At 32.7% G+C, this 60,948-nt stretch overlaps 6 protein-coding genes and 2 pseudogenes across 6 annotated transcripts in view; 2 read left to right on the top strand and 6 right to left on the bottom strand.

Moving 5' to 3' along the window:
• The first annotated feature begins 1,817 nt into the window (after nucleotides 1–1,817).
• On the top strand, nucleotides 1,818–14,076 carry LOC125872719 (linoleate 13S-lipoxygenase 2-1, chloroplastic). Its single transcript, XM_049553498.1, has 10 exons — nucleotides 1,818–2,197; nucleotides 4,832–5,100; nucleotides 7,358–7,595; nucleotides 8,502–8,825; nucleotides 9,457–9,542; nucleotides 9,920–10,030; nucleotides 10,899–11,203; nucleotides 11,834–12,100; nucleotides 12,677–13,017; nucleotides 13,653–14,076. Exons 1-10 carry the CDS (start codon nucleotides 1,861–1,863, stop codon nucleotides 14,069–14,071), a joined length of 2,697 nt encoding a protein of 898 aa, XP_049409455.1. The 5' UTR covers nucleotides 1,818–1,860; the 3' UTR covers nucleotides 14,072–14,076.
• Nucleotides 14,077–15,566: 1,490 nt separating this feature from the next.
• LOC125872730 (receptor-like protein Cf-9 homolog) lies at nucleotides 15,567–18,169 on the bottom strand (annotated as a pseudogene).
• A 2,695-nt stretch (nucleotides 18,170–20,864) lies between these two features.
• LOC125872741 (receptor-like protein Cf-9) lies at nucleotides 20,865–23,465 on the bottom strand. Its single transcript, XM_049553519.1, has one exon. It carries the CDS (start codon nucleotides 23,463–23,465, stop codon nucleotides 20,865–20,867), a length of 2,601 nt encoding a protein of 866 aa, XP_049409476.1.
• Nucleotides 23,466–24,097: 632 nt separating this feature from the next.
• LOC125860151 (putative pentatricopeptide repeat-containing protein At1g10330) lies at nucleotides 24,098–28,212 on the top strand. The gene is made up of 2 exons (XM_049540055.1): nucleotides 24,098–24,335; nucleotides 27,700–28,212. Exons 1-2 carry the CDS (start codon nucleotides 24,098–24,100, stop codon nucleotides 28,197–28,199), a joined length of 738 nt encoding a protein of 245 aa, XP_049396012.1. The 3' UTR covers nucleotides 28,200–28,212.
• Nucleotides 28,213–29,739: 1,527 nt separating this feature from the next.
• On the bottom strand, nucleotides 29,740–31,724 carry LOC125860142 (receptor-like protein Cf-9 homolog; annotated as a pseudogene).
• Nucleotides 31,725–33,488: 1,764 nt separating this feature from the next.
• On the bottom strand, nucleotides 33,489–34,408 carry LOC125872857 (receptor-like protein 9DC3). Its single transcript, XM_049553657.1, has one exon. The coding sequence runs from the start codon at nucleotides 34,398–34,400 to the stop codon at nucleotides 33,501–33,503; it is 900 nt and encodes a 299-aa protein (XP_049409614.1). The 5' UTR covers nucleotides 34,401–34,408; the 3' UTR covers nucleotides 33,489–33,500.
• Nucleotides 34,409–38,784: 4,376 nt separating this feature from the next.
• LOC125872713 (linoleate 13S-lipoxygenase 2-1, chloroplastic-like) lies at nucleotides 38,785–50,618 on the bottom strand. Its single transcript, XM_049553484.1, has 10 exons — nucleotides 50,168–50,618; nucleotides 47,177–47,445; nucleotides 45,189–45,426; nucleotides 44,037–44,354; nucleotides 43,716–43,801; nucleotides 43,412–43,522; nucleotides 42,354–42,655; nucleotides 41,528–41,794; nucleotides 40,302–40,642; nucleotides 38,785–39,210 (listed from the first exon to the last, which is right to left on the bottom strand). Exons 1-10 carry the CDS (start codon nucleotides 50,520–50,522, stop codon nucleotides 38,792–38,794), a joined length of 2,706 nt encoding a protein of 901 aa, XP_049409441.1. The 5' UTR covers nucleotides 50,523–50,618; the 3' UTR covers nucleotides 38,785–38,791.
• A 5,644-nt stretch (nucleotides 50,619–56,262) lies between these two features.
• Nucleotides 56,263–60,948, bottom strand: part of LOC125872877 (linoleate 13S-lipoxygenase 2-1, chloroplastic-like) — a 5,035-nt gene continuing 349 nt past the window's right edge. The window contains exons 2-3 of the mRNA XM_049553673.1: nucleotides 60,342–60,420; nucleotides 56,263–56,385 (exon numbers count right to left, since the gene is read on the bottom strand). Of these exons, the coding sequence (XP_049409630.1) occupies nucleotides 56,278–56,385; nucleotides 60,342–60,420 (187 nt within the window). The 3' untranslated portion in view covers nucleotides 56,263–56,277. The remainder of the gene's footprint in view (nucleotides 56,386–60,341; nucleotides 60,421–60,948) is intronic.

Below are 60,948 nucleotides of genomic sequence, written 5' to 3'. Positions count from 1 at the left end.
TACATGGGTCTCCCAAATCATTCCACCTAGTTAAAAATATGAATGGATTAAATTACGATTCGTTTTTACTCAACTCGTTTAGTAAGGGTGAAGTGTTGTTTCGTTGCGCGTAGGATGGACCAGCCATTAAAAATCACTGAAATTAGCTACAAACTTTGTTGTTGTACCGTCGGTATTTTGCTTGTAGCTAATGAAAAATTGTAGCTAATTCGTCGCTAGGTAGGATTAGCGACGAATTTTATTGTTTAGCTACAAAATTTGTTCATCGCTAAATCCAGTTATTTTAGTAGTAGGTTTGTTAGTGTATGCCATAGTACTAGTCGTACCCTTGTAGTTCTTAACTTATGTTGTGTATCGTGTTTCGATTGCCACAATATTTTGTTGTTGGTATTGTTTCTTTTTTTTTTCTTTCTAGTCTTTGCACTATTTTTCTTATTAACGGTTATGCTTTATTCATTATTTCCCTTTTTCTTTTACTTGGGTTCGATGCACTTGAGCCAAAGGTCTTTTAGAAACAACCTATCTACCTCCTCGAGGTAGTGGTAAGATATGCGTACACTCTACTCTCTTCAGACCCCATCTAATGCATAATCCGAATTTTGTCGAAACTTCAATGTGGATTCCGAAAACCAGATACCAAAATAGACTTAGTCCCATCATTGGTGATTCCATTTTACCTACTTCTCATTACATGTTACAAAACAATAGTAACATTTTATACTTTAAGATTAACCAAGAACTTATTTAAGTGTTCCATAATTTACTATTAACAATACTATTTATTTTGATTTATACTAATGTATGGACATTAGTACTCAAAAAATCTTAAAAGTTATGGGCATGAACAATCATATAGTTGAAATAGGACTCACATTTTTAGCACATGCGTCTTTACCTTTGCCTACATTTATAGGATGAAGCGCCCTTTTCGTGGTCTATCTCATGCCTATGCCAATTTATAAAATATTTTTCTCTTTGAAAAATTGTTTCACGAAGCACCTCAATTAAATTTGGTCCAGACCTTGTATTTTTGTTTACATTACTTAAATATATATAAATAATTTAATAAAAACTCAATACGTTCTTTACACTTTTTTAAAAAAAATTATGTCATTTTTATAAGATATTTTTATTTTTATACATAAAATATCTAAAAAATATAATTGTTTTTTTAATTAAAATTGTAAAAAAGCCAAGAGATCTCAATTTAACTTTTAACACATTAAGAAAATTATTGTCCACCTAAGGGGAAAATATCTCTAGGACGCAATTAATTGTCTACTTGAGGCAAAATTATTTTATTAAAAAAGCTAGTATTTAATACGTATAAATAGTAATTTAGATTACAACAACTCTAAGAATAAAAGTCTGAAATCATAAGCTTTTTTTTTTTTTCTGTCAATTCATGATTGCTATATATTGTATTTATTCAATTTTAGGTGTCACAAGTTTTTGATAACGTTTTTATTTTTCAACATATATGCATCAAAAATATAAATTTGAGCCAAAATTACTGAATTATGTTGAATATGTAAACAATATTATGGCTCCGCCATTGGTTCGAACAAACTCAATAACTTTTGATTAAATCTTGTATCAACATTAAAAAACCATTATAAATATGCACACATATCTATAAATTGTGTAATTCAGTCATTAAAACGAGCAAATTCAAAACTCATAAACTTTAAATTTTGATTCAATGTTTGATAATATCCATGAAAAAGTTCCACATATCCAAAACAATACACACACATAGGTACCTAAGCAAAACTTTATCATCTATATAAAGAGAACTCCTTAGAGACCAAAATGCAAACCAAACCATATATCCATCAAAATTGAAAAGAAATAAAGAAAATGTTGAAGCCTCAACTTCAACAATCATCACAATCTACAAAAGCCCTAATTCCATCTTGGAATACTAATCCATTATTCTTAGCCTCGGTTCCCATAAATATTTTAAATAAAAACTTTAGACTAAAAAAAAAGAATAATTTTAGGGTTCATCATAATTATAATGGTGCAAATACCACTAAGGCTGTGCTTAGTTCTACTGAAAAATCCACAGGTGTTAAAGCTGTGGTGACTGTCCAAAAACAAGTAAATTTTAATTTATCAAGAGGACTTGATGATATTGGTGATTTACTTGGTAAATCACTACTTTTGTGGATTGTTGCTGCTGAGCTTGATCATAGTAAGTATATTTTATTCACTCATATCTATTAATTTCCTTCGTAAATAAAAGTCTGTTCTCTCTTTTTTTATGTGCATTGGTCAGGGTCAAAGCAGTGACGAATCGAGAAATTTAGTTAAAATTATTTAAATTCTAATATATATTGTATTATATTAACTATTACTATGATTTTTCAGTGAAGATTGTTAAGTTGATCGCTACAAGAAAAGTACAAATTACATGGGGATTTTCATGGGGATTAGTATGAAAATTTGCAGGAAAATAAGTTTCATACAAATTTTCATACTAATCCTCAGGAAAATCCCCATGTAATTCAAACTTTTCTTATAGTATATATCCTTCCCTCTATGTGATTGATTTGTTCAAACTTTCAAGATTTTCATAATAAATTTATAAAATTGTGCATTCATGACTTTTATGTAGTTAGTAGGAGTAGTAGTGTTTTATGTTGTTTGGATCCTTCAAAAATGCTACAACACTCATGTGTAGATCCTTCAAATTTAAAGTTTTTATAATGTAACTGAGCTCGTTGTAATTTTTGAAATTTTTATTTGATTACAACATGAAGCTTATTGAAATTTTAGTGATTTTTCAGACATATATATCATATGCTTCATATTAAAAAAAAACTGGTCAATTCAGTTGAATCAGTTGAAATTAAAGTATTTTATATGTCTCTAAACGCAAAATCAAGAAATTTGAATATGATGAGCCGGATTACATATGGTTTCAACTTTTAAGGTTCTCATTATAAAATTCATTGCACTTATAAAGTTATGAGTTCGAAATTTAATATGTATGTGTAATTAAACAACAATATGCATGCAGTTAGTTTTCCAATGTAAATACAAGTTGAATGTCTAAATAAAATTTATTAATAAAAAATAGATTTTGTTGATAAATTTAAAGAACTATCGATATATTAAACCACACTGAGTCACATCACAGGGACTTAAAGTGATGAAAAAGGTATCCTTCTGTCTACTTCAATTTAATCATTTAATGGGATTGTTTGGTATAAAAGTTACTCCCTCTATTCCAATTTATATGACTTACTTTTCTTTTTAGTCAGTCTAAAAAAGAATGATACATTTCTATATTAAGTAACAATTTAACTATAAAATGTTCATTTTACCCTTAATAAAATGATTTACAGCCACACAAATTTCTATCATTCATTTTAGACCACAAATTTTAAAAGTCTTCCTTTCTTTCTTAAACTTCATGCCGAGTCAAAGTACCTCATATAAAATGGAACGGAGGAAGTAATTAATAATGGAGAAATTTGATTCATTGCTTTTCATATAATTTTGTATTTGGTTTAAAACTTTATAAAAATTTCTTTCGAATTATACCCTTGAATTACTATGAAATTTTCTATTTCATGTAAATGAGTTAAGGTAGATTTTTTTTTGAGTCAAGATAGATAACTGACAATATTATTTTTTTTGTGGCCTTCTAACAAGCTAGGAGAAGAACAATTTTATAGTCACATTTGCTATTTTCTCACTTGAATTATTTGAGCTATAAACTCTACAAAAATCTTCTTTTCAACTATATCCTTGAATTTTTGTAGGATTTTGTATTTCATTAAACAAGTCAAATTAAATACTAAAATATGAAAAATAAATTGTTGTTAATTTTGAGGTGTGATGTGCCATAATAGGTTTACAATAAATTGATATTTTCTCACTTGAATCAATTTTTTTTGAAAATTGAAAACAAATAAAGTTTAAAGTCAATATTTCAGGGACGGAGTTAGGGATGACAATGGGGCGGTGTAGGGCGGGGGCGGTGCGGGTTGAACTTAAATCCGCCTCACATAACAACTCTTTTCATTTTCAACCCGCCTCACCCCGCCCCGCATGAATCCACCCTGCATAATTTTTTTAATATTTTCTTTTTCTAGTTATGTTTGATACTAAAAATAAATTCATAAAAATATATTTCTTTTTTTCATTAAGTTGTATTAATTTAATAGGATAGTGACTCAAAATTTTATTTTTTAGAGGTCAATTGGGAAACATATAAGAAATTGTATTATTTTTTATTGAACCATTTTCATTTATTATCTTGAATATTTTAGTAGCTTTAATGAAATTATCTTAATAAATAATGCTCTATCACTCTTATAACATGTAAAAAGTTAAAATTAAGTTTGAACCCACATAAAATCACATATACCCGTAACCCGCCCCACCCCACATTAATTTTTTAAAAAGCCACTTCAATCCACTCCACACAACATTAAACCCACCCCGCCCCGCCCCATTGCCATCCCTAGACGGGGTGATAATACATATAATAGTTACTATAATAATTTGTAAGTGACTTTCTTAGCCTTACAAAAAAAAGTCCCTTTTTTTAAAATTTATTTTAATAATATTTCATCAAAATTTAGTTGTATCATCAATTTTATTTCTAATAAACTAACTGACTATAAGTGAGAAGAAATAATTATAATTTGGTAGAGAAGAAAATCGAATCTTTTTATTGTATGATAAAAAAGAGATAGAGAAAAGTATCATTATATTTCTTTTCCGCTAATTAATTTCTTCCTTCAATGTTTCATTCAATTTAAAATTTTAAAATATTATTGGTATTCTTTTTTTTTTTAAATTTAAAATTTTGAAGAGACTGGAATTGAGAAGCCAAGCATTAGGGCATATGCACATCGTGGACGAGATGTGGATGGCGACACACATTATGAGGCTGATTTTGTAATTCCTGAAGACTTTGGGGAGGTTGGTGCAATTTTAATAGAAAATGAGCACCACAAGGAAATGTATGTGAAGAATATAGTAATTGACGGTTTTGTCCATGGCAAAGTTGAAATTACATGCAACTCTTGGGTTCATTCCAAATTTGATAATCCTGATAAAAGGATTTTCTTCACAAATAAGGTTGGCTATAATTCCTTCTCTTCTATTTTTTTAAAAAATTATTTCTTGCTATGATAATCGGAGATATTAGAGAGGATTTCTTTAGAGGCGTATCCAAAATTTTAAAATGATGGGTCTGTTATAAAAAAGTTGATCTATGATATAAATTTGATTGGTTCGACATTTAGGTTTTTATTACTGAAAATCGTTAAAATTTTAAAATTATAGGTCTCTCTCTCTCTCTCTCTCTATATATATATATATAACAATTACCACTTAGAGAAGTGTTATCTAATTTTAGAAAGAAAAATAAAACAAGATAAATATAAAATTTAAATTTCGAACCTCGCAGAGAGAAGTACACCCAGTCATAATCGCATTATGTGATACTTCAAGTGTGGGTTCACACATCTATTTTTCAATATTTTTTAAAAAATATAACACTACTATATATTATTTCGGGAGAGGATCATGTGTTCACGTGAACCCGTGACCCCCTTAGATTTCTTTGTTCAGAATAAAAAATATGCAGTTGATTGATTATCATAATAGATGAATGATATTCTCGTATTTCTCTGGTCCAAACCTTTATCGTAAATCACTTAGATAGTCCAATTGTGGAACAAACGAAGCGTTATAGTCCAATAAAAACGGAAATGGTCCATTTTTAAGGAACATATTGTGGTCCATTTTTTTTTTTTTTTAAAAAAGGAAGAAAACTAGGGGTGTGTATCGGTCGGTTCGGTTCGGTTATAAGTGTAATCGGTTCGGTTTATCGGTTTTCGGTTTTTAAATATGCTAAACCGATAACCAAACCAATAAGATATTGTTATTGGTTTTCGGTTTATCGGTTTTAGGTCTTTAACTGTTCGGTTTTCGGTTTAACCAATAAGAAAATGCTTTCAAAACAAATATATGACTTATCCAATAATTTGACGCGATACGCATACATCGAAATAATCATTCCAAACGGGACAACAAGGACCAACTTGTTGTATTTTGGTCATCACAACAAAGATTTGGTTAATTTTCGATCACCATAATATATATATAAAACGAGGTTCCCTTTATGCAATAAAGAGAATCAAATAAAACCAAATCATAGACAAAAGTCAAAACAGTAGCAAATGAGGCCATGCTTATGATAACTAAATGAAGTTCTTACGTTATTTAAAAAAAAAACACACACACAATTTGAATTCCTAACGTTAATCAAATTGCAGATATTTACAATCGTGCAAAAGCTAATATTAGTCAATTATAAACTAACTAAAGTAAATTAGTAATACTAAAAAGTAAAACCTAAAGGTTAAATAACTAAAAGTAGAGAGGAGAGTTAATTGTTAAGTAGTGTTAATTATTGCGTAGGGTTTTATATATTTAGTCTAATATACTACTAATTATATTAATATTTTTATTAATATTATATATATATGTATAACTAAAAATTAAAATAGTAAATTATTATATTCTTAATGGGTTATCGGTTAACCCAATAACCCAATATTAAAAACCAATAACGAACCGATAACCCAATAATTTTTTTTTGTAAAACCATTAAATAACCATTATCCCAATAACCCAATAACAATAAACCAATAACACTTTTTTCGGTTCGGTTTATCGGTCGGTTCGGTTTTTGCACACCCCTAAAGAAAACTACTCTCCTCTCACTTATTAAGACCAAAAAAACATAAGTACAACAAATTGTGGGGCTTGTGGTCCTATTAATTAAACTTATTATTTTTCTCCTTATATTACAATTTTTTTAACGTGTTATATATATATATATATAACATTAGATTTTTCGAAAATTACAATCTAGTGATATATACATTTTGAAAAAGAAAAGAATTAAAATGATATTGACCTGTGAAAAATCTTTTTGGTAGATGGTGATAGTAAAAATTATGAAATTAGCTCATGAAAACATGACCTGCTTCAGTCATAGTAAAGAAAGAAAGTTTTATCAGTTTTTATTTGGTTATTAAGCAAATTACAAGAAAGATACTAGGAAATATACATGGTAAGAGTTGAATGAGTTGGATTATTTCCTACGATTTAGCAACCCGATTCAATTCAAATAACCTTTGGATAGGTCAATTAATCCCCCACGCACCCCAACCCCCCAACTCATTCAAATTTAGCCTAACTCGCTTCTTTGACACTCTTAGATATACAATAGTGGGATTTGGAATGATAACCTTTGGCTATTATAATACTATATTGAAGTATGCTACTGTTTTTTTATTTACTTAATTATATCGTCAATTTGCAGTCATATTTACCATCTCAAACCCCAAGTGGAGTAAGTAGGTTAAGAGAGGAAGAACTTGTGACATTAAGAGGTGATGGAATTGGAGAAAGAAAAGTATTTGAGAGGATTTATGATTATGATGTTTATAATGATCTTGGAGAGGCTGATGGTAATGGTGATGCTAAGAGACCAGTACTTGGTGGAAAAGAATTACCTTATCCTAGAAGGTGTAGAACCGGTAGACCAAGAAGTAAAAAAGGTATATTATTTCTGTCTCGAGTTTGAACTTTTGAAAATGTGGATACCCCCTCCCTCCACCCCACCATAAATGTGCCTTATGTGATGACTTGAATCTTGAAAAGTTGAGTTAATCAGTATTAGATATCAAATGATTATATATGGAAAATGAATTTATAATTTATCTACATATTTTGGGAAACTCACACAACAAGTATATCTATAAGTTAAAATCAGTAAAAAGTCATAAATTGGTTATTCCTAGTTTATGATATTTCAATTTATAAGCATTTTATGTTTGAAAAAAACTTTTATTGTTTAAACTTAATATTTACTTTGACCTAAAGAAAACAATTTAGCGTAAAGAGTTTTTGGAATGAGATATTGACATAAACAGTTGTCCACTAAACTATACATTATAGATATGTAATAGTCTATATATTTTTAATATATTTAACTGTGAATTATATTTATTTTTGGACAATCGACTAAATGAAATTACCAACTCCCTCTATATTTCATTTTTGTCATTGATCACCCTTCACCATTTTTGTTATATTCTTTTTTGTAAAAATAACTTTAAGGACATTTAAGTCATTTTACTAGAAAAACACTTCTATACACTATTTTACTAAATACACCAATTACTTAATGCATAACAATTAATTTATTTTAAAAAAGTTTCTTTCACTTCTATCCGAACACATAACTGAATAACAAATAAATTTTTACACTATAAACTATTTTTTAACATTAGACAATTATCAACAATTTTTAATCAGCTAACCAAATTGACTCTCTTTAATGTAATTTAACATGTCATAGTAATAGATAGTAACATTAGAAACTTATGTTAATTTTTTTTTACTATTAGTACGTAGAAGTTAAACTCGAATTGAATTTTGTAATTTTTAATTTTGTTTTGTAGATCCATTATCTGAAACAAGGAGTACCTTTGTGTACGTACCAAGAGATGAAGCATTTTCAGAAGTGAAGAGTGTAACATTCTCCGGCAACACCGTTTACTCCGTCCTACACGCGGTGGTGCCCGCGTTGGAATCGGTCGTAACCGATCCCAACCTCGGGTTTCCACATTTTCCAGCCATTGACTCGCTTTTCAATGTCGGTGTCGATCTACCAGGACTTGGAGATAAAAAAAGTGGCCTTTTTGACGTCGTACCAAGACTTATTAAGGCTATTTCTGATACTAGAAAAGATGTCTTGCTCTTTGAATCCCCTCAATTGGTTCAAAGTAAGTACCCAAAAAACCCTATAAATTAACTATGCTGTTTGGAATTTTCAAAAATGTTAACATGTGTGTTTTGCTTTAATGTACTTCGATCAACATTTATTTTCATTTGATATCATGCATCTAGCACTTTTAAAGATAAAAAAAAATCTAAATATTTTAATTAGAAATCTATACTTTGTCCAGATCCTTTAAAAATATCGTTAAAAAATTATTTTAGATTCTCTAAAAATGCATAAAATTTGATAATTCTACACAAGTGCAAGGACATTTTTGAAGGACATATACGAGGAACATAGCTGAGAATTGCATATATAACACTAGAAACATATATATGTTGATCTGATCCTCCGAAAATGTCGTTGCATTTTGCTTCTTGTAGTTGGATCAATAAATATTTTCATGTGATATCATGTAGATTTGTTTATTTTTTTAAGGAGGGGGGATCAGAAATCTAAATATTACATATAAAATTAGAAATTTACACTTTGATTGGATTCTTCAAAAATGTTGTCATTCCTGTCTTTCAAAAATGCACCACATATTTCAATAATTAGACACGAGTGTGACGATATTTTTGAAAATTGCTTGTACGATTTAATATTTTTTTATTTCTTTGTACTATTTATGGTAGGGGACAAATTTTCTTGGTTTAGAGATGTGGAATTTGCTCGACAAACCTTAGCTGGTTTGAATCCATACAGTATCCGATTGGTTACGGTATGTTATTACGATAAAAACTTATTTGTATTAGATATTTATATCAACTCATATAGTATAGGTCACTATATGTTATTGCCATAATTTTGATTGTTTTTTCTCTTTATATCATCTTAAACTTAATAGGTATTTATTTTGAGTTCACTTTATGTTGCTCTATATATAGATTTACTAAAAGGAATATTAGTATTGGGAACATAAATATTTTTGTGATATGATTTCAAATATCATATGCTTAACTATTATATATACACTTTATCATAAATATCAGAAAAAAAAATAGAATTAGCCATAAACCTTATTACTAATTATCCATCGTCAAATTGCCTTGAAACTAACTGAATTTTTATCCATCGCTAATTTATTGCTAAATACAGGAATGGCCATTGAGGAGCAAGCTAGACCCTAAAGTGTATGGACCTCCTGAATCAGAAATCACAAAAGAGCTAATTGAGAAAGAAATTGGAAACTATATGACTGTTGAACAGGTATATATATAAACACATTATTTTTATTTATTTATTTTCAATTACGAAAAAAAAATATATTTTTTGCTTTATTTGTAGACAGACGATATCTAGTCTGGCCAATAGTTTTATCTTTTTTATTTGCACGAATGGTCTTTCTTAAGGTTACTTTTTAAATAATCAAGTCCCCCAATAGCTCAATGGGCTAATAAATTTGTCTTTCACAAGAAAAGAGTCACCCAACTACTTTTAAAGGCGAAATTTAGTTTGTTGAACTAAGTGAGAGACATGATTTAACCAATAGTCTCAAGAAAGGTCATACGCTACAAATAATCCACATACTAGATTGCACTAGTTATATTTTATAATATAGGGTGATTTGCAAATATGACCTCCATAGGGGTGATTTTGAACTTTTGGCCCCAACTTATTAGATGTTTTAAAAAACAACCATTGTTTCCTATTGGATATAAATTTGTTTTACCTATGAACCACGAGTTCGAGTCTTTGTAATATAGTGAATCTTCTCAATTTGCCACAAGTTCTACCTCATATAGATAAACATTGCATGGTTTAGCTTAATTATTCACAAGTCATTACAATTGAAACTCCAAACCCAACAAGCGACAACACATTACACTAGCTTTATATAGTGTTTGTAACTTCTTTAAATGGTCATAACTCTTTATTCCTCATAGAAAAAACTAAATTTGTGTACACATTATAATTAGAATTTATTCTTGATGGACAACATATGTCATTTTTATTAAGATTGTCTTAAGGTGGTCACCAAAAATTCAAGATCACCCCTTAATATCATTTTTCCACAATTTCTTGGATTATGTATATAAAGTCTTGATTTTAATTCTTGAGTTATATATCTATACAGGCAGTTCAACAAAAGAAGTTGTTCATTCTCGATTACCATGATTTGTTGTTGCCATATGTGAACAAAGTGAATGAACTCAAAGGGTCAGTATTATATGGATCAAGAACTATATTCTTCTTGACACCTCAAGGCACATTGAAACCTTTGGCAATTGAGCTAACTAGGCCACCAGTAGATGATAAACCTCAATGGAAGGAAGTTTATTCCCCAAATGATTGGAATGCCACTGGGGCTTGGCTATGGAAATTGGCTAAAGCTCATGTTCTTTCTCATGACTCTGGCTATCATCAACTAGTTAGTCATTGGTAAGTTATCATGTCACCTAAAAGATATTTACAAATAAGTTTTCTTAAGATATTAGAGTTATCTGTTATAACAAGTAAAAGTGATTTGTTAATCATAAATAAATTCCATATTACATATTGACGGCGCATATAACTTGAACTCTTTGCTAACTGACTCACTATAACAAAAACAACTTTTAACGGTAATAAATATACACATTAACAAAGAGTGATAAAGCTTTTACCGACATTAGTTAATTGTCATTGGATCCAGTGTCTATAGGGGCATTTACAAACCACTAGCTAAAAATATGTTTTTAGCAGCAATTAAGCTATTACCGCTAAAGATCATTTTTGATGTAGTGATTCCTCACATTAGTACTCTATCACGATGTCAGTGCAAAGATTCTTTTTTTTACACTATCCAGTTGCCTAAAAGATATTACTTATAGATAAGTCTTCTTAAGACATGACATATATAATCTTGAAAATAAGACAGAGTACCTGATACAACAAAGAAAGGTTGACTTGATGGTGTACAAATTTCTTACACTGACTAACACACGATGCATATAACTTAAACTCTTTTCTTAGTAATTTTGATGTTGACAATTTTTGACTAATTTTTTTTTTTGTACCAAAATTTTGCAGGCTAAGAACTCATTGTTGTACAGAGCCATACATTATTGCATCAAATAGGCAACTAAGTGCAATGCATCCAATATATAGATTGTTGCATCCTCATTTCAGATACACAATGGAGATAAATGCCTTAGCTAGAGAAGCACTTATTAATGCTAATGGTATTATTGAGAGTTCATTTTTCCCAGGCAAGTATGCAATTGAGTTGAGTTCTATTGCCTATGGTGCTGAATGGAGATTTGACCAAGAGGCACTCCCACAAAACCTTATTAGTAGGTAATAATTCACTAATCTTCTATTATTCTAATTTGATTAGGTGTTTGGTATCTGTTTTGGGACCCTACTAATCTAAATTCATGTAAAAAGATCCCACTTTGGAGTAAAACGCTCCCAATTAAATGTGACTCGGTTCAAAAAAGGGGTAGATCTCGAGACACGTGGGGCTCATTTTAGGGTTAGAAAATCCTATATTGGAGGTAAAATGCTCCCAACCAAAGGTGCTTCCGTTTGCGAAGGTCGAACTTGAGACCTCTAATTGTTAAGTTTATTTTTTATTGGGGCAATAGTTATGAAAAGACAAATAACTAATATTTTCTTTCATCTCGGGAGAAATACGATCGGGATGAGCTATAAAGTATTCACAAGTAACTTCTTTACCCTTTAGACAACCTTGATTTTCTAAATTAAGATTTATTGGTTTGTACATTGGTATAACACAAACAGGAGAATCAACATCTACTATATATATACATAAAAATAAGATTGACCTTATATATAGTATAGTTTTTCAACGAAAAGGACTCGGACGAGCCCCTACTTCTACTAACATGTTATTTTGTGCAAAATTTACAGGGGATTGGCAGTGGAAGATCCAAATGAACCACATGGATTGAAACTAGCAATAGAAGATTACCCTTTTGCTAATGATGGTTTAGTACTTTGGGACATACTTAAACAATGGGTAACAAATTATGTAAACCATTATTATCCACAAACAAATCTTATTGAATCTGATAAAGAACTCCAAGCTTGGTGGTCAGAGATTAAAAATGTTGGACATGGTGACAAGAGAGATGAGCCATGGTGGCCAGAGTTAAAAACCCCAAATGACTTAATTGGTATTATCACAACAATAGTTTGGGTAACTTCTGGCCATCATGCAGCAGTTAACTTTGGCCAATACAGCTATGCAGGTACACACACCTTACCTTTTGTTTTGTTGCTTTGCATCATTTTTCAATTTGGCCAAATTAACATACGCAATATGATCTCACAAGTGGAGTCTGAAGTTCGCTGAAAAATAACATGGTTTAGCTAGGTCAAAATTTTAGTTTATGTATATATACTATATGTCCTTTAACTTGGTTTCAGCTGACATCTACGCTCTCCGACTTTGACTGTGCACAAGTAGACACTTAGACTTGTATATAATTAAACAAATAAACACATTCGTCCTACGTGACATCCTGCATAACAATTTTGTGTCCTATGTGGCGTCCTACATGTATTATGCCATGTAGAGCGTGTGCGTCTACTTGTACAAATTCAAAACTGAAGGGCATAGATGCTAGTTGAAACCAAGTTAAAGAACATATTTATGTATTAACCCCCCNCCCCCCCCCCCCCCCCCCCACCCTTTTTTTTTTAATATATATTGTGACAACTGACACTCCTTAGTAAAACTTCTGGCTCCGTCACTGTCCGGAGAGGGTGGGGTGTATTATACAGACCTTATCCCTATCTTGTTTGTGTGAACTAGGTAGATAGGTTGTTTTCAATAGCTGCGCGCTCGGCCCTCATCGTATTAACTATTATATTACATATGTAGGCTACTTTCCAAATAGGCCAACAGTTGCTAGATCAAAAATGCCAACTGAGGATCCAACAGCTGAAGAATGGGAGTGGTTCATGAATAAACCTGAGGAGGCACTACTAAGATGCTTCCCTTCACAAATTCAAGCAACAAAAGTAATGACAATTTTGGATGTCTTATCAAACCATTCACCAGATGAAGAATATATTGGTGAAAAGATTGAGCCTTATTGGGCAGAGGATCCCGTAATTAACGCGGCGTTCGAGGTGTTCTCGGGGAAATTGAAGGAGCTTGAAGGGATTATTGATGCTAGAAATAATGATAGTAAGTTGAATAATAGAAATGGAGCTGGAGTTGTGCCTTATGAATTGTTGAAACCATATTCTGAATCTGGAGTTACTGGAAAAGGTGTACCTTATAGTATTTCCATTTGATTTTTGTGTGTGTGTGTAAAAGATATGAATTTTGTAATAAAGTTTCATGTGTAATAAAAATGATGCAATCTATCATATGTGCTAGCTCATTTTGCTTTTGCAAATGCCCGTTGATACAAATTAGTCGTGTTTGATGATAACCTGAACCGGCTGCTCGCCATAGCAGATTGCTTTGCCCATCTGCTATCCGTGAAAACTGCAGCTTCTATAGAATGCCTATTTTAAAAAAATAAATAAAACATTTGAAATTTATTAAGAAATAGGAATGCACAGAGAACAGAGGCTAGTAGATCAAGAGAAAAAAAGTATATCTTTGGTTTGGCATTAAATCTTGGGAGGCAAGTACATGTACATGGTAAAGAATGAGGAGTTGAGTGTCTTCATGACGACTACATTGTTTGCGTTTTATGGAAAGATGGGTTGTTTGATATATGCTTCAAAGATATTTGATGCAATGATTAGCAAGCAGGTTTGCTCTTGAAATTTCACATGAATTTGGACTTGTAGCACTATGGTTGTCTGATTGATCTCTTACGCAGAGCTGGGCTACTACAGGAACCGTACGACTTCATAAAGAAGATACCTTTTGAAGCTGATGCCACTGCTCTGATGGGTGCTTGTACATTTCATGGAGCTATCACTCAGTTGTGTGTTTATGTCCATCTTATTTTGGGCTCTGAACATTATTGCAGGTCTCTATGCAAGTTATTGTTTGGGGCTGGGCATAGTTTGTTGTTGTATAACAGTGATGCTCAGGTCAACTTGTGTTCTATTCAATTAATTCAATTCAACTGGTACCGTCTACCTTCCACCAATAGAGATATCGGGGAACTCTGTCATCCTAGAGTTGGATGGGAAGAGTTGAAGGCTCTTTCTCCAACTCTTCAAAGAATGTTGAAAACACAGGATGTTGTCTATGTGAGGCAGTAGAGAATAATGCAAATCTTTTGCTGCTGCTTCAATGAAAAGAGTTAATGATAGAAAACTGCTACTTTGGTCCCTGGTAATGTTTCTTTGATCTTTTGATGAAGGACCGTCATGAGCCTGTATAAAAATATTTCCGAACTCTGTAACTACAGATTTTTTTTTTTTTTAATGTTTTTGAACTTAAAGTGAGTGTTCTATGATTATGTTAATGTGAAAGAGTTGAGTGAAATACAATGATTTTAGTGATGGCACATATTGCCCGATTAAATGATCTAAAGATTCAAGTTTGTGTTTGATTTCTGTTAACTAATAACTACATGCCATAGACAAATCTGATTGAGTCTCAAAGAAGAAAATTCATGTCTTTATTCATAGGATAACAAACACCTAACGGAAACATCACAAACTAGGAAAGATAAAGGCTTTTATCTGCATCCTCAGCAACTCTGTAGGCATGAATCCTGCAATTTTCAAAAATAAAGCATTAACCTTGCACACTAATAAATCAATATAGAAGAAGTAATCTTCTGAAGGATAAAGATCAAGTTGAATACCTGGAGGTTACTCACTAATATCTTTTCTTTTGTTTTTTCATTCTCATAGTAATTATGTGTTCCAATTGCCCAACCAACCTCGAAAACCATGTTGGATATTGAGTTGACAACATTATGTATATTAAGGACAATCCAATAACTAGACCACAACCGTAACCCATGAGAACCGCCTGCCAACTGATCATTGGTGAATCTTCTTCTTCTTCTTTATCTAGCTCAACTGGAATTGTCACTTGTGGTACCCTATCATCACAACCACAATCTCTTGAGAGTGGCAATCCTCGTAATCCATCATTTCCTTGGTATGAACTGTTCTCAAACGTATCAAATTGCTTTCCTTAGGGAATGCATCCAACAAGATGATTGTGAGAGAGATTTAAGACTTCAAGAAATGTGAGGGATGCAAGCTGCTGCGGAATTTCTCCGCTGATTTTGTTAGATGAGAGATCCAATGATTCGAGCACAAATAGATTTTTCAATGATGCCGGTATATGACCTTCCAAGACATTATGAGATAAGTTCAACGTACGAAGTCCAACAAGATCTCCAATAATGTTTGGTATATGACCTTCAAATCTGTTCTTTGAGAGATTGATAATCATGTTAGAAGACAAAATTCTAACAGAATCATAATCCTGTCCCTTTGTTGTAATTGTCATCACATAATCATAAACAAGCATATATTGATCAGAAATATACTGTCGGGTTCTTGTACTTTCATCAAATTTCTTCATGGCTTGCAAATTCCCCAAAAGACTTTCGGGTAAATTCCCACTAAATCCATTGGATGATAGATCAATAATTTGAAGCTGCGGAAACAAGTTTGTATTCCCTGAATATTTAATGGGACCATGCAACTTATTTGATCTCAAGCTTAAAATCTGCAAATCAGGAAGGTCTCCTAACCAGTTAGGAAATGTGTCATTCAATTCATTGTTACCTAGATCAAGGAGTTTCAAATGTTTGCAATTGATTAAAGATGGTGGGACTTTCCCCGTTAGCTTATTCCCATGCAAGCTAATGACCCTGAGAGAGTTTCCAATACTAAAAGTTGTATTAATTGTCCCACTAAGACTGTTGTTGCTCAAATCCAAATTCCAAAGGTATTCATTCATCGCACCCAAACATTGTGGGATTGTTCCCTCCAAATTATTACTTCTCGAATCTAGTACTCCCAATATTTTCAGATTGCAGATAGCTGAAGAAATCTGTTCACTGATATTATTGTGTGAAAGGAGAAGAAGTTGTAGGCTCTGCTGGTTTAGGAGTGACTTTGGAATAGGACCTTCCAGCTTATTTTGTCTTAGAGAAATGTTATATAATGTTTTGGACTTGAACCCTTGAAGTTTTCCACTGAAAGTGTTATTGCTCAAGTCTAACACTCTCAGTGAAGGAAGGGAAAATATCCAGGAAGGTATAGTCCCATTCAAGTAGTTTGATGACAAGTATAGCTTTTTTAGGTTTTGCAGTCCACTCACGGTGGATGGAATTGGACCAGTTAGGGAATTGGATGACAAAATTAGCCAATCAAGTTGCGCCCAGCTTCTGTTGAAGGATAAGAACTCAAGCCGGTCATCAAAGTTGTTATTTTCAAGTGTTAACTTCTTGAGCTTTACAAATCTCGAGAACTGGGAAATTGGTCCTTCAAGATGGTTATCATCAAGGAACAAACTCTCTATGTGGGTTAAATTCCATAGAGGTTTAGGAATGGGCCCTGACAGATTAGTATAACCCATGTACAACTCATGAAGTGAAGTTAGATGGCTAAATGATTCAGGTATCCTACCGGTAATATTCACATCATAGAGCTATAACTTCATGAGTGATGCACTGCTATTCCATTTGGTAGTGGGAAACCTAACAGTGAGCTGGGGATGTTCTGATAAATCAAGGGATTCCAAATCGGAAAGAAAACTCTTTCGGGCAATACCCCACGTAACTGTGTGTCTAGAAGCGATAGAGTTTTTAAATAAGTAGAGAAATTCAGAGGAATGGTGGAAGAGATGTTCACATAGTCAAGGTTGAGCTCTCTTAACTGGGTCAAGTTCTTAAGGAGCAGTTCAAAATTGTGAAGCCCAAGACTAAGCTCATTAGACCACTTATTCGAAGAACGTGCAATTTAGAAAGGTGAGAGATTTCAGAAGGGATTATACCTGTAAAACTTGAACGCGACAAATCAAGATGCGTCAAGCTAGAGAACTCTCCAAAATTAGATGAAATGAGCGATTCATAGAAATCATTATTAGACAAATCAAGTCTTTTGAGATTGGAGAGTTGAAAGAGGCTACTATTGGAATTAAACTTGCCTCGAAGTTTGCTGCAATGGAGATCAAGCTCAATAACTTGTCCCGTCATCTCGTCGCAATGAACTCCATCCCACGAACAAACAATCCGTGTTCTTGTTCCATAAAAGAGTCCTTGGATATGACTGAATCACTTGGCCTCTACTTATGTCGTAACAATAATCAGAAGCATGAGGATCAATGGTAAACACGTTCTTGAACTGTAGAAGAGCAAGAGCTTGATCTTCGGGGCACAAATGAGGTAAGGATGAAGAGAAAGCAAGCTGACTGAGAAAGGTATATAGCATGAAAAATACAAGTTTTACACAACCCATTTCTGCACTAAAATGGTCAAAAACTAATTAAGTTGGTAGAGAAGAAATCAAGAAATATTTGCTTTGTGTGTCTATTCAATAATTTTGATGAGGTATATATAGCACAAATTAAGCAAAGAAAAATTTACTATTGGTTACGTAGTCATTTTGCTAATGCATTCAGATTGGACTGGAAATCTACTCAGAATACAACGCCTTACATAGTGCGCCAGCTCGAGCTAATTTTCCACAAGAATTGACCTGCTGATGGAAGACAGTGCAGGAGTCCTGACATGGCATGTCCTTCATATATTCAACTGAAAATATTCTTAGTTAATAGTTTGGTCTAAAAATGCCCATGCTGTTAGTAGTTTGGACCAAAAATGTCCAATACAATTTATAGTTTGGTCCAAAAATGCATCTATTGTTACTGAATGAGTAAAAAATAATCATCCCAATATGTCACACCATATGCAAAGACTATGTAAACTAACAATATAAAGTCAAGTAAGAAATTGTTATTTTATTATGAATTGAAATTTTTCTTAGTTGGTGTATAGACTGGGGAAAAAACCTTTCAAGTCAAAAATTCAAAAAGTTTGATTAATCAGAATAGGTGGCCATCAGAATAAGAATAATATTTAGTGTATAGACTATGAGAAAAGACATTTCAAGTCAAAATTCCAAAAATAAATTGATTGGTTAGGATAATCGTGTTGGTTTCGTACATAGATCTTGACTTCCAAGTAGTTTCCAGTTTCTGTTCATCAGCCTAATAGGCCCCAGGAGATAGTTAACTAATAATAGTGATACTGAATTTAGTTAATACGATGCTTGATGTTTGTGGGAAAAATGGGATATGGGTTTGGGGTTCTTGATGTTTTCTCACAGGCCTTATAGAGATGTTTATTCATGGAATAGCATGATTTATGGGTACATGAAGAACGAGTGCTCTGAAGTTGCTGTTAAGTTTTTCCAGAGAATGATGGTACACGCGGAAGTGAAGTGTGGTTTATTGAAGCCAAATGAGACTACATTTGTTAGTATTTTTCCTTCTTGCACGTTTTTGGATGTTTGTGTGGCATTATATATAGGGAGGCAAGTACATGGTTACATGGTAAAGAATGAGGAGTTGAGTGTCCTCATGACGACTGCATTGATTACGTTTTATGGAAAGATGGGTTGTTTGGTTTATGCTTCAAAGATATTTGATGCAATGGTTAGCAAGCAGGTTTGCTCTTGAAATGTCACATGAATTTGGACTTGTAGCTAAGATGGAGCACTACAGGATGCCTTTTGAAGCTGATGTCACTGTCTTGGGGGCTCTGATGGGTGCTTGTAGACTTCATGGAACTATTGAATTGGGAAATGAAGTATCACAACTACTGCTTGAGTCGCAACTGAATCATTTGTGCTGGCACAGAGAGGTGCGATTATGCTGCTGCCTTGAGAAAAGCAATGTTAGATGCTGGAATACACAAGGTTTCAGCCCACAGTTTTATTTACTGGAGCTGATAACTGCCGCATCAGCTAAGTCATAGCTTGACAGATACATTCTTGTGAAATCTCGACTCATCAAAATCAGTTAAAAGGATCCTGCATATGGATTTTGCAGAGAGATTAAAGCACTGCTTAAGGAAAGCTGTAGTAATATCCTTTTGTTTGGCGAGGTATTTCCTATTGTTTACTACTTTTGTTTTAATGAATCTTTTTCTTTGCCCCGAAACTTTGAAATTATGCAGCGGTTTGCTAAGTAATTAATCTGAATAATAGTTGATCACGATAAAGCTCACCTATAGTCAAGCGCTTCTTCTTGATTTCTTCCTAAATGAAGTTTGAAATCCTTATGGATTTCGATCACTAGAAATTCTATCATTCAGTTATGTGTTTATGTCTATCTTATTTTGGGGTTTGAACATTATTGCATGTCTCTATGCAAGTTATTTTTTGGGGCTGAGGCGTAGTTTGTTGTTGTATAACAGTGATGCTCGGGTCAACTTGTTGTTCTATTCAATTACTTCAACTGGTACTGTCTACCTTCCATCAATAGAGATATCAGGTAACTCTGTCATCCGAGACTTAGATGGGAAGAGTTGAAGGCTCTTTCTCCAACTCTTCAAAGAATGCAGATTCCAGTCTATGTGAGGCTCATACAGTAGAGAATAATGCAAAAAATCTTTTTGCTGCTGCTTCAATGAAAAGAGTTAAGATAGAAAACTGCAACTTTGGTCCCTGGTAATGTTTGACCTTTTGATGGAAAAAAGTATTTTTGAACTCTCTAACTACAGATTTTTTATGTTTTTCAACTTAAAGTGAGTATTCTATGTTTGTGTTAAATGTGAAAGAGTTGAGTGAAATACAATAATTTTTAGTGAAGACACATATCATCCGATTGAATGATCTAAAGATTCAAGTTTGTGTCCGATTTTGTTTATCAGTCTAATTTATATCTAAATGCCACAGACAATGTAAACAAAATCTGGTCGAGTCTCAAACGAAGAAAATTCATGTCTTTATTCATAGGATAAGAAACACTTTATGGAAACATCACAAAGTATGAAAGATAAAGGCTTTTTATCTGCAACCTCAGCAACTCTGTAGACATGAATCCTGCAATTTTCAAAAATAAAGAATTAAGTTAATTGTATCTGAAACCTGGAGGATGAAGTAATTCTTTGAAGGATAGAGATCAAGTTGAATACCTGGAGGTTACACACTAATATCTTTTCTTGTGTTTTTTCATTCTCGTAGTAATTTGGTGTTCCAATTTTACAACCATCCTCGAAAACCATGCTGGATATTGAGTTGAATACATTATGTATATTATGGACAGTCCAATAACAAGTCCACAACCGTAACCCATGAGAACTGCCTGCCAACTGATCATTGGTGAATCTTCTTCTTCTTCTTCTTGATCTTGCTCAGCTGGAGTTGTCGCTTGTGGTACCCTATCATCACGGACACAATCTCTTGAGGGTGGCAATCCTCGTAATCCATCATTTCCTTGGTATGAAGTGTTCTCAAACGTATCAAATTGTTTTCCTCTGGGGATGCATCCAACAAGATGATTGTGAGAGAGATTTAAGACTTCAAGAAATGTGAGAGATGCAAGCTGTTGCGGAATTTCTCCGCTGATGTTGTTAGATGAGAGATCCAATGATTCGAGTACGGATAGATTTTTGAATGATGCTGGTATATGACCTTCCAAGACATTATGAGATAAGTTCAAGGTACGAAGTCCAACAAGATCTCCAATAATGCTTGGAATATGACCTTCAAATATGTTCTTTGAGAGATCGATAATCATGTTAGTAGCAAGAATTGGAGCTGAATCATAATCATGTCCCTTTGTTGTAATTGTCGTCAAATAATCATAATAATTAGCATATGGATCAGAAACATACTGTGGGGTTCTTGTACTCTCATCAATTTCCTTCATGGCTTGCAAGTTTCCGAAAAGACTGTTGGGTAAATTCCCACTAAATCCATTGGATGATAGATCCATAATTTGAAGCTGCGGAAACAAGTTTGTATTCTCTGAAGATTTAATAGGACCATGCAACTTATTTGATCTCAAGCTTAAAATCTGCAAACCTGGTAGGTCTCCTAACCAGTTTGGAAATGTGTCATTCAACTGATTGTTACCTAGATCAAGAAGTGTCAAATACTTGCAATTGATCAAAGATCGTGGGACTTTCCCCGTTAGCTTATTCCCATACAAGCTAATGACAGTGAGATAGTTTCCGATACCAAAAGTTGTATTAATTGTCCCACTAAGACTGTTTTTGCTCAAATCCAAATTCCAAAGGTTTTCATTCATCACACCCAAACATTGTGGGATTGTTCCCTCCAAATTATTCCTTCTCAAATTTAGCACAATCAGTTCTTTCAGATTGCAGATTTCTAAAGCAATGTGTCCATTTATATTATTGTGCGAAAGAAGAAGAATTCTTAGGCTTGGCTGGTTTAGGAGTGAATTTGGTATTGGACCTACCAGCTGATTTTGGTTTAGATAAACTTGAGACAATGTGTTGGACTTGAACTCCTGAATTTTTCCACTGAAAGTGTTATTGCCTAAGTCTAACACTGTCAGTGAAGGAAGGGAGAATATCCAGGAAGGTATAGTCCCACTCAAGTTGTTTGATGACAAGTAGAGCTGTTTTAGGTTTGGTAGTCCACTTACGTTGGGTGGAATGTGACCAGTAAGGTAATTGGACGAAAATTTTAAGTATTCAAGCTGTGTCAGGCTTTTGTTAAAGGATAAGAACTCAAGTCCGCCATCCAAGTTGTTATTTCTAAGTGATAGCTCCTTGAGCTTTTCAAATATCGATAACTGGCAGGAAATTGGTCCTTCAAGATGGTTATTACCAAGGTCCAAAAACTCTATGTTGGTGAGATTCCATAGAGGTTTAATAGGCCCTGACAGATTAGAATCACTCATGTACAACTCATGAAGTGAAGTTAGATGGCTAAATGATTCAGGTATCCTACCGGTAATATTCACACTATAGAGATATAACATCATGAGTGATGCACTGCTATTCCATTTGGTTGTGGGAAACCTAACTGTGAGTTGGGGATTTTCATATAAATAAAGGAATTCTAAATCGGAAAGGTGGAAAACTCTTTCAGGCAATACCCCACATAACTCTGTGTATGGAAGCCGTATATTTATTAAATAAGAAGAGAAATTCAGAGGAATGGTGGAAGAGATGTCCACAGAGTGAAGGTTGAGCTCTCTTAATTGGGTCAAGTTCTTAAGGAGCAGTTCAAAATTGTGAGGCCCAAGACTAAGCCCATATTGATCACCTATACGAAGAACGTGTAATTTAGAAAGGTGAGAGATTTCAGAAGGGATTAGACCTGCAAAACTTGATCTCGACAAAACAAGATGCGTCAAACTTGAAAACTCACCAAATTTAGGTGAAATGAGCGATCTAGTGAAATCATTATAAGACAAATCAAGTCTTTTGAGATTGAAGAGTTGAAAGAGGCTACTATTGGAATGAAACTTGCCTTGAAGTTGGCTGCAACGGAGATCAAGCTCAATCACTTTTCCTGTCGTCTTATCACAATGAACTCCATCCCATGAGCAACAATCTGTGCTCTTGTTCCATAAAAGAGTTCTTGGATATGACTGAATTCCTGTATAGTCGTAACAATTATAAGAAGCATCAGGATTAATGGTAAACATGTGCTTGAATTGTAGAAGAGAAAGAGCTTGATCTTTGGGGCATAAATGAGGTAAAGATGACAAGAAAGCAACTTGACAGAGAAAGGTATATAGCATAAACAATACAAGTTTTACACAATCCATTTCTGCACTAAAATGATGTTAAGTTGATAGTGAAGAAATCAAGTTTTACTCTGTCTGTGTCTATATTTTTCAGTAAGTTAGATGAGATATATATAGAACAAACTAAGCAAACAAGTTTAGTTGCATTGATATAATCAGTTCTGCTGAAAATTCAAAAAGTTTGAATTAAGAATAATTGACGTATTGACTTTGAGAAAAGACATTGCAAGTATAAATTCTAAAAAGAAATTGACTGCTTAAGACAATATATAGTGTTGGTTGGTGCATAGACCTTGACTTCCGAGTCAAAAATTAACAACCCTGCCCCCACACAACAGGTTTTGGTTCCCTTAACAACCCTGCCCCAACTCCCACCCACCCACTTTCAGCATGATTCCAGGTCCATTAGTCCATTTTCGTACCAAAGAAAATTTAAAAATGAAGGTCACTTTTTAAAATTTTCGGTCTAATTGAATGATCTAAAGATTCAACTTTATGTCGATTCTGATTTTCTTTTGTTTTGCTGGTTTGGGTCGATGAGCAGATTGGGCCTTCAGTGTTTTGTGCTTTGGGCTGTTACACTTCAAGAGGCCCAAATCTTCTCTAAGCACTGTTTCATTGCCATTCATTTATGTTACTTGCATGCATTAACGATGTATGAGAAGATGAGGGCAAAGGCGCTACAACCAAATGAGATTACCTTTGTGTCTGTTCTATCAGCTTGTGCGTATGCCAAGCTTGTCGATTTCAGTTTTAAATTGTTTGAAGCAATGTCACATGAATTTGGACTTGTAGCTAAGATGGAACATTATGGTTGTGTGGTTGATCTCTTAGGGAGAGCCGGGCTACTGCAGGAAGCGTACAACTTCATAAAGAAGATGCCTTTCGATAGTGTGTTCATGTCTAGTCTTAGTTAAAGCTTTAAACATTATTTGATAGTCATTTTCAGTCAATTTAAACTTGTCAATCACGTATGCCCATTCAATCAGTCACACAAGTGAATGCCGGAAACTATCAATTGTTCACATTCTCAATTCAAATGAAAGCAACAACACAAAGTTCCACGACTTGTACATAACACATGCATTTTGTCTGATACCTTATTATAGACAAAGATGTCACTAAAAGTTCTACATTTTGGCTCTCTTAACAACCCTCCACACACACACACACAACTTTTCTCTTTTTTTTTTCCAACTTCTTCTCTCAGGATTTCATGATTGGCTAATGAAAATGTGCTGTTCTTATTTGTCTACTTTGTGTTCCCACATCTCAGGGAATAATAAACCTGAATATTAATAGATCAGGGAATCTGTTCAATGTTTGTTAATTAGTTTTCCTAGATTCACATTTCTACAGTTTTGGAACTGGAAGTGATGAATTAAGTTGAAAGTTGTTATGTCGATAATTGGGTGTATGAACAAAGTCTTGCATTAGAAGTTGATACGAAAAAGAAGATATGTTTAAAGTGAAGTGATACTGTTAATTAATGATGTGAGACATTTAGGAGGAAACTTTTACCCAAAGCCAACAATATCACACCATTTTAAGAGTTTCTTCATCCAGATTTTTGTGCATGATATATGTTGGTCTATTTGAATCCTTTGAAGTTTTGATTGTTATATGAAAAGAAGAAGAATCTTTAACGTACTCTTTTACCTGGTTCTAGAAAGAGCCCGACTAACTTATTTTGTCTGATACCTTATTATAGACAAACATGTCACAAAAAATATCTTTTTTTTTCTCTTAACAACCCTACACACGACTTTCCCTTTTCTATTTACCAAAAAAAAAATTACAGTAGTGCCAGCTCTGAGGACAATCAAGAATGTGTGGTTTGCTTAGAACTTTATATCGTAGGAATAGGACAGTCACTTTGCTAATGCATTCAGGTTAGATTAGAAATCTACTCTGAATACAGCGCCTTACATAGTGCACCAGCTCGAGCCAATCTATTCTGATGGAAGACAGTGCAGGGGTTCAGACATGGCATGCTCTTCATAGATTCAATACCACTGATTCATTAAGTTATATAGTTTCTATCTTCCTGGAACTTATAGGTGAGTGTGATACTGCCGTTCTTTTCTTCTTGGAGAGTAGAACGGAAGAAACATGTTGTTATATTCCTCAAAGTTTAGTGATGGAATGGAGGATATCCAGGATGGTGTATATTGTCCAATTCAAGTAGTTTGATGACAATATGAGAAACTGTAGGTTTTGTTAGAAGTGACTTTGAAATAGGACCTTCCAGCTGATTTTGTTTTAGTGTAACTACGATTAGTTTTTGGGATTTGAACTCCAAATAATTCACATTTACAAGTTATATGCTTGAACTTTAGAACAATTTTTTTAACACCTTAAGGATATTTAAGTCAATTACTAGGACAGTCTCAATTGAAATTACATCACAGATAAGATAACTTAATAAATTTAACTGAAATTCGCAGTCGAACTAAAGTAACTAACTAATAATCAGGCTGAATATATTACTACATATTATATAACAGACTATTGGTAAATGAAAACTCGTGCTATTGCATCCCAGTAACTCAGTAGACTTGAATTCTGCAATTTTAAAAAATGAAGAATTAAACTTAAGAGCTTTAAGGATGAAGTAGGTAGAAATTACTAAAAATAATCTTCTGAAGGATAAAGATCAAGTTGAATACCTAGAGGTCGTTACACACTAATATCTTTTCTTATGCCTTTTCATTCTCGTAATCATTCTGTGTTCCAATTTCACAACCATCCTCGAAAACCATGTTGGATATTGAGTTGACAACATTATGTATATTATAGACAGTCCAATAACAAGTCCACAACCGTAACCCATGAGAACCGCTTGCCAATTGATCATTGGTGAACCTTCACCTTCTTCTTCTTGATCTTGCTCAACTGGAATTGTCGCTTGTGGTACCCTATCATCACGACCACAATCTCTTGAGGGTGGCAATCCACGTAACCCATCATTTCCTTGGTATGAACTGTTCTCAAACGTATCAAATTGTTTTCCTCTGGGGATGCATCCAACAAGATGATTGTGAGAGAGATTTAAGACTTCAAGAATGTGAGGGATGCAAGCTGTTGTGGAATTCCTCTGCTGATTTTGTTAGATAAGAGATACAATGATTCGAGTACAAATAAATTTTGCAATGACGCTGGTATATGACCTTCCAAGACATTATGAGATAAGTTCAACATACAAAGTCCAACTAGATCTCCAATAATGCTTGGAATATGACCTTCAAATATGTTCTTTGAGAGATCGATAATCATGTTAGAAGCCAAAATTGGAACAGAATCATAATCCTGACCCTTTGTTGTAATTGTCGTCAAATAATCAAAATAACCAAAAAGTGGAAAATGCATAAGTACCTCCCCAGCCTATGCACGAAATCCCAGAGACACACCTAACCTTTACTAAGGTCCTATTACCCCCCTGGACTTATTTTATATGTAATATTCTACCCCTTTTTGGCCTACGTGGCACTATCTTGTGGGCCCAGCGCATGTTGACAAAATTTTCAAGGATAGTGCCACGTAGGCCGAAAAGGGGTAGAATATTATAGATAAATTAAGTTCGGGGGGGTAATAGGACCTTAGTAAAGGTTAGGTGTATCTCTGGGATTTCGTGCATAGGCTGGGGAGGTANGGGGGGGGGGTACTTATGCATTTTCCCCAAAAAAATCATCAATTATATACTGTGGGATTCCTATACTCTCATCAATTATCTTCATCGGTTGCAAATTCCCAAAAAGCCTTTCTGGTAAATTTCCACTAAATCCATTGGATGATAGATCCATAATTTGAAGCTGTGCGAACAAGTTTGTATTCCCTGAAGATTTAATGGGACCATGCAACTTATTTGATCTCAAGCTTAAAATTTTCAAATCAGGCTAAGTCTCCCAACCAGTTTGGAAATGTGTCATTCAATTCATTGTTACCTAGATCAAGAAGTGTCAAGTACTTGCAATTGATCAAAGATCGTGGGACTTTCCCCGTTAGCTTATTCCCATACAAGCTAATGACATTGAGATAGTTTCCGATACCAAAAATTGTATTAATTGTCCCACTAAGACTGTTTTTGCTCAAATCCAAATCCCAAAGGTTTTCATTCATCACACCCAAACATTGTGGGATTGTTCCCTTCAAATTATTACTTCTCAAATTTAGCACATTCAGTGCTTTCAGATTGCAGATAGCTGAAGGAATCTGTCCATTTATATTATTGTGCGAAAGAAGAAGAATTCTTAAGTTTGGCTGGTTTACTTGCATGCCTTAACGTTGTATGAGAAGATGAGGGCAAAGGGGCTGCAACCAAATGAGATTACCTTTGTGGCTGTTCTATCAGCTTGTGCGCATGCCAAGCTTGTCGATTTCAGTTTTAAATTGTTTGAAGCAATGTCACATGAATTTGGACTTGTAGCTAAGATGGAACATTATGGTTGTGTGGTTGATCTCTTAGGGAGAGCTGGGCTACTGCAGGAAGCGTATGACTTCATAAAGAAGATGCCTTTTGAAGCTGATGCAACTGTCTTGGGGGCTCTGATGGGTGCTTGTAGACTTCATGGAGCTATTGAATTGGGAAATGAAGTATCACAACTATTGCTTGAGTCGCAACTGAATCATTCTGGCTGTTATGTGCAACTCTCAAGCATTTATGCTGGCGCACAGAGGTGGGATCATGCTGCTGCCTTGAGAAAAGCAATGTTAGATGCTGGAATACACAAGGTTCCAGCCCACAGTTTAATTTAGTGGAGCTGATAAGTGCAGCAGCTTGGTGATGAAATCTCAACTCATCAAAACCAGTTAAAAGGATCCTGCATATGGATTTTGCACAGAGATTAAAGCACTGCTTCAGATCAAGGAGGATACATTAAAGAAACCTGGTTTCAAAGTCTGTTTGGCTAGGTATTTCTTTTTGTTTTCTACTTTTGTTTTTCTGAATCTTTATCTTTCCCCCAAATCTTTGAAATTACGGTGCAGTTTTCTAATTAATTAATCTGAACAATAGTTGATCACGATAAACATCACCTATAGGCAAGCGGTTCTACTTGACTTCTACTTAAATGAAGTGTCAAATCCATATGGATTTGGATCACTAGCAATTCTATCACTTAATTGTGTGTTCATGTCTAATCTTAGTTAAGGCTTTAAACATTATTGCAGGTCTCTATGCAAGTGGTTGTTTGGGACTGATGCGTAGTTGCTGTTGTGTAGCAGTAATACTTGATTAACTCAATCGGTACCGCCTACCTCCCACCAACACAGATAGTGGGTAACTCAACCACCAACACAGGTCAGCTTGTGTTCTGCTAGGATTCTAACCTTGGTTTCTAAGGTTGTTTCTCCTATTTTTCAACTGCTAGACCAACCCCATTGTGGTTGTCGTTGCTATTCAAGTTATTGTATGTTGAACAATATCCTGACAAATTGTCACATATTTTACTATGATCTTGACCTTGGGCGTTGTACGTGATCCCTAAACATTATATTATCAACCAGTAGAACTTTACCAATTCATCTTATTTACACTTAAATTCATCTTTAGATACTTAAATGACACAATGCTATGAGCAGCCCATGAGGCCGTGTTGGATACTATAGCGTGTAATGCTGAATTCATTGATGATATTAACAGAAGATTCTCCTTCTCTGAGATAATAGTCTCTTTCTCATGATTCGTCGGTTGGGCATTTTGCTGCTGCTGCTTCAATGAAAAAATTTTAAGTTTGAAGACTGCAACTTTGGTCCATGGTATCCTGATGTTTTTTGATCTTTCGATGAGTCTGTAAAAAGTTTTCGAACTCTGTAACTACAGAATTTTATGTTTCTGAATATAAAGTCAAAAAAAAAAAAAAAAGTCGAGTGCTCTATGTTTTTGTTATGATCTCACGTGACAGTGTTGAGTGAAATACAATGTTTTTAGTGATGACATATACCGTCCGATTGAATGATCTGAAGATTCAAGTTTGTGTCCGATTTCTGTTTGTCAGTCAAATTTATTTCAACATGCCATAGACAAATGAAAACAAAATCTGGTTGAGTCTCAAAGGAATAAAAGTCACGTCTTTATTCATAGGATTACAAAAACTTTATGAAAACATCACAAACTATGAAAGATAAAAGGCTTTTATCTGCCTCTTCAGCAACTCTGTAGACTTAAATCCTGCAATTTAAAAAAAATAAAGAGTTAAAGTTCAGAGCTTTAAGGATGAAGGAGGTCGAAAATACATTGATATATAAGAAGTAATCTTAAGAAAGATAAAGATCAAGTTGAATACCTGAAGGTCACTACACACTAATACCTTTTCTTGTGCTTTTTCATTCTTGTAGTAATTTTGTGTTCCAATTCTACAACCATCCTCGAAAACCATGTTGGATATTGAGTTGACAACATTATATATATTACGGACAGTCCAATAACTACACCACAGCCGTAACCCATGAGAACCCCCTGCCAACTGATCATTGGTGAATCTTCTTCTTCTTCTTCTTGATTTAGCTCAACTGGAATTGTCTCTTGTGGTACCCTATCATCACGACCACAATCTCTTGAGGGTGGTAATCCTCGTAATCCATCATTTCCTTGGTATGAATTGTTCTCAAACGTCTCAAATTGTTTTCCTCTGGGGATGCATCCAACAAGATGATTGTGAGAGAGATTTAAGACTTCCAGTGACATGAGGGACACAAGTTGTTGTGATATTTCACCGCCTAATTTGTTGGATGAAAGATCCAATGATTCCAGTACAGATAAATGTTGCAGTGATTCTGGTATGTGACCTTCCAAGACATTATGCGATAAGTTCAACGTACGAAGTCCGACGAGATCTCCAATAATGCTTGGAATACAACCTTCAAATCTATTCCTTGAGAGATCGATAATTATTTGTGTAGTCAAAACTCGAGGAAGTTCATGATCCAGTCCCTTCGTTGTCACTATCAAAGAATTTGTGTAATAATAAGAATATATATCTGCTACATACTCTCGGGTTCCACTGTTCTCACCAATTATTTTCATGGCTTGAAAATTCTGAAACAGGCTCACCGGTAACTCTCCACTAAATCCATTGGAGGAGAGATCTATGACTCGAATTTGAGCAAACAAGTTTTTAGTCCTTATAGGGCCATAGAACTTATTTGATCTCAACTTTAAAATCTGCAAATGAGGTAGGCCTCCCAACCATTTTGGAAACGTGTCATTCAACTCATTGTTACTTAAATCTAGAAATTCCAAATATCACAATTGATCAAAGATGGTGGAACTTTCCCCTCTAGCTTATTGCCATCCAATTTAATGATGATGAGTTGGTTTCCAATACTAAAAGTTGTATTTATAACTGTACCAGTAAGTCTATTGTTGCTTAAATCCAAAATCTCAATTGCACTCATCTCACCCAAACATTGTGGAATTGTTCCCTCCAAATTATTACTTCTGAAATCTAGTAGAAACAATGTTTTCATAGTGCAGATAGCTGAATCAATCTGTCCACTGATATTATTGTGTGAAAGGAGAAGAACTTTTAGGCTCTGCTGGTTTAGGAGTGAATTTGGAATAGGACCTTCCAGCTTATTTTGTTTTAGAGTAACGATACTTAATGTTTTGGACTTGAACTCCTGAATTTTTCCACTGAAAGTGTTACTGCTCAAGTTTAACTCTCTCAGTGAAGGAAGGGAGAATATCCAGGAAGGTATAGTCCCAGTCAAGTTGTTTGATGACAAGTAGAGTATTTGTAGATTTTGCAGTCCACTTACGTTGGATGGAATTGGACCAGTTAGGGAATTGGATGAAAAATCTAGCCATTCAAGTTGCATCCAACTTCTGTTGAAGGATAAGAACTCAAGTCTGCCATCAAAGTTGTTATTTCGAAGTGATAACCTCTTGAGCTTTTCAAATATCGAGAAGTGGGAAATTGGTCCTTCAAGATGGTTATCATCAAGGAACAAAATCTCTATGTGGGTGAGATTCCATAGAGGTTTAGGAATGGGCCCTGATAGATTAGAATGACTCATGTCCAACTCATGAAGTGAAGTTAGATGGCTAAATGATTCAGGTATCCTGCCAGTAAAATTAACACTATCGAGATATAAGTACATGAGTGCTGCACTGCTATTCCATTTGGTTGTGGGAAACCTAACTGTGAGCTGGGGATTGGATGATAAATCAAGTAATTCTAAGTTGGAAAGGTGGAATACTCTTTCGGGTAATACCCCACGTAACTGTGTGTATGGAAGCTGTAGAACTGTTAAATAAGAAGAGAAATTCAAAGGAATGGTTCACATTCTTAAGTCAATGCACAAAGTCCCACCACTTGTGTATAACACATTACACATGCATTTTGTGTGCTACCTTATTATAGACAAAAAAAATATCTTTGTTTTGCCAACTCAATTGGATTTCAGGAATAGGACCACAACACAACTTAATTGTTTAGGATAAGAGTATTACTTGGTGTATAGACCTTGAAAGAAACATAACAACTTTATATCTTAATTAGGAATAGGACAGTCACTTTGCTAATGCATTAAGGTTACACTGGCACTCTACTGATCTGAATACAGTGCCTTACATAGTGCGCCAGCTCGAGCCAATTTTCCACTAGAATTGACCTGCTGATGGAAGACACTGCAGGAGTCCATACATGGCATGTTATTCATAGATTCCATACCACTGATTCATAAAGTACAACTAGATTAAGCATTTTTTTCTATCTTCCTGGAACTTATAGGTGAGTGTGAGACTGCTGTTCTTGTCTTCTCGGAGAGCAGTACGGAAGAAACAAATTGTTATAGTCCTCAAAGTTTAGTGATGGAAGGGAGGATATCTAGGATGTCATATATCGTTCAAGTCAAGTAGTTTGATCACAATATGAGAAACTGTAGAATAAATGATCTGAAGATACAAATTCTGTCCAATTTCTGTTTTATCAGTTGAATATGTCAACGAATAATTAGGCTGAATTTATTTCCACATACTATAGACAAATGAAAACAAATTTTGGTTGAGTCACAAAGGAAGAAAACTCATGACTTTACTCATAGGCTGACAAACACTTCATGAAACTAACAACAACAACAAAAAACTTGGTGTAGTCCCATTGGTGGGGTCTGGCCGTCTTGGGAGGATAGTGTGTACGGAGACCTGAGAGGTTGTTTCTGATAGATTCTCAACTCAAAGAAAGATGCAAAAGAAGGCAGTAACAACAAGCAGAAAATACAACAAGATAATACAGTAATCGAAGCTAAAGAAACAACAAGTAATAAAAATCTAAGATGAAAATTAAACTTGTATTTTTGGAGAGAAAAAGTTTACTTTTGAAGGCCAAATATTTGTATCCTGGAGAATAATAGACATTAATCAAAAGCAAATATACTCCCCATACTCCTATGTGCAGCAAGTTTAAGGCAAATAATTTTTATGACTTTACTGTTAGAGCGGATAAAGTTAAGTAATCATTTTTGAAATAGATACTATTTGTATAAATATATTGTTTTCAAATACATCAATTTTTAATTAAAAAATATGAAGAATTTCACGATCATAATGACCTGACTATAACAAGAAAATGCTTTCTATTTTCTTTATAAGTTACGAAATTTTCGAACACTGTAACTACAGAATTTTATGTTTCTGAACATAATGTCGAGTGCTCTATGTTTTTGTTATGAAATGTCATGTGACAGAGTTTTTTTAGTGATGACATATATCGTCCGATTGAATGATCTGAAGATTCAAGTTTTCGTCCAATTTCTGTTTGTCAGTCAGATTTATTTCTACATGCCATAGACAAATGAAAACAAAATCTGGTTGAGTCTCAAAGTAAGAAAAGTCATATCTTTATTCATAGGATAACAAACACTTTATGGAGACACCACAAACTATGAAAAATAAAGACTTTTATCTGCATCCCAGCAACTCAGTAGACTTGGATCCTGCAATTTTCAAAAATGAAGAATTAAAGTTAAGAGCTTTAAGGATGAAATTACATTGATATATAAAAAATAATCTCTGAAGGATAAAGATCAAGTTGAATACCTGGAGGTAGCTACGCACTAATATCTTTTCTTGTGCTTTTTCATTCTCGTAGTAATTCTATGTTCCAGTTTTAAATCCATCCTTGAAAACCATGTTGGATATTGAGTTGACCACATTATGTATATTACAGATAGTCCAATAACAAGTCCACAACCGTAACCCATGAGAACCGCCTGCCAACTGATTATTGGTGAATCTTCTTCTTCTTCTTCTTGACCAAGCTCAACTGGAATCGTCTCTTGTGGTACCCTATCATCACGGCCACAATCTCTTGAGGGTGGTAATCCTCGTAATCCATCATTTCCTTGGTATGAATTGTTCTCAAATGTATTAAATTGGTTTCCTTTGGGGATGCATCCAAAAAGATGATTGTGAGAGAGATTTAAGACTTCCAGTGACGTGAGGGGCACAAATTGTTGTGATATTTCACCGCCTAATTTGTTGGATGAAAGATCCAATGATTCAAGTACAGATAAATGTTGCAGTGATTCTGGTATGTGACCTTCCAAGACATTATGAGATAAGTTCAACGTACGAAGTCCGACGAGATCTCCAATAATGCTTGGAATACAGCCTTCAAATCTATTCCTTGAGAGATCGATAATTATTTGTGTAGTCAAAACTCGCAGAAGTTCATGATCCAGTCCCTTTGTTGTCACTATCAAAGAATTTGTGTAATAATAAGAATATATATCTGCTACATATTCTCGGGTTCCACTCTTCTCACCAATTGTTTTCATGGCTTGAAAATTCTGAAACAGGCTCACCGGTAACACTCCACTAAATCCATTGGATGAGAGATCTATGACTCGAATTTGAGAAAACAAGTTGCCAGTCCTTATCGGACCATAGAACTTATTTGATCTCAACTTTAAGATCTGCAAATGAGGTAGGTCTCCCAACCATTTTGGAAACATGTCATTCAACTCATTGTTACTTATATCTAGAAATTCCAAATATTCACAATTGATCAAAGATGGTGGAACTTTCCCCTCTAGCTTATTGTCATCCAATTTAATGATGTTGAGCTGGTTTCCAATACTAAAAGTCATATCAAATGTCCAACTAAGACTATTGTTGCTTAAATCCAAAACAGCAAGTTCACTCATCTCACCCAAACATTGTGGAATTGTTCCCTCCAAATTATTACTTCTGAAATCTAGTAGAAACAATGTTTTCATATTGCAGATAGTTGAATCAATCTGTCCACTGAGATATAACTTCATGAGTGATGCACTGCTATTCCATTTGGTTGTGGGAAACCTAACTGTGAGCTGGGGATTGGATGATAAATCAAGGAATTCTAAATCAGAAAGGTGGAAAACTATTTCGGGCAATACCCCATGTAACTCTGTGTGTGGAAGCCGTAGAGTTGTTAAATAAGAAGAGAAATTTAGAGGAATGCTGGAAGAGATGTTCATAGAGTCAAGGTTGAGCTCTCTTAATTGGGTCAAGTTCTTAAGAAGCAGTTCAAAATTGTGAGGCCCAAGACTAAGCCCATATTGATAATCTATACGAAGAATGTGTAATTTAGAAAGGTGACAGATTTCGGAAGGGATTATACCTGTAAAACTAGAACTCGACAAATCAAGATGCGTCAAACTTGAAAACTCACCAAATTTAGGTGAAATGAGCGATCCAGTGAAATCATTATGCGACAAATCAAGCCTTTTGAGATTGAAGAGTCGAAAGAGGCTACTATTGGAATGAAAATTGCCTCGAAGTTTGCTGCAACGGAGATCAAGCTCAATCACTTATCCTGTCATCTCGTCGCAATGAACTCCATCCCATGAACAACAATCCGTGCTCTTGTTCCATAAAAGAGTCCTTGGATATGACTGAATCACTTCAATATCAAAAAGAAATACAGATAATTGAAACAATTTCAAAAAATCTAATTTTAATTATATAAAATAAAGTAATACAGAAATTTAATGTGATATAAAAAAAAACATGAATTAGGAATTATTTTCCGCGTTGAATGTTTTGGATTATTGGGTTGAGTTTATAGGGACTCAATCCTTTGGTTGTTGAACTTTTTACTTTTATATGATAGACTTTGTTTAAAATGATGTGGGATTCTTTGAATTTACTATCCATTCATATAATATCTACACCTCCTCATTCATTTCCATACAATGAACCATATTTCAATCTTTATCCATTACCTAATGTTACACGACTTAATTCCCAAGTATTAATTAATTAAGTACATCTTAATCAACCCCTCAAAAATTGAGATTAATTATATAATTAGTTAACACACCTTGTGCCAAAACTAATTAATATTCAATCCTAAATTTAGTTGAATTGTTATGATCGGAAACGAGAAACAAAGAGTTTCGTAACAAAAATCAGAAGCATTAGGATAAATTATAAACATGTGCTTGAATTGTAGAAGAGAAAGAGCTTGATCTTCGGGGCACAAATGAGGTAAGGATGACGAGAAAACAAGTTGAAAGAGAAAGGTATATAGCATAAAAAATACAAGTTTTACACAACCCATTTCTTCACTAAAATGGTCAAAAACTAATTAAGTTGGTAGAGAAAAAATCAAGAAATATTTGTTCTGTGTGTCTACTCAATAATTTTGATGAGGTATATATAGCACAAATTAAGCAAAGAAAAATTTTCCACGAGAATTGACTGGAAATCTACTCCGAATACAGCACCTTACATAGTGCGCCACCTCGAGCTAATTTTCCGCGAGAATTGACCTGCTGATGGAAGACAGTGCAGGAGTCCAGACATGGCATGTCCTTCATATATTCAACGAAAAATATTCTTAGTTAATAGTTTGGTTTTAAAATGTCCGTGCTGTCAATAGTTTGGTCCAAAATTATCCATACAACTTATAGTATTGTCCAATAATGCCCCTATTGTTACTTAAAGGGTCAAAAATAATGTAACCATCCAAATATGTCACATCATATGCAAAGCCTATGTAATTTAAATTTTTCTTAGTCACTTCCAAGTCAAGTTCAATTTTAGTGATTACATATATCATCCGATTGAATGATCTAAAGATTCAAGTTTGTGTCCGATTTATGTTTATCAGTCGAATTTATTTCTACGTGCCATAGACAAATGAAAGCAAACTCTGATTTGAGTCTCAAAGGAAGAAAAGTCGTATACATCACTATAATTTGAAGCGAAAAAAGAAAGAAGCTGCAATTTGATGTACAAAGCATCCCATTGTAGTAGGGTCCGGAAAAAGGTTCATCCCTCTTAACAGCTTACTCTAATGCAAGCATTGATAATTACTCCCTCCGTCCCATTTTATGTGGCACTTTTCGGATTTCGAGATTCAAACAAGTCTAACTTTGACCGTAATTTTTTCATAGATCTTTTAAATAATTTGAATTATCAATTGTTGTGACTTATAGTACTTTTTACGTAGTTTACAAATATATAAATTTTATTTCAAAAAGATTGAAGATTTCATGCACAAATTCTTGGTCAAACTTAAACTGTTTGACTCTCGAAAAACGAAAAGTGCCACATAAATTGGGACAGAGGGAGTATTAGATTACGAACCGATCGTGACTTATAGATCACACACAAATGGCTTTACTATTACATCAAGGCTAGTTCCCGTTCATGATAAATATGGAACTTTAAAAAATAAGATGACTTTTGAATTTTGTGGTTCTAAATTAAAGATACATAGGATATATTAGATCACTGAACCACACATTAAAGTGCAAATTATAGCCTTTTCCTCCAAATATGACGACGATCGTTAATCCATTGCTATTTCACTCGTAGTTAACAAAAATCCGTCGCTAAATAGAATTAACAATGAATTTTGTTGTTTAACTACACGTTACACTTTAGGCGAATCTTACATCAAAATGGGAGAAGAAAGTTAGGGATCTTGTAAGAATAAGTAGTTCAAAATCAACTGTTGAGACCGAGGCTCAAAGCAAACAATACCTTAACAGTTGGACCAGTATTATTACAACAATTGTCTTGCCTTATCATATATACTTCTTTCAATTGTATCTTATTACAAAATTCACAAATATTAATTAAAAAAAATCAAATAGAAATGCTATAAGGGACACAAGAATTGACCTGCTGATGGAAGACAGTGCAGGAGTCCAAACATGGCATGTCCTTCATATATTCAATAGAAAATGTTCTTAGTGAATAGTTTGGTCTAAAAATGCCCGTGTCGTTAATAGTTTGGTCCAAAAATGTCCATACAACTAATAGTTTGGTTAAAAACTGCCCCTATTGTTAGGGTAAATAATAACCATCCAAATATGTCGAACCATATGCATGCGAAGACTATGTAATCTAACATTAGTCAAGTAAGAATTTAAATTTTTCTTAGTTGGTGTATAGACTGGGGCAAAAAATTTTCAAGTTGGAAATTCAAAAAGTTTGATTAATCAGAAAAGCAGCCATCATAGTAAGCGTAATATTTGGCGTATAGACTTTGAGAAAAGACATTTCAAGTCAAAATTCCAAAACGAAATTGATTGGTTAGGATAATCGTGTTGGTTGGTGATAGATCTTGACTTCCAAGTCAACAATCCAACTTTACTGTTACGTCAAGGTTAGTTCCCGTTCTTTTAATCAGGCAACATGCTACACCAATAATGGATTTGACCACTCATTGAATTAATCCTCTATATAGTGCCATTGCTCTGTTCATATTTTAGGTTCAGTCAAATCAACTGCATAAATAAAAATTACAATTATAAACAACATTAAGTTAATAATTATATAGTAGTCTTTTTTAATTTGTTTATCTTTGTTTGACTTGACATGAAATTTTAAAAAATAAAGATGACTTTTGTGGTTATAAATTAAAGATATGTAGAATATATTAACTACGAATTTCGTCGTTAATCCATCTCTATTTCACTCGTAGTTAACAAAAATCCATCGCTAAATAGAATTAACGATGAATTTTGTTGTTTAACTATACAAAATTTATCCATCAACGAAATCATCCTATTTTATTTTAGTAGTGATGGTTAGAACTAATATTGTTACAAAGGGCATTTACAAAACAAGAAGAACACATTCGAGACGCCCATGACGGAGGGATCATAGCCACTGAAAAAGAGGAACACGTTACACTTCAGGCGAATCTTACATCGAAATGGGAGAAGAAAGTTAGGGATCTTGTAAGAATGAGTTCAGAATCAACTGTTGAGGCACCGAGGCACAAAGCAAACGTACAATACCTTAACAATTGGACCAGTATCATCACAACAATTGTCTTGCATTATTATATATACTTCTTTCAATTATACATCTTATTACAAAATTCACAAATATTAATTTAAAAAAATCAAATGGAAATGCTATAAGGTACACCTTTTCCAGTAATTCCAGGTTCAGAAAATGGTTTCAATAATTCATAAGGCATAACTCCAGCTCCATTTCTATTCTTCAAATTACAATCAGCATTTCTAGCATCAATTATCCCTTCAAGCTCCTTCAATTTCCCCGAAAATACCTCGAACGCCGCATTAATTACGGGTTCATCTCTCCAAAAAGGTTCAATATTTGTACCAACATACTCTTCATCTGGAGAATGATTTGATAAAACATCCAAAACTGCTATTACTGTTGTTGCTTGAAGTTGTGATGGGAAGCATTTTAATAATACCTCCTCAGGTTTGTTCAAAAAATCCTCCCATTCTTCATCTGTTGGATCCTCAGTTGGCATTTTTGACCTAGCAATTGTTGGCCTATTTGGAAAGTAGCCTACATATTCAATAGTGTAAGTACAATCAATCGTCTATCAGAAATAATCTCTCTACTCTCGTAACAATATCGTAAGATCTGCATACATTCTACCCTCCCAGACCTCACATGTGGGATTATACTGGATATTTTAAATAATTCTACTTATATATACACTAAAGACTACGTAGCCTAGTGTACGAAGCATCCTGCATTAATTCACATATTTTTCGGGGAATGACGCACCCTAAGTTGAGTATAATATATGCAACATACTCTAAAAACTCGTAACAATTTTACCGTTGTTCCAAGACCTATCCGCCCTTCATTTAATTTATATGCACGGACAACTAATTATGTATCTCGGACTTTCCAAAAATGTTGCTACATCCATGTTTGATTCTCCAAAAAGTCAATATTTTAAAAATATTTGACACACACTCGTCGATATTTTTAAAGAGTCTGCACAACATAAACCTATCATTCATTTAACTTATATCCACGGACAACCTGTGTTACTCGAACTCTCTAAAAAAGTTGCTATGTCTAACTCTAAAGATTCACTATTTTTGAAAAATCTAACACACACTCGTCGATATTTCTAAAGAGTCTGAACAACATAGATCTATCCTTCATTTAACTTATATCCATGGACAACCTATGTTGCTCGAACTCTCCAAAAATGTTGCTATGTCTGATTCTCCAAAGATACACTATTTTTGAAAAATCTGACACGCACTAGTCGATATTTTTAAAGAGTCTGAACAACATAGATCTATCCTTCATTTAACTTATATGCATGGACAACTTATATTACTCGAACTCTCCAAAAGGTTGCTATGTCTAATTCTCCAATGATTAACTATTTTTGAAAAATCTAACACGCACTCGTCGATATTTGTAAAGAGTCTGAACAACATAGACCTATCCTTCATTTAACATATATGCATGAACAACTTATATTACTCGAACTCTCCAAAATGTTGCTATGTCTGATTCTCCAAAGATTAACTATTTTTGAAAAATCTGGCACGCAATAGTCTATATTTTTAAAGAGTCTGAACAACATAGCAGACTATGGAAAAATAATGCAAAGAGGCTAAGGAGAGTACCTGCATAGCTGTATTGGCCAAAGTTAACAGCTGCATGATGGCCAGAAGTTACCCAAATTATTGTTGTGACAATACCAATTAAGTCATTTGGGGTATTTAACTCTGGCCACCATGGCTCATCTTTCTTGTCACCATGTCCAACATTTTTAATCTCTGACCACCAAGCTTGGAGTTCTTCATCAGATCCAATGAGATTTGTTTGTGGATAATAATGATTGACATAATTTGTTACCCATTGTTTAAGTATGTCCCAAAGTACTAAACCATCACTAGCAAAAGGGTAATCTTCTATTGTTAGTCTCAATCCATATGGTGCATTTGGATCTTCCTCTGCCAATCCCCTGTATATTTTGCACAAAATAACATATCAATATGGAAGCAAGGGAACAAGGTCCAAGTCCTTTTTCGTCAAAAAAAAATATTTTTTTTGTACATATAGTAGATGTTGAGTCTCGCCCTGACGTATCGTACCAATGTACAAAACAACATGTCTTGATTCATACATGTGTGTAAAAGTGGATGTATGATAGTAGGTTAGTTACCATTTTTACTAAGTAACCAATTCAGGTTAATTATGGAGATTTACTTGTAAATATCTCATAACTAAATAATTAGAGAACATCAAAGGTTGTGTTGAGGTGGTAATTAGTACCTCTCTATTTTTAACCAAAGATCTCTAGTTTGACCCATGTGAATGGAGTCACCTTTGGATGGGAGCGCTTAGCCTCCAGAACTGGACTTCTGCTACGAACTTGTACTAGTTGGATCCAAAGTGTGTGTCAGACACTAGATGGAAAAAATAGAAGATTAATTACCACCAAATATCAGAGTAGGTGGTAAGTACCTCTTCATCCTTAACAAAAGGTTTCGAGTTTGTTCCTTGTGAATAGCATTGCATTACTTAGAAGTGTTTCACCCCAAAATGAGATTTTTCGATGAAGATTCGAATTAATCAAACGCATTCAAGCTCAGACACCAGGTGAAAAACCAAAAGAAGAAGAGAGAATGAGTGACCACTAGAGTTTGTGGTAGACTAGTAAGAAAATATATGTTTATTTTTAACCACAGGTCTCGAGTTTGACCCCTGTGAATCGAGTCACCTTTGGTTGTGTGCGCTTTACTCCTAAAGTAGAACTTTCTTGCGTGAATTCAGATTAGTTGGATATCAAAACAGATACTGGACACCAAATCAGAAACAGAAAAATAAAAGATTAGTAAATTATTACCTACTAATAAGATCCTCAGGGAGTGCTTCTCTATCAAACCTCCATTCAAGATCATAGGCAACAGAACTCAACTCCATTGAATACTTTCCAGGGGAAAATGCACTCTCAATAACACCATTGGCATTAATAAGTGCTTCTCTAGCTGTACCATTTATCTCCATTGTATATCTAAAATGAGGAAACAATAATCTATATATTGGATGCATTGCACTTAGTTGCCTATTAGATGCTATAATGTATGGCTCTGTACAACAATGAGTTCTTAGCCTGCAAAATTTTGAAGAAAAACAATTAGCCATAAGTCAAACTTGGCATCAGCTGACAAAAAAGCACTCCAACTTTGAGTATGCATATCTAGACACCTCAACTCGTCTCCATTGTGTTAGTTGAACACTCCAACTTATAAAATGATCATCTAGACACCTCAAATTGTCTCCACTATGTCAGTTGAATACTCCAACTTATAAATGATCATTTAGACACCTCCCAAATTAATGTGTCACGTCAGTATCGGGTGTTCACGAGACACAGTGGGAACAAGTTGGGAGTGTTTTGCCACTTGAGACCAAGTTGAGGTGCTCAGAGATGTAGACTATCAAAGTTGGAGTACTTATAACTTGCTAGTTGAGGCCAAGTTTAAATGTCTATTTATGTATTATACTTAACTAATGACTTTATTGCCCAAACTCTTCAATAATGTTGACAAGTGCGTACCGAATTCTCCAAAAGTAATGCATTTTTTTGGAGCATCCGACACAGACACTACAACATGATTTTAGAAGAGTCTGAGTAACATAGCAAAGTGCATGTATCATTCATCACTTACCAGTGACTAACTAGTTGGTGATAGCCAGAGTCATGAGCAAGAACATGAGCTTTAGCAATCCTCCATAACCAAGCACCAGTGGCATACCAAGTTGGGCAATAAACTTGCTTCCATTGAGGCTTATCATCTACTGGTGGCCTAGTTAGCTCAATTGCCAAAGGTCTCAATGTGCCATTAGGTGTCAAGAAGAACAAAGTTCTTGATCCATAAAGTACTGTCCCTTTGAGTTCATTCACTTTGTTCACATATGGCAATAGCAAATCATGATAATCTAGGATGAACAACTTCTTTTGTTGAACTGCCTGCATTGATTATGTATAAACAAATATCATAAGAGGTGATCTTGAATTTTTGAACCCCCTTAACAAAAAATGACATTTGTTGTTCATCTGGAATAAGTTCTAGATGTAATGTGCGCATAAGTTAATTTTGTTTATAATGCAAGAGTTCGAGACAATTCAAGAAGTTAAAGAGGGTGAAGATAGTGTAGTGTGTTGCCTATTGGGTGGGAGATTCAGTTGTATTGACTTGCGAACAATTGAGCAACACGTATAACATTTGTCTCATAGTTAAAACTAATTATTGAAATGTGTTGAAATCTTGTCTCTTAGTTAAAACCAATTTGTCTGATGGGTAACAAAGGATATTTTTTATGCGAGATCAAAAGTTCATGACCACTCCTTATGAAAGTCATTCTTGCACATCGCTTTGTATAATCAAGTAAATTGCACAAGCTAGTCAGTTTATTATTTGTGCGGTATGACCTTTCTTGCGACTATTATTTTAAATCTTGCCTCCTAATTAGTTCAACAAATTAACTAAATTTCACCTTTAAAAGTAGTTGGATGAATCTTTTCCTTTTTAAAGACAAATTTAGCCCCTTAAGCTATTGGGGGACATGATTTAAAGAGTGACCTCAAGAAGGGTCATTTGTGCAAATAAAAAATACCAAACTGTTGGCCTGACCAAATATCATCTGTCCACAAACAAACCAAAAAATATATATATTTTTCTCGTAGTTGAAAATAAATAAATAAAAATGTTGTATTTATATATACCTCTTCAACAGTCATAAATCCTCCAATTTCTAATTCAATGAGCTCTTTTGTGATTGCTGATTCAGGAGGTCCATACACCTCAGGGTCTAGCTTGCTCTTCAATGGCCATTCCTGTATTTAGCAATGGATTAAGGACAGATAAAATTATGTTGGACGAAGCAATAAACTATATTCTAGCTCAAAATGTTTCAACCATTATTAAAATGAAAATTAAGGCAATAACATACGGTAACCAATTAGCGTATACTATATGGATTGATGTAAACAACCGATGTAGATAAATCATTTTATTGGAATTACATACCGTAACCAATCGTATACTATATGGATTCAAACCAGCTAAGGTTTGACGAGCAAATTCCACATCTCTAAACCATGCAAATTTGTCCCCTGTCATAAATATAAATAAAATATTTAGTTTTACAAAACAAAAAAAAAATTAAACATACAAACAATATTTCGCATTTTTGGTGGATCCGAACAACATTGTAAGTTCTAATCTACATAAGTGACAATTCTCAACAATGTTATCACCACATTCCTATAGGTACATATATGATATGTATCTGTCGATAGTTAGTAAAGAGTCTGAGCAACATATGCTTTATAGGTTTTAAGTACTTACTTTCAAGAAATTCAGGAGTTTCAAAAAGCAAGACATCTTTTCTAGTTTCAGAAATTGCCCTAATGAGCCTTCGTATAATCGAAAAAAGGCTATTTGTTTGAAGTGCCGGAAGTTCTACTTCGACGTTGTAAAGTGAGTCGATGGCCGGAAAATGGGGAAATCCGAGCTCGGGATCGGTGATGATCGATTGCAACCCTGGCACAACGGCGTGTAGGACCGCGTAAATGGTGTTGCCTGAGAATGATAAGTTCTTCACTTCTGAAAATGCTTCATCTCTTGGTACATAGGTAAAGTCACTCTTTGATTCGGATAATGGATCTGCATGCTCGAAAAAGAGTCAGACTACAAGGATCTATCGCACTCATTCAAAAGATATTTAATATTTTGTATATATAATAAAGTGGAATGTGTATTGTGTAATCATGAAAATATGGTCTAAGTTATCAGTTATGTAATCATGTCAAAAAACTATAACTGATAGTAAGAGTGTAACTGGGTCTCGCCATGCATAGATAGGATATGTTTGTATTATCCAACAATTCCCCTCCCAACATTTGTCACATGCAACATGTCATTTATGGGAATCAAAAACATAACCTTGATTGTGATTCTACTTATCTGAATCTCAATCACTTATCATTATACCAAAAGACATAACTAATAGTCAGGGCACAACTTTTATTTATTAATTAATTTCATCAAGCAAATGTTATGTTTGATCATAACTCAGACCTGGACCATCTCCCGCCCATTGCCTTCATGATCAACTATCTTCACTTATAGACAAGATATTGGCATTACCAACAAACTACATACTAATAAATAATCAAATTATGTACATATATTTTTTATGTTGTTAGTGTATATTTAACAATAAAAAAATAATTATTATGTTTATATACTTTCTTAGCCCAATTTATATGACTCACTTTCCTTTTGAGTCAATTCCAAAAATAATAACACATTTTTATATTAAGTGACAATTTAACTTTAAGATGACAGTTGTACCCTAAATGAAATGATTTATAACCATACAAACATCCATCACTTATTTTAGACTAAAAGTTTCAAATGTTTTTCTTTCTTTCTTAAACTCTGTGTCAAATCAAACTAACTGATATAAAATGAAACGGAGAGAGAGTATGAATTTACCTTTTTCACTTCTTGGTCTACCAGTTCTACACCTTCTAGGATAAGGTAATTCTTTTCCACCAAGTACTGGTCTTTTACCATCACCATCACCATCAGGATCACCAATATCATTATAAACATCATAGTCATAAATTCTCTCAAATATTTTTCTTTCTCCAAATCCATCACCTCTTAATGTCACAAGTTCTGTCTCTCTTAACTTCTTTACTCCACTTGGAGTTTGAGATGGTAAATATGACTGCCATAAGAAGAAAAAAAAAAGAATTTGAGTATACATCGTTGAGCATAAAGTAAATAAATAAAAATCCCTAATTGTTTAAGTGTTTTCAAGAGATGATCGTACAGTTCTACATGGTATAATTAAAACAAACAGAGGTGCTAAGATCAAGTTTCACTGTCATCTAGAGGTGTCAAAGTTCTACATGGTATTAGAGCAAATGAATCGGAGGTGTTAAGTTCAAGTGTCATTGCCATCTAAAGGTTTCAAAGTTCTACATGGTATTAGAATACAAACGGAGGTGTTAAGTTCAAGTTTCACTGTCATCTAGACATGTCAAATTTCTACATGGTATAGAACACAAACGGAGGTGCTAAGCACGCTCAAGTTTTACTGTCATCTAGACGTGTCAAATGGACGAGAGCGGATTAAATACAAGATAATTTATCTTGTCTCTTTCTCGGATGGGTCCTAGGAGTCATGCAAGATAGTTTAAAAAAAAATAATGTTAGATAATTAATTGCATGATTTTTTTTTACGTACAACAATAATAACATAAAAATATAATTCTACAAATAGGATTTAGAAAGGTCAAAATATACGTAAATCTAATTTTCTTTATCTTAATGGAATAGAGAAGTTGTTTTCAATAGATCATCAACTCGAAAGAAAGAAAAAACGAAACATAGGTACAAGAAAAATATGATAGTACACTAACAAGAAACAAATTTAAACAGATTGCACGAGTCATGTATTTGTGAGCTGATTTTATTACCCTACGACCACTAATTATCATAAAGAATTTCATGTACATGTTTTTTCTCTTATTTTTAAAACTTTTTTAATAACCGTGGTGTCCGATATAGTTTATATATCTCTTTCTCGTATGTGTCCCATCACTCATGTGCAACTGTCAATTTCTCCTTTATTTTCCTAAATTTTAACGTTAGACTATGGATAATATATAATAATAATAATAATAATAATAATAATAATAATGGACTTTATTAATATAAGGTGCACAATAATAGCATCATCGATCCTGTGTTTTGTACTATAATAATAAATAATTGAAATTTAATAGGACCACAACCCCACTTTTTTGTGACATTTTTGTTGTCTTTAAAAGTGCAACATGAAATATAAAACAAAAGTACTCCTTTGCTTCTTTGTATTTTCAGAAATTAATAGACGTATATGTGGTCCAATATTTCGATAGTTTATTATTCGTTTTAAATTATTTGTCATGATTTTTTTTTAAATATTCATTAAAAATTTAATTAGAAAGTCTTTTTTTTGTAAAATGACTTTATCTTTTATTAGTAGTTATGAATAATTATAATATATATCATTCATAATTATTGTGTTTGTAGTTTTCGAAAATAATAACTACTAAGGATAGTAGGGATGAACTTCTAAAATGACTGATAATTTCAAATAATTATTTTTAAAAATTACGATAAATAATTTGAGACAAAGAAAATATATAATAACTCGTTATTTTAACCGTTAATTTACGACAACCAGTTACTTTTATATTTTGGACGAAGAAATCCTATATATAATAAGTTGTTTTTATTTAATCTTCAATTATGAGTAAAAATATACAATGTCAATATATATAATTCAAATTTCTTCAATAATAACATCTTTTCATTCATTAGGAAAATCAACCTGTTATTCTGAACGAAGAAACAATGTCTAAAATAAATCAAATTTTCCGAATTATCAAAGAATATAAATAAATAGAGGAGAAGGAATTTACACAAACCTTATTGGTGAAGAAAATTCTTTTATCAGGATTATCATATTTGGAATGAACCCAAGAGTTGCATGTAATTTCAACTTTGCCATGGACAAAACCGTCAATTACTATATTCTTCAGATACATTTGCTTTCGGTGTTGATTTTCTATTAAAATTGCACCAACGTCCCCAAAGTCTTCAGGAATTACAAATTCAACCTCATATTCTCTGTTACCATCCACATCTCGTCCACGACGTGCAAATCCCTCAATTATTGGCTTCTCAATTCCAGTCTCTTTAAATAAATAAGGAATTAAAATAATTAATATAATATTCAAAGAATGGGAAATTAAATAAAATTTGGTAAACATTAGAGGGAGAAATTACAATTCAATATTTTAACTTGACATTAGCTGATATTTATGTGCCCTCTAACTTTGGGTGTGCATAAGTAGATACTTAAACTTGTATTAAGTTGAACAAGTCGGCATACATGTCCTATGTGGCATAATCAGGTACAATGCTCCGTAGGATGCGAATTGTCACATAGAATGTCAAGTAGGACACGAGTGTCTACTTGTCCAACTCTATATGGAGTCGTTTGGTTGGGAACAAGTTATTCCATCATGTATATGGGATAACTTATCTCATCACTAAGGTATAAATGATGGGATAAATAATCTCAGGACTGTCTAATATATCCAACCAAACACATGACAAAATAATCCTGCATTTTATCCCTGGGACTATCATTTATACCTTATAAGTTTAAGTAGCTTCTTGTGGATATCCAAAGTTGGAAGGTATAGATGTCAGATAGGACCAAGTTAAAAGACACACTAATATATTATGCTTTTGAATTTTATGAATTTCTATAACGACTTTAAATTAATATGCTAAAAGATAAGTTTACATTTTTTTACCTGGCTCCAAAAAAATTTCAAACAAAGAATTTTCATTTCTAAATCGAAAGATTCTTTTCTATTTACAGATATCTAGTGATTTTTTAATATAAATACATGATCAGGACAAAATTATTAAATTCACATTAATTCAATGCTTCAAGGCCATATCTTACTCTAACTAAAGGTACTTTTAACTTCTAAAAATTTGGACAATTACAGTCTATATATTATAAATAACTTTTAGTAATATTTTTTTTCTTTTTCTTTAGGATAGTCCTAAGCAAACAAACTACTCGCTCCCGTTTACGTTTGCTTATCCATTATACTAATAATAATTTCTTTTTTCACATTTAGTATATCGAAAGAAAAACACTTTTTTTCATCATGAATAAATCAATATGAACGGATGAAGTATAAATTAATAACCTGTTTAGCCAATTAAATTAAGCGCGCCAAAATTTTCAAAATAATAATAATAATAATAATATAAGTCCTTAATTTACCTATAAACCCTAGCATAGTCTGACCTCTTTATATATAAAATATTTTATTATAACAATTAAGTTTTTATGTCATAGATTTTTTATATTATGTTATATTATATTTTTTTTATAATAGCATATTACTATAACAATAAAAAATATCTGAACAACCGATGTTATTCTAGAGAACTAGTTTACTTCTAAGTGAATGCGATAGAAGAAAATTTGCAAATGAAATGACATCCACACGTAGTCTTATCAAAGGTACTTATTTGAAGTAGACATGAGGATAATTGTTTTTTTTTTTCATTACAAAAGTATGTTATTTTTTTGTTTGCAAATAATTTAACTTTGAATAAATGTTACACAAGTATAGTATAATTAATGTTTCGCAAGTTCAAAAAATCTTTTCCTTCTATCTTTCTTAAATGTTATGTTCGATTAAAAAAGTTCACATATTATAAAATTATAGTAATATTATTTGTTTTATGTTCGAACAACTCTTTGTGATAAAAATAAATTGTTTTTTGGATATATTAGTAAATTTCAAATAAATAACATATTTTTATATTGCAAAATATCTAACTTTAAATTCACTACTAAAAATAAAAAATAGCGACTGACAATTTCTCCTCCATCAACTTCGAAACTAGCTAGCTCTTCAGGGAAGGAAGGGAGCAAATAAAACTACTTGTTTTTTTTAAAAAAAATAAATATGATAACAATAATTTTTTTGTTATTTCTAAACTGTCAAATCTCTTTAACATTATGTTTTTTTTAGTATAGAGTCAAAGAAGATTCAAAAATACTAAATATATTCTTGAATATATCTCTGAATAAATTCTTGATCTCGCCACTAATTAAATATACTTTTCCTCCTATGTTGCACTCGCTTTTGCTCCCTTCTTCCCTTCAAAAGGGAGGAATGGAGCAAATAGAGTAACGGTTCCAATTGGAGGCGAATGGAACTTATTTCACCAAAATCAACAAAAATTGCTAAAAATTTAACAACTTTTATTGTTTTGGATGCGAAATTTCACAAGTATAATCAAATCTTAAAAGTTGAAATCAACATATATATATAAATATATAAACTTTGGTTTCAACTGTGATTCATTAGCACATCCACATAGAGTTAAAGGATCATGATCAGTTTAACATTCTTCAATATTTTAGCAAATATATTACTCATATATATAAGTCAGAGAATAATTACTTTATATATTTTTTTACTAGTTTATATGGTATTGTTAAAAATTTGAGATTCAAATTAAACATCTAAACTTTGATCTTGAATTCATACATATAGAAGCTTTAAGTTTCTTTGAAATAAAAATTCATCTATTTGAAACACTACGGTAAAAAATGTTATAAATTTATAATAACGTAAAATATCTAAAAGACACATAAGGAAATTACAATCAAGTAAAAGCGACTCTCGAAACTCTAACTATGTCACATACATTAAGATTAGGATGGAAGAAGTATATATTAAACTTTGAACATTCTTAATGAAATTTCTCATTTCGCCAGCACTGCCCTGAGTACTCTAACCAGCACACGTAAAAACTTAAATGAACTTTTATTTACGGAAGAAATATAAATTTATGAGTGAATCATGAATACTTACTAGGATCAAGCTCAGCAGCAACAATAGACAAAAAAAGTGATCTACCAAATAAATCACCAATATCATCAAGTCCTCTTGTTAAACTCAAATTAGTTCCTCCAACTGTTCTTTGAACAATTACCAATGCTTTACCACTTGTTGATTTTTCAATATTAGAACTTTGCACATATGTGGATTTTTCAGTAGAACTTACCACAGCCTTGGTGATAAAATTCTTCTTTTTTTTATTAACTCTAAGATTTTTATTATTTAAAGTATTTATGGGAAAAGAGGCTAAGAATAATGGTTTAGCATTCCAATATGGAATTAGGGTTTTTGTGGATTGTGATGATAGTTGAAGTTGAGGTTTCACCATATTTTTTTAAAAAAGTTGTTTTGTTTGATATATGGTTTGGTTTGTATTATGATTCTCTAAGGAGTTCTCTTTATATAGATGATGGAGTTTTGCTTAGGGAACTTTGGTTTTTTTGTTGTTGTTGTGTCTTTGGCTTGATATAGGTTTATAGATATGGTTGTTAAATAGGCAGATTAGATTGAATTTTAATTTGTCAAATTTGTAACTTTAGTTAAAAATATTCAAAGTTGGTCTTGACAGATTATAGCATGTACTTTAGACCGATATATATGTACTTACAAATATATGTGAAGTTAAACACAAATTTTTAACTTCAGTCAAATACGTCTGAAGTTATATTTCTAAAGTGGTTAAACTTCACAAGAAAATATATATTAAATTTTGACTAGTCAAACCAAGCTGAGTTAAACGTCCATGATAAGTAACGAATCATAATCCAATCGGTTAAAACAAAAATTAAGAAACTTCTATTATATCATCCAAAAACCTTAAAGTTTTCTAAAAATTAATGGTCCAATTTCAAGAATATACGAAGTCGAAAAATATAACGTTTGAATAAATAAACAAAACGAATTATCAAAAACAACACATGGTGGTGTCACACTAGCTACAAATCTACCCCACTATTTGACTAATAAGATTTTACTCGCTCCGTTTCAGTTTTTTTGTTTTATTTTTCTTTTTAATTTCTTTTTCTGTTTTGACCAACCTTTTAATATATAATTTTCATTGTCTAGAATACATAGGTTGTGGACAAATTTTTTTTTATACGAATTAAGACTTTTGATAATTCATAACTTGACTAATAAATTTACTTTCAAGTTTGTAATTTTTCTATTCAATTTTATTTATAATTTTATATTCAATGTGTGAATAGATTATTCGTATCATATGTGAGAATATTATATTAAAACCACATATATATATCTCTACAATGTTTTTATAAATAAGTACTTGTATTATACGTTATTACAAACTTTCAAATACACATAATCTTACAAAGATTCATTAGTACTCCAATAAATCTACAATAGAAATAACTGATTATTCTTTAATATAATCCCCAAGATGATACGGTCAATTTCTTCACATGTCGAGCATGACCTTTTTTCTGTAAAATTTCAAAATATAAATTTCTTTTTATAAAATATAAATTTATAAATCAAATATTTAAGTTTTAAAAAAATTAAAATCACAGTCCTGAAATTTAAATCCTACATCTTTTAGGTGAATTTTGAAATTGCAAATATATATATATATATATATATATATATATATAGTTTGTTTTATTATTATTATTTTTTTCTTATTAATTTTTTTTTTAGAATTAGCTGTCTGAGAGAGATGGTGAGTTTTGTTTTTTTATGTTTTGAATTGCGATATGAAATTTTCAAAACTATGTTCAATTATGTCTATTTTAAACTTATCATAAACTTTATTTTGGACATTTTAATTATGATAAATTTTAATTGAGTAACTGAATATATGATAAAGTACTCTTATTAATATATATCTTTTTTCTTAATTATACGCATTAACATAAAAAAATAAAACTATAAAACCACATGCATATTTCAATTGAAGCCGATATATATAATTAAAGAAAGTGACGTATTTTATGTGGGTTAACTTATATATTTAAGAACTCTTTTTTATTTATTAACATCCTCAATTACATGGACCCTCCAGAAAGATATTTTGGTAACCAGCCTATTCAAGATCTTTCTAGTTTTTTTTTTCAAAAAAAAAAACAGTATTATAGCATCATAAATTTGATGTATATTGTGACGTCATAATTAACAAATTTTTAATAAGTTAATGATATTGAACAATATTGTTTTTTCTCGACCATTTCAAACTCAAGAATTTTTCTAGAATTTTACTTGCACTATTTCGAATTTAAAAAATACATTATATTCACGTATGTTGAATGATTGTATTAAGGTTCCAACTTGAGGCCATGAATGCTAGACCACAATATATATATATATATTCTCTTATTATATATAATAAGAGAGAGTTCGCGCTGAAGCAGGCACGTTTTCGTCGACATGCCTGCTTCAACGTGTTTCGAAAAAAATTAAAAAATTATTTCTTTTGTTCTACTTTAATTTAATTAATGTATAATTTTTCTCTTATTATGGAATCTGTTTTAGCTATGACTTTTAATTTAAATTCAAGACTTCACGTTGAAGCAGGCACGTCGTGTTTGGGAAAAAAAAGTAAAAAAAAAATATTTCTTTATATATATATATATATTCTCTTATTATATAAGAGAGAGTTCGCGCTGAAGCAGGCACGTCTCCGTTGACATGCCTGCTTCAACGTGTTTCAAAAAAAAAATTAAAAAATTATTTTTTTTGTTCTACTTTAATTTAATTAATGTATAATTTTTCTCTTATTATGGAATCCGTTTTAGCTATGACTTTTAATTTAAATTCAAGACTTCACATTGAAGCAGGCACGTCGTGTTTGGGGAAAAAAAAGTAAAAAAATTATTTCTTTTGTTCTACTTTAATTTAATTAGTGTATCATTTTTTCAAAATTATGGAATCCGTTCTAGCTATGACTTAAGTTTTAAATTCATATTCTTTAGTTATTGCTTTATTATTTTGAATGTCGGTAATATTTGTTTATATCTTGTCACTACTTTGAGTAAAAATTCAACGATCAATGAAAAAATATACTTTAATTATGGACATCTTAATGGACCCCTTCACATTAAATTTGCGCAAACAAAAAGTAATTAACAACTTAAATATCTCAAAATCATATTAAAATTTAATCAACTTTCTAAATTCTACCTATCACATAGTTAAATTAAAATTAAAAAAAATACTAAGATATAATGGACCCGTGTTAGCACGGGCGGAAGACTTAGAATTCACTAGTTTAGTTGAAGATAATAGAGATTAACTACTCCCACTAACAGTGGACAACAAAATTACACTGTCAGTCTACTGTATAATTTGAAGAATATGATCATCTCACCCAAAAGTAAAGGTGCTAGGGAGAACATATATTTATTTATTTAATTATATTATTTCTCAACGTGTTCTCTCACATTCGAGCCTAATTTTTTTCATGGACCGAGCACATGAAAATATTTTGTTTAATGGGTGATGTTGAGACTCAAATTCAGAACCTTTCTGTCTACTTTGATACCACACTTTGAAGTTTATGATCATCTCATCTAAAAATTAAGTTATCAAAGAAAATGTATTTTTATTTATTTTGTTATATTATATTATATCTTAACTTGACATGTTGGATATTTTTAGATAGATAGCAACATATCAAAAGGATATTTCTTGGCAATTTAACATACGAAAAATGAAATTTTTGCCTATTATATTATATGAAAATGAATGTTTTGGCTATAGTTCATAAGGTCAAAAATAAGTTTGGTAGCTTGCTAGCTACTTGTTGGTTTGTGGACCAATTAATAGAAAATAATATGTGCTGAGGCTATAATATGAAAATGAAGTTTTGACATTTCCTAAATTAATAAAATCCGAATCTTTTGACATTCTAAATGGTGGTGTTTGTGTCCTCCACAAATCTTATCTTTGACATTTCAAATAGTTTGCTTGGGAAATTCCGGAGACATAATAATGGGATTATAGTATAAGAAAATAGTATATCTCACGTGAATTATCAATGGAATAAAAAAATTGAAAAATATTTGTCTTCGTATCAAACACACCCTACTTAGACCTATACTATATGTAACATTTTGTTTGGACATAATGCATAAATATGCCTTTAACTTGGCTTCAATTGGTACTTATGCCCTCCAACTTTGTGTGTGCACAAGTAGACACTTAAAACTTATATAAATTGAACTAGTAGATACACCCATTCTAGGTGGCGTAATACACATACGATTCAAAATTGTCATGTAGGACGCAAAGTAGGATGAATGTGTCTATTTGTTCAATTGTATACAGGTTTAAATATCTATTTGCGCATACTCAAAGTTGTAGGACATAACTGTCAGGTGAAGCCAAGTTAAAATGTATATTTGTGTCTCTTCCTTGTCTTGACTAGCCTTGTTCTCACCAATATTTTTGGATCTTGTCTTCCCTTCTACAACCTACTATAGGTTGGTTGAAAAGGTCTAAGAAAAAGGTGATTAGGTATAACATGGCTTTGCGGCTTACTAAAGACATGATCCTACATAGAAAGATATAGAAGTCGAGGATAAGGGTAAAAGGGTTAGTTGGTAGTGTTATTATTACTCTCCCACTAATTTATTCTTCGACTTTAGTAATACCTGTTGTTTCATTTGCTTCATTTATTGTATTATTTGTTGTTGCTACTTGTTCTCTTATTAATTATTTTCAGCATGGTTTCTTCGCTACTGTGGTTGTTTTACATGCTTGTTTTTTAGTATGTTTTACTTAACGAAAACAACTTCTCGAGATAAAACTGCGTACGCATCTCTCAAGAAAAAAGGAACTAGCACATGTGATGGGTATAGCATCATTTTTATGACATATGAAACATTATTATAAAATTCATGTCTTTTACACACACACACAAAATTAAATGGAAATGCTATAAGGTACACCTTTATTAGTAACTCCAGGTCAAGAATATGGTTTCAATAATTCATAAGGCATAACTCCAGCTCCATTTCTATTCATCAAGTAACAATCAGCATTTCTAGCATCAATAATCCCTTCAAGCTCCTTCAATTTCCCCGAAAACACCTCGAACGACCGCGTTAATTATGGGGTCCTCAGCCCAATAAGGCTCAATTTTTTCACCAATATATTCTTCATCTGGTGAATGGTTTGATAAGACATCCAAAATTGCCATTACTTTTGTTGCTTGAATTTGTGCAGGGAAGCATCTTAGTAGTGCCTCCTCAGGTTTATTCAAGAACCACTCCCATTCTTCAGCTGTTGGATCCTCAGTTGGCATTTTTGATCTAGCAATTGTTGGCCTATTTGGAATACAATAGTTAATTAATATTTCAAGAATTTAGGAGGACATGTATGTATGATGAGAGTCGAGCCCGCGGTTATTGAAAACAATCTATTTACTTAGTTTAGTTGAAAGGTTTAGGATATATATGCTAGCATCTTTTAACTAGTATAGTAGTCCCACAAAGTAGGATCTATGAAGGATAGAGTGTATGCAGATCTCAGAAATTGAAGAACGCCTGTTTTGCGATAAGACTCTCAGCTCAAGGAAAAACAGTTCAAACCAATACAATATTGAGGACATATATGTAGATATGTAGTGTAAATAATATAAGTAGAAAAATGAGTTTCCATTTTGAAGATATTAAGGTAGAGTGGATGGTCCGGTGTATATGACTTAACTTCATATACACTAAAGATCAGTTTGATGCCCGAAGCATCCTACATTCACATAGGGTTCAAAAGAGGGTCGTACCCTAAAGGGCTAAAGAACTTATCCTGACACAAACATTAGTGACTGATTTCCCAGCACAAACACGTGACCTATAGGTTGAGCAAAGATAACTTTACCGTTACTCCTAATATCACCTTAAATTTTACTTATACACCGACAGTACGAATAAACTAACAATTTGAAGTAAAGCAAAAAAGGTAAGGTATGTGCACCTGCATAGCTGTATTGGCCAAAGTTAACAGCTGCATGGTGGCCAGAAGTTATCCAAATTATTGTTGTGACAAGTACCAATTAAGTCATTTAGGGTTTTTAACTCTGGCCACCATGGCTCATTTTTCTTGTCACCATGTCAAACATTTTTTATCTCTGATCACCACCAAGCTTGGAGTTCTTCATCAGATTCAATGAGATTTGTTTGTGGATAATAATGGTTTACATAATTTGTTACCCATTGTTTAAGTATGTCCCAAAGTACTAATTACTAAACCATCATTAGCAAAAGAGTAATCTTCTATTGTTAGTCTCAATCCATGTGGTGCATTTGGATCTTCCTCTGCCAATCCCCTGTATATTTTGCACAAAATAACTTGTTAGTGGAAGCAGGGGTGTAGAAAGTTATACTGTATATATATAGTAGATTCTTAATCTCCCTTGTTGTATTGTACCAATGTACGATACAACATGTCTACATTCCGATTTTTGATAATTAAGACTCATTTTTTATGGATTCATTTGTAAATACCATATAATTGATATAATTGATCTGATTGTATAAATATTATTTACCCCATTAGTACCACATCAATCTACGCTCAAAAATAAAACTTAACAAAGGATTATTTTCTGTAAAATTTTAAAATATAGATTTCTTTTTATAAAATATAGATTTACAAATAAAATATTTTATTTTTTTAAAATCACAGTCCTAAAAGGAAGTGACTTATTTTATGTGGGGTTAACTTAAATATTTCATTTTTTAAATTTATTTATTAAAATCCTCCATGGCATGGACTTTCCATAAGATATTCTGGTGACCAGCCTATTTTTCAATGGACTTGTTTTATTTTTTATTTTTTTTAAAAAAAAAACAGTATTATAGCATCATAAATTTTGAATTTTGTATATTGTGACGTCATAATTAACAAATTTTTAATAAGCTATTAATGCTATTGAACAATATTGTTTTTCCTCGACCATTTCAAACTCAGAATTTTTTCTAGAATAAAAAAAAACAGTATTATAGAATATTCACGTATTTTGAATGATTGTATAGGTTCCGGCTTGAGGCCATGAATACTAGCTAAGAGAGACGTGCCTGCTTCAACGTATTTCGGAAAAAAAAATTAAAAAAATTATTCCTTTTGTTCTATTTTAATATAATTACTGTATAATTTTTCTCTTTTATGGAATCCGTTTAATCTATGACTTTTAGTTTTAAATTCAAGACTTCACGCTGAAGCAGGTACGTCATGTTTCGGAAAAAAAATTTAAAAAAATTATTTATTTTGTTCTACTTTAATTTAATTAGTGTGTAATTTTTTAAAATTATGGAATCCATTTTAGCTATGACTGTTAATTTTAAATTAATATTCTTTAGTTATTGCTTTATTGTTTTGAATGTTGGTAATATTTGTTTATATCTTGTAACTACTTTGAGTAAAAATTCAATGATCAATGATAAAATATACTTTAATTATGGACATCTTAATGGACCTCTTCACATTAAATTTGTACAAACAAAAAGTAATTAACAAATTAAATATCTCAAAATCATATTAAAATTTAATCAATTTTCTAAATTCTACCTATCAGATAATTAAATTAAAATAAAAAAATACTAAAATAATGGGCCCGTGCTAGCACGGGCGGAAGACTTAGACGTCACATATTTTAGTCGAAGATAATAAAGATTAACTACTCCCACTGACAGTGGACAACAAAATTACACTGTCAGTCTACTATATAATTTGAAGAATGCGATCATCTCACCCAAAAGTAAAGGTGCAGGGAGAACACATATTTATTTATTTAATTATATTATTTCTCAACGTGTTCTCTCACATTCGAGCCTAATTTTTTTCATGGACCGAGCACATAAAGATATTTTTTTGAATGGGTGATGTTGAGACTTAAATTCAAAACTTTTGTGTCTACTTTGATACCACACTTTGAAGTTTATGATCATCTCATCTAAAAATTAAGTTAACAAAGAAAATATATTTTTAGATAGATAGAAACATATCAAAATGATATTTCTTGGCAATTTAACATAGGAAAAATGATTTTTTTGCATATCATACTATATGAAAATGAATGTTTTGGCCAAGTTCTTAAAGGTCAAGAATAAGTTTGGTAGCTTGCTACTTGTTGGTATGGGGACCAATTAATAGAAAATAATATGTGGTGAGGCTATATATAATATGAAAATGAACTTTTGACATTTCCTAAATTAAATAAAATCAGAATTTTTTGACTTATTTTTTGACATTTCTAAATGGTGGTGTTTGTGTCCACAAATCTTATCTTTGACATTTCAAATAGTTTGCTTGGGAAATTCCGGAGACATAATAATGGGATTATAGTATAAGAAAACAGTATATCTCGCATGAATTATCAATGAAATAAAAAAATTGAAAAATATTTGTCTTCGTATCAAACACACCCTACTTAGACCTAAACTATATGTAACATTTTGTTTGGACATAATACATAAATATACCTTTAACTTGGCTTCAATTGGTACTTATGCCCTCCAACTTTGTGTGTGCACAAGTAGACACTTAAAAAAAAGGAGTTTTCATTTTAATTTGAAGATATTAAGGTAGAGTGGATGGCCCGGTGTATATGACTTAACTTCATATACACTAAAGATCAGTTCGATGCCCAGAGCATCCTACATTCACATAGGGTCCAAAAGAGGGTTGTACCCTAAAGGGCTAAACAACTTATCCTCACAAACATTAGTGACTGATTTCCCAGCACAAACACGTGACCTATAGGTTGAGCAAAGATAACTTTACCGTTACTCCTAATATCACCTTTATTTAACTTATATACACCGACAGTACGAATAAACTAAAAATTTGAAGTAAAGCAAAAAAGGTAAGGTGTGTGCACCTGCATAGCTGTATTGGCCAAAGTTAACAGCTGCATGGTGGCCAGAAGTTACCCAAATTATTGTTGTGACAGTACCAATTAAGTCATTTAGGGTTTTTAACTCTGGCCACCATGGCTCATTTTTCTTGTCACCATGTCAAACATTTTAAATCTCTGACCACCAAGCTTGGAGTTTTTATCAGATTCAATGAGATTTGTTTGTGGCTAATAATGGTTTACATAATTTGTTACCCATTGTTTAAGTATGTCCCAAAGTACTAATTACTAAACCATCATTAGCAAAAGAGTAATCTTCTATTGTTAGTTTCAATCCATGTGGTGCATTTGGATCTTCCTCTGCCAATCCCCTGTTTATTTTGCACAAAATAATTTGTTAGTTGAAGCAGGGGGGTCAAAAAGTTATACCGTATATATATATATAGTAGATTCTTAATCTCCCTTGTTGTATTGTACCAATGTACGATACAACATGTCTACATCCCGGCTTTTGATAATTAAGACTCATTTTCTAAAGATTCCTTTGTAAATACCGTATAATTAATCTGATCGTATAAATATATACCCTATTAGTACAACTACATCAATCTATACTCAAAAAATAAAACTTAACAAAGGATTAGTGTCCATCAAAGTTAGCGATAGGATGGTAAATACCGCCAGATTGGTAATCAGAGGTCTCAATTTCGACCATTGTGAATGGAGGTGACGTTGATTGGGAACATTTAACTACCAAAATGGGATATCCTGATACAAAGTCGAATTAATCTTATCCCAAAGCATACCCCAAACATCAGGTGAAAACNAGTTCGATGCCCGAAGCATCCTACATTCACATAGGGTTCAAAAGAGGGTTGTACCCTAAAGGGCTAAACAACTTATCCTGAGACAAACATTAGCGACTGATTTCCCAGCACAAACACGTGACCTATAGGTTGAGCAAAGATAAATTTACCGTTACTCCTAATATCACCTTTATTTAACTTATATACACCGACAGTACAAATAAACTAAAAATTTGAAGTAAAGCAAAAAAGGTAAGGTGTGTGCACCTGCATAGCTGTATTGGCCAAAGTTAACAGCTGCATGGTGGCCAGAAGTTACCCAAATTATTGTTGTGGCAATACCAATTAAGTCATTTAGGGTTTTTAACTCTGGCCACCATGGCTCATTTTTCTTGTCACCATGTCAAACATTTTTAATCTTTGACCACCAAGCTTGGAGTTTTTATCAGATTCAATGAGATTTGTTTGTGGATAATAATGGTTTACATAATTTGTTACCCATTGTTTAAGTATGTCCCAAAGTACTAATTACTAAACCATCATTAGCAAAAGGGTAATCTTCTATTGTTAGTTTCAATCCATGTGGTGCATTTGGATCTTCCTCTGCCAATCCCCTGTTTATTTTGCACAAACTAATTTGTTAGTTGAAGCAGGGGGGTCAAAAAGTTATACCGTATATATATAGTAGATTCTTAATCTCCCTTGTTGTATCGTACTACATCCCGGCTTTTGATAATTAAGACTCATTTTCTAAAGATTCATTTGTAAATACCGTATAATTGATCTGATCGTATAAATATATACCTTCTTAGTACAACTACATCAATCTATACTCAAAAAATAAAACTTAACAAAGGATTACTGTCCATCAAAGTTAGCGATAGGATGGTAAATACCGCCAGATTGGTAATCAGAGGTCTCAATTTCGACCATTGTGAATGGAGGTGACGTTGATTGGGAACATTTAACTACCAAAATGGGATATCCTGATACAAAGTCGAATTAATCTTATCCCAAAGCATACCCCAAACATCAGGTGAAAACAAAAAAAGAAGAAGATTAGTGATCAATAAAAGTTGTGGTAGAGTTGTTAGCACCCTTCCACCTTTAACCTCATGTCTCGAATTCTACCCTAGTTGTGA

The sequence above is a fragment of the Solanum stenotomum genome, chromosome 1 (genome assembly GCF_019186545.1).
Source record: "Solanum stenotomum isolate F172 chromosome 1, ASM1918654v1, whole genome shotgun sequence".
Lineage (NCBI taxonomy): Eukaryota > Viridiplantae > Streptophyta > Magnoliopsida > Solanales > Solanaceae > Solanum > Solanum stenotomum.
Note: the sequence above shows the minus strand (reverse complement) of the source record. Positions and strands in the feature narration are given on the sequence as shown.

Excerpts from the sequence above, each read along its gene's own strand:
- LOC125860151 (XM_049540055.1), top strand. The coding sequence starts at position 24,098 with ATGTATGAGAAGATGAGGGCAAAGGCGCTACAACCAAATGAGATTACC. Across the intron at positions 24,336-27,699 it reads AAAGAAGATGCCTTTCGATA|TTTGGCTGGTTTACTTGCAT; the intron begins GTGTGTTCATGT and ends AGAATTCTTAAG.
- LOC125872713 (XM_049553484.1), bottom strand. The coding sequence starts at position 50,522 with ATGGTGAAACCTCAACTTCAACTATCATCACAATCCACAAAAACCCTA. Across the intron at positions 44,355-45,188 it reads TAGACCAAGAAGTGAAAAAG|ATCCATTATCCGAATCAAAG; the intron begins GTAAATTCATAC and ends TCGAGCATGCAG. Across the intron at positions 43,802-44,036 it reads AACTCCTGAATTTCTTGAAA|GGGACAAATTTGCATGGTTT; the intron begins GTAAGTACTTAA and ends TATTTATGACAG.
- LOC125872741 (XM_049553519.1), bottom strand. The coding sequence starts at position 23,465 with ATGGATTGTGTAAAACTTGTATTGTTTATGCTATATACCTTTCTCTGT.
- LOC125872857 (XM_049553657.1), bottom strand. The coding sequence starts at position 34,400 with ATGTTTCCAAAATGGTTGGGAGACCTACCTCATTTGCAGATCTTAAAG.
- LOC125872719 (XM_049553498.1), top strand. The coding sequence starts at position 1,861 with ATGTTGAAGCCTCAACTTCAACAATCATCACAATCTACAAAAGCCCTA. Across the intron at positions 5,101-7,357 it reads GGATTTTCTTCACAAATAAG|TCATATTTACCATCTCAAAC; the intron begins GTTGGCTATAAT and ends GTCAATTTGCAG. Across the intron at positions 9,543-9,919 it reads ACAGTATCCGATTGGTTACG|GAATGGCCATTGAGGAGCAA; the intron begins GTATGTTATTAC and ends TGCTAAATACAG.